Source organism: Crocodylus siamensis, chromosome 2 (assembly GCF_052110815.1).
Source record: "Crocodylus siamensis isolate JL-2025a chromosome 2, ASM5211081v1, whole genome shotgun sequence".
NCBI classification, from domain to species: Eukaryota; Metazoa; Chordata; order Crocodylia; family Crocodylidae; genus Crocodylus; species Crocodylus siamensis.
Window position 1 is genome coordinate 175,031,927 of NC_143396.1, and position 71,602 is coordinate 175,103,528.

The following is a 71,602-nucleotide window of genomic DNA, read 5'->3' on the forward strand; positions in this document are numbered from 1 at the left end:
TAGGAAGGGGGGCTCCATACCAGTGCTGCCCAGCCCAGCCCAGCCAGGGTGCAGGGAGTGGTTGTGATTGAGCCGCAGCCGCAGCCAGTGGCCCAGCCCCCCACAGCTCGGGCCAGCTTCACTCAGCCCTGGCCAAGGCAGCTGCACAATGTGGCTACACCAGGCCACAGGGGCAGAGCCACCCTTTGCAGGTGCCGCTCAGCGATGGTGATGCTGGCCCAGCACAGCACACGAAGGTGGTGGCTGGCCAGGCAGAGGGCTACCTGGGCTGGCTCAGGGGCACTGCAGGACCTCATGAGTCTGCAGCCAGTCCCTGCAGTGGGTAGCTGCTGGTCTCCATGCACACCAGTGCCTCTGAGCCAGCCAGGTAGCCCACTGCCTGGCTAGCCACCGGCTGCATGCAGCGGGCCAGGTCAGGCTGCTGACAGGGGTCAGCATCCTCATCACTGAGCTGCACCTGCAGGGGGTGGCCCCACCCCTCCGGCCTGGCCTGGCCCCACCCCTGCAGCCTTGGCCGCAGGGGTGGGGCCACCCTCGACAGCTGCGGCTCAGTTACAGCTGCTCCCCACACCTCGCCTGGGCCAGGATGGACAACACTGCGCAGAGCACCCCCTCCCCACCCCATGGTGGCAGGGGCAGGGAGGGGGAGGAGTCAGAAGAGTCCCCCTCCAGTGCTGCACACAGCCCCTGCCTTAGGGGGAGGAAGTGGAGGGGGAAGAGTCCTCCCCACCCCCAGCACAGAACAGTCCCAGCATGGCTCCATCAAGATGAAGGGGCAGGGAGAAGGGTTAATTCCTTCCTCTCTCCCTTCTGCCCTGCAGCCAGGAGCCACTGCTGCAGCCCCTTCCCCTCTGCTCCCCAGCAAACAGGGAGACCCTGGCTGTGGTGAGGGAGAAGGGGAAGGAGGGGAGAATTAACCCCTTTCCTACCCACATTGCCTTAACGGGGCTATGGCAGCCAGTGTCTTGCCATGTCCCATCCCTGCTCAGCCTACAGAGCAGAGGGCCAGGGCCAGCCCTGCTCTGGAGCAGAGAGCACAACCCAGTTCAGAGAGCATGCTGGGATGCTGGAAGACTCTGGTTTAACTTAAACCAGGAAGAAGTCTGGGACAGACATTGTATAAGCCAGTTTGAGCTCAATCAGTTAGGTCTGATACTGCATTCAACCAGATTTATCTTAAACTGGTTTTGGCCGTTTTGAAACTAGTTTATGTGCATTTAAAGTCTCTTCTGTTATGGGTTTAAACCAGTTTCTGATCACTTAAACTGGTTTATGTGCAATGTCTGTCCCTAGCCTTAAAAGCAGAAAGCTGTTGCACAGGCAGTAAATGTCAAGTGGAATGAACTAGTCGGGATTTTAACCAGAGAAGGTTTCCAACCAAAATCTCAGATCCAAACTCTAGGAGGATCTGAACCTTGCCTCTGGAGCTGAATGTTCCAAATGTCTCTTCCTTTTACATGGAACCAAAGCCAGTTCTCAGAGCTGCATCTGAAGCTGCTAAAATATCTTAATCTCTTAAGGAGACACATTCAGTTGTGCTACTGTAACTATTGTACCTACTGCCATGGTCCTAGCAGGTGAGGGACAGTGGTACTTAATGGAAAAGACTAGGTAGTCTAGAGCTGATAACTTTTTTATACATGGGTAGATGATTCATAGATTGTAAGGCTGGAAGGTCATTGGGTCTAGGAAGATCTCAGAAGATCATTGGGTCTAGCCCCCTGCACCAAACAGGGAAGATAACTGGGGGTCAGGTGACCCCAACAAGGTGACTGTCTAGTCTGCTTGCAAAGATTTCCAGGGTAAGTGATTGCACCACCTCTGGTAGGAATTTATTCCACAGTCTGGACACCCTGACTGTGAAGATATTTTTCCTAATGTTGAACCTGAATCAAGCTTCCAGCAGCTTGTGGCCATTACTCCTGTTTTTCCCCCTCAGGTGCCCTGGTGAACAGTTCCTCACTGAGCCCTTGATGTACTCCCTTAGCATAGTAGTAAGCTGCTACCAGGTCTCCTCTCAGCCTTCTTTGCTTCAGGCTGAAGAGTCCCACATCCCTCAGCCTTTCCTCGTATGGCTTGCCTTTTAAGACTGTGATCATATGGGTGACTCTTCTTTGGACTCTCTCAAGCTCATCCACATCCTTGTTAAAGTGTGACACCCAGAACTGGACGCAGTACTTCAGCTGAAGTCTCACCAGTGCTGAGTAGAGTGGAAGAATCACCTCCTTGGTTTTTCTGGAGATGCATCAATTGATGCATGCCACAGTATAATTTGCCCTACTGGCTGCAGCATCGCACTGCCAGCTCATATTCATACTGTGGTCTGTTATTACCCCCAGGTCCCTTTTATTCTTGATGCTAGTCAGTTTGGTGCCTCCAAGGCAGTAGGTGTGTTGGGGGTTGCTTGTCCCGAGTTAGAGCACTTCACTTTTCTCAACGTTGAACTTTGTCAGGTTCTGATCCGCCCAACTTGCTAGCCTGTCTAGGTCCGCCTGTATCTGTAGCCTACCTTCAAGCGCGACCATGCTCCCCCATAACTTGGTGTCGTCCGCAAACTTGGCCAGTGACACAGATCCATTCACTACCTGTCTTGGTTCTATCCTGCAGCCAATTTCTTAGCCATTTGACTGTCTTGGAGTTAAGCCCACAATCCTGCAATTTTCTCATGAGGACATTGTAGGATACTAGATCAAAGGCCTTTTGGAAGTCAAGGTATCATTTTGGAACCAAGAGTACTAGATTTTTGTACGTCTTCTTGTCTCAGACCAACACGGCTACCAAGTACACTCCTGAAACATGGAAGATGCCAAATTTTAGCCAATTTAGGATTATACACTTCATTGCAGAACAATAAGAGATGTTTTACCACCCTGCTTGCTATCTGACACCTCCAGGGAAGGAATTCTACCTGATCTACACATCAGAGAGCTACTCAGCACAGCTCACAAAGACACTGTCCCGGACCTAGTGGGACAGCTTTCCATCTTCAGCTCCCTCTGTGCAAAAAGGAAGTTTATTTCCTACCTATGGGGACTTATTACCATCTTGTACCATCTATACTTTTCTCAGAGCCTGACAAAGGGACTTTGATCCCAAAAGCTTGCAGAAAAGGACAATTTTATTGCGATTTCCCAGTTGGTCCAATATAAGGTATCATTTTGGAACCAAGAGTTCTTGGTTTTCACATGTCTTTTGGAAGTCAAGGGATACAATGTCAACCTGCTCTCTTGTGTCCAGGTTTAGCTGCCATTCATTAGGGCAGCAGGCTAGAGGAGGCCTAAGTGACATGGGCCATGTCTATACAGCACATATGTACTCCAGAATGGCATGCCTACACACTCTGTGCTGGTCCAAGCAGGCTGTGTCTTAAACTGGAAGCAATATAGCCACATCAGTTTGACACAGCAGATCAGTGCTTAGTGAATGTCACTTAAACCACCCACAGCAGCTACCTACATGCAGCCACACTACTTCTGTATCAGGAAATCTCTTTCCATGAGCTGTGCAATGTGCTTGAATAACACCACTCTGGAGGACAGTAAGTTTATCCTAGAAGCATAGAAAAGGAGGGGTGGAAGGCCCCTCACAAAGGCCATTGGCAAGGATCTTAAGACATTGTGGCAGGACGGTCCCTAGGGGTGCCATGACCTCCCCTAGCGCCCTACCTACCCGTGCCAACTAGGGTCTTGAATGCACCCTCTATCTCGCCCTCCACGTCTTTGATCTTATTATTGATGGGAGGCTGCCTTCCTGCCCACTGTGGCACGGTGCCCGCCTTACGATACCGGGACTCTACTTGATGCCCTATACTCCCCCTCTCCCAGGGCCTGCTCCAATATCCGCACCCTCTCCCGGGGCCTGCTCCAATATCCGCGCTCGCCCCCAACCAGGGCTTCTCACTAGGCTCGCCCCCTCCCGGGGTTTCTCCTGCACAGACAGTGCCCCACTGGGGCCTTGCTCGCGCTTGCCCGCGCTCTCCACCCGCACCGGGGCCTTCTATGCCGGACTCAGGCTTCTCTGAATTGGGACTCAGGCGGCCTCAGCCTTACCTGGCCCCCAGACCCGCCTTCTCGGGCCTATGCCCCACTGGGGCTCTTCCCAATTGGGACTCATCCCGATATCACCCCCTCTGGGCTGGGGTCAGGATTCCCCACTAGCTCAGACCCGCCTTCCTGAGCCTATGCCCCACTGGGCTTCTGCCTACACCGAGCTCTTCCCGAAGCTGCCCACACTGGGCTGGGGTCAGGACACCCCCACAACGCAGCACTTTCTGTGGTGCTAGGAACTCCTCCTCTACCAGGGTGCTCCCTTGGGGACTCCTCCACCCCTACAGCCTCGCCCGGTCCTCCGGTCTTACTCAAACACCCCAAACAGAAACTCAAGACTATAAGCCTACTGGCTGAAACACAAAATAAGCCTCCTAGCTATAACCTCCATTCAACGCCACCCTGGCTACTCTCCGTCTCCCTGTTAGGGTTCTCTCCACCACATATCATGATATCAACGCTCAGGTGGTTGGGCTGCTCTGCAGCAGAGCTTCCTACTATTCAGGCTGCCAGAGGGGAACTGGCTCTGGCCTTAGCCTTTTCTGCTTATAATGGCCAGGCCCTGCCCCCTGGTGGTCAGCTGACCCAATTAGTTGCCACAGCAACTGGCACCTGCTGCCCTATGAATGGCAGCTAAACCTATTTACTACTATTCAGGAGCAGGCAACCTAGTGCCCTGCTACAGACATCATCTAGTGGTCCAACTCCCTGTTCAAGGCAGGCTCCTCCTTGGGTAAGCTCTCCCAACACCATGCTTAACCACCATCATAGTGAGAAATTTGTTCTTTCTCAGTAATATCTCCTTGGAGCATGTTCTGCCACTAGATGTCCATATACAAGCCTGTATGAAGCCCTCCCTTTGTTAGTAAAAAAAATTGGAGTTGTTGTAAGGGGAAATTATTTTTTCTTGTTTTCTGAGTAGTAAACATTCTCATCCCTGACTTCCCAGACTTTGCTACTTCTGAAAATAACCTGAAAACATTCAATTCAAGGTTGCTTTCAGTTGGGGAGCCTAGCCAGGACTGGTAGCAAAGAAAGACCGCATTCTGATGGTCCTTTGGCTTATGTATATGAACTACTACTTTCAACCCAGTTCCCAGAGGACAGTATGGAAATGGGCAATGTTATTGATCTCTTTGAGACTGCCAAGGACAGAATGGGGTTGGAGACCAAGGTGCCCAGATCCCATAGGAGGGTTCTGCAGATGTGAGTGATTGTCTTTTAGGCTGTCAACCTGGCTACCACGTACCAATGGTTTGTTCAGAAACTGAAACAAACTACTATAGCCCACAAAGATGTTCTTACAGTAGGAAAATGACTACAGCAGAAAGCAAACTCTCATGATATGGGCGAGGCACTCGTTTCTTCCTTCCCGAGGGCATACGCCTGCTGCTTCTTGGTCTCTACCTGTCTCTGCTATTATCTTTGTTTTACCTGTTACAAGTAGTGGTTGGATTCCTCTCCCCACTCCTCTACCCCGAACAAGGGCGTTTGTTCTCTCCGCTGATGGTTTTATTAAAGCTAACACCCCGTGCAACTTCTCACTGGCGACTCAGTCTCTGAACAACAGAGTTTCATTGTTCTGATTAAAGTCTCTGTCCGATATTTCACCCTCCAGTACTAGAGAGCTTCTTGTTCTAATCCACTTTGTGATAAGGCCTCATCTATGATGGGAATTTACCCCAATTCCAGCAATTGATAGCCAGCTTCTGATGTCATTGCACCACTACAAAGCCCAAGTGTTAACAGGGGAAGCCGCTCTTTGCACCAGTTGAATTCCTTTCAGGTTCCTCCTTATCTGTTTGGTTTAATACTTTAACTGCATTTTTCCTGCCATTCAATCGCAAGTGTTGTTTGTTTTTAATTGGCTTAATTTCTTGAGGGTTGAATACAGCTGGCTTGAAAGAAAGTCTCATAAAGAACTGGTAACCCTTTCTTTTTGATGGACAAATTTTGAAGCTCAAAACTTGTCAAGCAGCTCTAGAGCAAAGGAACAAAAGCAGCCTATGGGCAGCTCTGGAGCATGGCAGCCCTGTGTTCAGCCAGCTACAGCAGGCAGTGGGTAACTTTTCCTGAGCAGGCTTGCCAGCATGCCCCAAACCTGACCCAGGAAGAATGGCTGGCCCATGCAGTGAGTAGCTTGCTTGGCCTCCATGGTTCATTCAATGCATCTCCCCCCATCTGCTCTGTCCAGGGTGTTGCTATGGTGAGGATAGAGTTGCTATTTTTAACTCCATGTGCTGTAATTGTCTGGCTGCCAGGATGCTCTTCTCCAAGAGGCTGGCCTGATGCCTCTGTTGTGGCTTACAGATAGAAACCTGAGCGTTCCCAGAGTAACTTCCCCCGAGTACATGGCCAAGGCAGTGCTCTTACATTGTCTTCTCACTAGCTCTACTTGCTGTGACCAGGCAGTAACTTAAAGATATGAGAAAATGGGTCTCCTAGGACCTAGGGCATCAGTGGCCATTGTCTTTCAGACAAATAATAAGTAAAAGGGAAAACAGTAAGCTTTGGATGCCCAACTTGGCTTATCAAATATGCCTGCTTTTACCTTCCTCAGAGAGTGGACACACTGCACCTTAGAGATAATGTGGGTCAAGTTTTACGGATCAAATTGATCACCATAGCTTCAGTGCCCAAAGCCATTCAACTGTCCTGTTACACAAACCTCTCTGGTTTGAACTCCTCTGTTTCTGGGCTTTAGCACAACTGCTTGCAGGAGACAGACGGCTGACGCTAGCTTAACCTGGGGGCAATGAAAGGGCAAACTTAGAGGGGCTCTGGGGCATTGTAGTGGGCACTGAGTTGGCTTGTTCCTTTGCATGCAACCTGAACCAGTTGGATTTGACTCTGTTCCAGAAACAAGGTCTATCTTAACAGTGCACTTTCCAGAGTTGGGGCTTTCCTGTAGAAAACATGCCTACTGATCTCCAGGGATCCTGGTTTTCTCTGATTTAAAAAAAATCCCCAATTTTTGGTTAAAAAAACCTAACCCCAAATCCACATTTTCCCATGATTTAAATGAAACACCATATGTGTGTGTGTGTGTGTGTGTGTGTGTATGTATGTGTGTATATGTATGTATATGTGTGTGTGTGCATATATATGATGTTTCATTTTAATCATGGGAAAATGTGGATTTGGGGTTAGTTGTGTGTGTGTGTGTGTGTGTGTGTGTGTTACTGGTGTTTCATTTAAATCACAGAAAAATGTGGATTTGGGGTTACTTTATTTTAACCAAAAACTGGGGATTTTTTTTTTTTAAGTCAGAGAAAACCAGGATCCGTGCTGATCTCTAATTCAAAACCTGCAGGCATGGCCTGTCCTGTTCTCACATTGTTCCTTCCCCCAATATCATGCCCTCTGTGTCCACTGACTTGCTTTCCCATCCTGCCTCATATATCATCATCCTCTACATTGTGGCAGTGCTGCTGCTTGGCAGAACTGGCTCTCGGACCACATTCCATTGAGGATGGGAATTCTCCCCGCTCAGCTGTAAAACACGATGCACCTGTTATCTGATCTCCCTGCACTTGAAGCACCCGTGGTCACTTGGGTGGCAGAGAGGAACCCTAGCAAGTGCTAATTTGTGAGCTGCTGCCAGAATAGGAACTATGTGCTTCCCCACCATCAAGCAGAGAAGGAAACTGCCCTTAGCAGATGATTTATGGGAAGATGTTCATGCCTGTTCTGTGTGAAAGTGAGGCCGAAATAGCAGAAGGCCTTGGCTGGGATGCTAATGGATGAGACATGCTTTTTATTTTTATTTTTTTGGTCAGTGCCTTAACGTCTCTCAAAATCCAGAAGTAGAGGCTGTTCTGTCACTAGCAGCCAAGAGCTCTCTTAGCAGGAAGAATGTGGTAACAACTTTCCCCTGGTTTCCCCACAGACAGTGGTAGAGAAAACTTGAATGGGGGTTGAGGACAGAAAAAGCAGCATGGATCAGAGTAACAGCCCTCACTTTTGTTTCAAATTCAAACTGAACCTGAATACTGAAGAGATTTTTTTCCTCTCCCAAAATCAGTTAATTATCACTGTCCCTCTTCTGGTCTCCCACCCCCTTATTTTTTCACCTAGTCTCTATTCCACCTCCTTTCAGCTTAAGTCTGTAAGTATTGTAAGACAGTATTTGTCTGTTACTTCTGATTTATCCAGAACCAGGAAAAATGGGAAAGACAGATCATAAGAGTTTCCCAACCCAGAATCCAGGTTTAGAGAGCTCACATAAAGGAGGAAGGTTTTACCCCTGCAGATAAAGAGCAGGATGGGGAGCTAGGAGGGAGGGGTACCATCCCATACATTTAGAGGTAGGGGTATGGTTGCTTAAATTTACAACAGATTTCCTGTGTAACCTTCAGCTGAAAACAGATGTCAGGAGCCTTTTATTCTGGGATCCTTTAGATGTACAAAGCCATTGTCCCATATTAAGTATCTGTGAAGTATTTGAAATGACACTTTTTCCTAGGACAAGGGAGAGGGCATGGGGCTAATTCAAGTTACTTGCCATTTGAGCTGCACTTGGAAACAACTGTCCTGCACCTGTTTTAATGCAAATCAAAGCCCAGGACAATCAAACCTGGGAAAACCAAGTTCTGTTTTTACTCCAAGTAAATTGCTTATTCTTATGCCCCATGCAACAGATGAGGACGTACATTTGCTTCTCAGCTACAAACTGTTGTAAGAGCTAGTTCAACGATGATGCCACCTAGATCTTTGAGTGCTCCTAAGCAAGCACATAAGTACTGCTTACAACACCTTTTTCAAGATGAATCTGACCGTTCTGAAGCTTGCCAGTCTGACTTGTGCTTGTCTTCTTGCTGTGTCAGAAGTTGTCAGGAGTTGCTTTCCCCTTGTTGGGCAGGCTGCTGTCAAGTTAATACCATAATACAGGTATCCCTATTTGGTCTCTTTCCAATTCTCCACAGGCCCTCATCAGCTGCTTTAGATATGTACAGATTATAATCACGGAAGTTTATTACTTACACTTTGCACAAAATAAAAAAATAGTAGAAGGCATTGTTCTCTTGGTCATGTAACTCATTCCATAACTACTGCATTTCTGCAAGGAATTTTCAAAAAAAAAATGTTATTCAAACATTTCTCAGTCACTTCTCCAATTCCCATGCTTTATCTTCCAGGGTTTGTTTTGGGGGTTTTTTACGGAGCTTCCTTTCCCCTGCCCCCACCCCTTTTTTTTCTTCCCCTCTTTGCTCTTTTGAAACTGGAGTGGAAACACAAAGCAATATCTGACCAGTGGGAACACTGGCTTTTGCACTAGGTAAGTCTTCAGATTGCCTGAGCTCTCTTTTTGTCTTCATGTCTCGGGTCAAATCAGTTTTGAATGCTAGCAACTGAGTGGAGCTCAGTTGTTCAGGTCTGTGTGGTGCTACCACTGGCAATTATCCTACCTCCCAGGCTCTTCCTGAGCTCTGTGGGACAGACATTACACATAAACTAGTATAAGTGATCATGAACCAGTTCAAATCTGCAGAGTGAGTGGAGGTCAGAGAGAGTCTTGGCATATGTAGTGATGAAGAAGGGAGACAACTTGTTATCATGTAATTTTCCCTTTCCCTGGGCTGTTCAACAAGGGGTCCCTTCAAGGAGGGGGAAGGTTGTGACTAGGGATGTATGCACATTTATGTATACTTGGCCCTGTGAGTCTCTTTGTGTCTGAGTGTTTCTCCATGTGTGATCACCTCTGTCAATCCGGACACGTGCGCCTGCTCCAGCCTCCTTCCTGCCCTTGACCACGTGCTTCACGGAGGAGTCAGGAATGCAGGCTAGGCATTTACATCTGGCTTCAGTGAAAAACGGTGGGAGGAGGAGGGGGAGAGGAGGGAGGCAGGTTTAATCACAGGCATTTCCCAGCCTGTTCTCACTCCTCACTTGTTGGCTCTCATTCAGCCAGGAAACTCCTGGGGGAACGTTAAAGGTCAGTCTGAAGAATCTGTATATGCCAAAAGGTGCAGGCATCAGGCCAGCTTGCTCACACTCCTCCATAACATCAACTCCTCAGCCAGCTTCCAAGCCTCCCTGGAAACAGAGGGAGAACAATGGGGTCTTCCTGCCATATGCATCCTGGCCTTCCTGATAAACTTATGCTCAGTGCTGAGTTCACCAAGGCAGTATCCTAGTGACAGTGGAGGCACCTGTACTTAATGCACCAGGGACAGACAGCCTGAGTTCGATCGCTCTTGTAACAGTGTAATTGAGGTGGTGGCAGCTTGGGCTGGAAGCAGGAGGCACGCAAAAATAATCACTGCCACCGCAGCAGCTGGTCACACTGATGCCATTGGCACCATGGCGGTCATGCTGCCCTATGCACTGAAGCTGCCCAGCATGCAGAGTTGCCCTGCTATGCCTCTGTTCATTTGAGCCTTCATGGGACTAGGCAGGGTTCACTCTAGGGGCAGGGGTGGGTCCTGAGTGTACCCCCACAGCTCCTACAGACATGTGGAGAACCCAAAGCTAAAGCCTCCCTTCAGTGAACCCTGCAGCAGAGCGTGGAGCTACTTGAGCTAGCTTTAAATGAGAAGAGAAAGGTAAAATCACCCATGTGGCTTTGCCCTGTTTAGTACAGACTCACCCTTGGGTCTAGGCTGATGCCAGGGGTTGAGCAGGCAGATGATTCCTTGTCCCAGAACACAGGCAGCATGAAACTGGTCCAAACTCTCCTCTGCCTTGCTCACCCTCCCCTCCTCCTGGCCACAAAACACAGAGATGGAAGAACTGGGAATCATGCGGCAAGCCCTAGCCCTCTCCTCTGAGCAGGAGACGAGGATATGTGCAGACCCTGTGGGTGTGGGGAGCTGCGGCCGCATGCACAAGGGGAGGAACATTCCTGCGTCCTTGTTGGGAGCAGGCCTCCAGAGCAACTCAGCTGCCTGGCTTGGCTGTACGACAGGCGCAGCTGGCCGGCCCCGCTGCTCTGAATGCAGCCCATTCTCCCGTTTGCTGTCAAAACCAAGCAGGACCATGAGCAGCAGAGGGCGTGGGAATGTGGGGGAGGAGGCTGAATCGTGATGCACGACACATGCTCAGGGCAGCTCCCTTTTTTTGTCTTGGGCTTCCAGTTGGGGAGTCCCATCTGAGGAGCTAGACTTAGGCATAGCTGATTGCCTGTGGAGGGGAGGGAGTTAGGGAGTTATGCCTCCCCTGGCCCCTTCCCTGCATTGCACAGAGCAAATACTTCACAGGGAGCCAGGTCTGGCTCTGAAGCAGTTGTCCACTCCTGGAGCAGATTTGTGCTAGGAAGATTAACAAGCTGACCTGTTAAAAGTGCTAAGCCAATACATCTAGGTTAGGCTGTCTGCTGTGATTCTGTCCTGCTGTGCTGGCTCTCACTAGCTGTTGTCTGAGACCAGCTGTGATTTGGGAGGGGGGGTCAGGTTTCCTTCACCTGCATCCCCCAACATCAATATGTCAACCTTACAAGTTCTCAGACTTGAGGCCCAGATCCCCTGGGGGCAGGGGGGGTTCCCCTGCCCCTCTGTGGCCCAGCACTGCCTGCTGTAGGCAGCCTCCCTCAGCACGCTCCCCACCAGCCAGGGAGCAGGACATGCCTGGAAGCTGGGGCTTGCTTGGGATAGTTTGAAACAAAAATGTTCTCAGCTCTGCTATCCTGGATTGGGCTGTCTGCCAGTTGGTGCTTTGTAACTGGAGACGGGTGAGAGCATTGGCAGTGTTGGGGAAGGCGTGAGGTGTTAAGCAGTAACGAAAGGGCCTGTGGTAGAGCCAGGTCTGGACCCAGGGGCATTTGAACGTGGTGAACTGGTTCAGGCCCATCTGGCTGGCACGATGCCAGGGCTGCATGAGCCTTCTTAAGTGAAGAAGGCGCCGCTCACCCCCTGGATAATGGGAAAGGAGAGCACGTGATGCGTTGTGCCGCAGGGGCTAAAGCCGCTCTTAGTGCTGGTGAAAGCTGCACCTCTGATTCCTCTCCCTGCTGCTACAGAGCTAACACGCTGCAGATCTGTGCAGACAGCCGCATGCCTCAATAGGCACAGGCTGCCTTAGCCTCCCTCTTTGCATTGAACGCAGACACTCCCCGCACCGTGTGGTATTCTTCCATCTCGTACAATTTTGTCTTGGCATGAGATTCTCTTGATTCCGACACTAGTTTCAAATACCACTGCTGGAAAGGCTGTTGTGCTCTCTCTATTTAGTTCATTTATAAAGGTGAGTATCTACCTGCCTTCTGCAACAGCCAGCCTCCCAGCCTGATCTGTGTCTGGCATGCTAAATCTCTTAAAACAGTGGTTTTCAACCTTTTTTCATTTGTGGGCCCCTACAAAATTTCAAATGGAGGTGCAGACGCCTCTGGAAATTAACATAGGCTACAGGAGAAAATATTATTTGGGGAGGCTGAATAAAACTTAAAAGATACCTCTACTGTGCTGCTTTTCGGTGCGGGGGGCAGCTCAGGGCAGGGTGCGAGGGGCTGTGCAGGGCATGCCTACCTGACCCCCGCCCCTCCTTCCCGCAGGACTGTTGCAGGGCCAGAGTGCGCTGGTACTGTACGTGGCAGTGGAGGAGCGCGCAGGGGATGGCAGTGGCACTGAAGGAGTAGAGCTGTGCAGAGCTGATCGCACGTGGGGCACCGGCCTGGCTGCACACTGAGCAGCTCCAGGCACTGTGGGATGGCAGTGCCGAGGTGTGGCTACTGTCACTGTCCACAACAAAATTAGTTTGGCAGGGGCTAAGCCCTATTAGCCAGCCTTCCATCGCCTATGGAAATTAAGAATGGAGGTGCGCCTACACCCTTTGAATTGTAAGTGTGGGTATTCACATACTTCTGATTGATCATAGTCATCTTTCACAGGCCCCTTAGACACAGTCTGGGGACCCCCAGGGGTCCGTGGACCACTGGTTAAAAACTAGTGTCTTAAAAGTATGGTGGTGCCCATACCACCTCTCCCTTTCCCAGCGGGAGCTTTTATTTATAAGAAGGTTTCAGATACATCCAACCAGCTACTCACTAGCAATATTTGATTTATCTCTGAGGTGTCTTGCACTGTTGCTTGAACCAGCAGGTGTCCCTTGAAATATCAGTAGTACTGTTTTGCAAGAAGATGGTAAGTCCCTTTATTCTGGTAGTATTATGGGACTTAGGTGTCTTAAAAGCAAACCAACAGTCTGTGTGCCTTTTATCGCTTTCCCACCTAGATGGCAGAGGAGATGTTTCTCTTCAGCATATGTCCCTTTAGGGTGGCAACACATAACACCAAAAAGCAGTCTCACGTGATACAATGGCTGTTTGCAATCATTGCTGTCTGTCATAAATGCACCATGTGTCTGTTTATGAAATTCTGGCAGCTCCTGAGACCCCCAATTCTACTGGTTTTTGTTCAGCTTTTTCTATTTTCTTAGTTCTGCAAATATCCAGTTCCTTTGACTGGACCTTCTAGCCGTATAGGTTTTCAGTCCTCAGTTTTCCATTAAATAAAATGGCATCAAATAAAAACCCATGCTTCACTGGTGCTGTTCTGTAAGTCAACAATGTGCATATGGATCAGAGTCGGACTCTACAGCCATTTTCAGCAGCTCATAAGACCATTTTACCAGTCTACTGGACCGAGGATAGTGGACACTACTGGTCCCATGTCTAAACCTACATGTCAGTGAAAATTGCTTAGCAGAGCTGTCCCTAGGGGTGTGTGGGCCCCAGGGGAAGAGGGTGGGGAGGAGGGTGGCAAGTGGCCGGATTCGGCAGGGGGCGGGGTGGCAAGCAGCGCTCGGTAGTGGCAGTGCATGGCGACCATGGCAGGGCTTGTACGGCACTGTCCGCAGGGTCCCCCAAAGTGCGGGGCCCAGAGTGGTCACCCCAATTTGTCCCCTCAGGGATGGCCCTGCTGCTTAGAGTCATGCTAACTAAACTGCTGCCCATTCACCAAAATTAGTATGTCAAGTGTATTGTGCCTAACAAAAACAGTCACATGTTCAGTGTTGGTATATTCTACTAATCTACGTATCTCTATTTGCTCTTAGGAGCCAATTCTTGTGCCATCAGCATTGGCCTTCTTTCTTTCTAGTCTGTTGGCTTTTTTTTTAACATAGGCAGGGCACCTTGACTGCTTGTTAAATGTCACTGTTCTTTTTAGGCCAACATAAAATGTCACTAATCTTCATTTAGATTTGTTAATCCCTGCCCAGGCTCTTCATAGAGCCTTTTTAACATGTTGTCTCTAGTGCTTGAGGAGTTTCTATCCTGGTGTGTCTAAACAATCCCATCTAGAACGAAAAGAAGAGAGAATGCTATCCTGCCTACTCTTTTCCTGCATCTGTGAAAATCAGAGTCTACATATTTCTGTCTGAGACCAAGGGCTTTTTTGGGGGATTAATTTGCCAAGTAAAAATGTTGCACCTTTGTCGAATTCTTGAGAATGTCTTGTGACCCATCTGCAGTGGGCACCTTAATCACCCAATATAGTTTCATAGTTTCTAGGGTCGGAAGGGACCTGAGCAGATCATCTAGTCCGACCCCCTGCCATGGCAGGAAAGAGTACTGGGGTCAAACGACCCCAGCAAGGTGTTCATCTAACCTCCTCTTAAACACCCCCAGGGTAGGAGCCTGCACCACTTCTCTTGGAAGCTGGTTCCAGACCTTAGCCGCCCTGACCGTGAAGTAGCGCCTCCTGATATCTAACCTAAACCTACCCTCTGCCAGCTTGTGACCGTTATTCCTGGTCACTCCTGGCAGTGCTCAGGGAAACAGTGACTCCCCCAGTGCCTGCTGATCCCCCCTGACTAGTTTATAACAGGCCACTAGATCCCCCCTCAGGCTTCTCTTTTGGAGGCTGAACAGGTTCAGGTCCCATAGCCTCTCCTCATAGGGCCTGCCCTGCTGTCCCCTGATCATGCGCGTGGCCCTCCTCTGGACCCTCTCCATGCTGTCGACATCCCTCTTGAAGTGTGGCACCCAGAACTGGATGCAGTACTCGAACTGCGGCCTGACCAGTGCCGCATAGAGGGGGAGGATCACCTCCTTGGACCTGCTCGAGATGCATCTGTGGATGCACGACAAGGTACAGTTGGCCTTCCTGACTGCCTCCCCACACTGCCGGCCCATGTTCATCTTGGAGTCAATAATGACTCCAAGATCCTTTTCCGCCTCTGTGCTGACAAGAGGGGAGTTCCCCAACCTGTAGGTATGGTACCGGTTGTTCCTCCCCAGGTGCATCACCTTGCACTTGTCAGTATTGAAACCCATCCTGTTCTCATCTGCCCACCCTTGTAACCTGTCTAGGTCTGATTGTAGCCTGTTGCTTCCTTCTAGTGTGCCCACATCCCCCCACATATTAGTGTCATCAGCAAATTTGAGCAGGGTGCTTTTTACCCCCTCGTCCAGGTCACTGATGAAGATGTTGAACAGTGTGGGCCCGAGGACCAATCCCTGCAGGACCCCACTGCCCACATCCCTCCAGGTCGAAAATGACCCATCCACCACCACTTTCTGGGTGCGACCCTCCAGCCAGTTGGCGACCCATTTGACTGTGTAGGCATTGACACCACAGTCCCCCAGTTTCTTAATGAGAACAGGGTGAGAGACAATGTCAAAGGCCTTCCAGAAGTCCAGGAAGACTATGTCCACTGCTACCCCTGCATCTAATGATTTGGTGATCTGATCATAAAAGGCCACCAGGTTGGTCTGACAGGACCTGCCACTGTTGAACCCGTGTTGGTTGCCCCTAAGCATGCAGTCCCCTGCTGGCCCCTCGTGCATGTGTGCCAGAATAATTTTCTCAAACAGCTTGCCTAGGATCGAGGTAAGACTAACTGGCCTATAGTTTCCTGGGTCTTCCTTCTTCCCCTTTTTGAAGATTGGAACCACATTGGCCCCCTTCCAGTCCTCCGGCACCACACCAGAGCACCATGAGTGCTTGTACAGCCGTGCCAGGGATCCTGCAATGACCTCGGCCAATTCCTTTAGAACTCTAGGGTGGAGATCATCCGGACCGGCTGACTTGAATACGTCCAGTCCCTCCAGAAGTTCCCTAACTAGTTCCTCACTAACCCGTGGCCCAGGTGTGCCTCCCCTGGGGCCCCAGGGGGGCCCAGCAGGGAGGTGGCTGTTCTGGTCCCTACTTAGGAAGACGGAGGCAAAGAAATCGTTAAACATGTTAGCTTTGTCGTCTGGTGTGACAACCAAATTTCCCAACGCATCCTGCAGGGGCTCCACATTACCTGGAACCTTCTTTTTGCCCCCTATGTATTTAAAGAAGAACTTCTTATTGTCCTTAATCTGGGAAGCTAGCCCTAATTTCATCTCTGCCTTGGTCTTCCTGACTGCCCCCCTACATCCCCGAGCGACTGCAGTATAGTCATCCCTAGTGATGTCCCCCTCTTTCCATTGGGTGTACGCCTCCCTTTTAGCAAGGAGACATTCCCGGATGCTTTTGGTGAGCCATGGGGGCTTGTGTGTCCTCCTGCTCCCTTTGATCCTCGTTGAGATTACCTTCCTTTGGGCTTGGAGGATCATCTCCTTAAGGAGCGACCACTCTCCTTGGACACCTGGCTCCAATATTAATCTTATATTTAATATAAAATTAAATATCTTATATTTAATCTATATTGAGAATAATAAAAGCAATAATCCAAATTCTTATATTCAATCTATAAATTAGATAACTGTAACTGAAAATGTACTGTCTGCATTCTTGGGGGAAAGGTATTTGGCAGGCTTCTTTTGGCACTGGTAAGAAGTGGTCTGTCCTCAGTGTCAGCTAACTCTGACCTCTCAAAAACAAGGTCTCAAACCTTTTTACACACAGATGAAGGCCAAAACCAACTTGTCTGTTTGAGTGTAATGATGGTCAGGTTTTATTAGTGTACAGAGTGCATATGCCAGTTTTAACCAGCAGAATTGAGGGTTTTTCAGACTAAGGCGGTAAATGAATTCCAAAGCCAATTAATTCTGTCTGGAGCATGGGCTGCAATCCCATGTCTCAGGCAAGACCAGAACCTCTAGAATGGAGGTGGTAAACTACTCTGGCCCTAGGGGCCATTTGAGTGGCATGGGACAGGCCTACGGGCTGGATGAAAAGTGCAGAGCTGGCCCTGTAGACGAGATCAGGCCCATGGATACCCCCCGCCCCAACCTGAATCTACCTCTACCCAGTCCCAGACAATGCCACACACAGGTGCTGGCCAGAAAAGGCTCTGGGATCTGGCACGTAAGGGACCCACAGACCGCCTCCCCCACCCCCAGTATGCTGGATCTAGTAGCTGCTCTGGCTGGTCTGGGACTACTGCACATGACACCTATTCCAGGACCCACGCTGTATATGGCAGCCCCCTCCCCCTGACTGGCTGGTGAGGGCACTGCATACAGTGTATCCTGGGCAGGCTGGAACATGTGACATGACCACTGGATCTGGCATGCAGGGGGGTCCCAGACTGGCTCTGCACAGGTGATGGCATGCAGCACAGGTCCCAGATCAGGTACCATATACAGTGCATGTCCTGGGTCCTGTGCACAAGGCCACTCCAGTGCATGCCATGTGTGGCCTGTGGGTCAATCAAAAGCCAGGGTTAGTACTGAGGGCTGGATGACATGGCTCTGTAGGTTGGGTCTAGCCCGTGAGCTGTATCTTCAACATCCCTGCTCTAGAATAAGGGGCATCTCTGTTTACCCTAACCAGACCCAGAGATAGTCAGGAGCTGTTGTGTCACAGAGCCTTCTTCTCTTCCCATGGCAATATGAGTGCTTAACTGGCCCCCTCCCTGCTAACAAATCCCTCCTCCCTCATTTGCAGGACTGTACTTCACCAACCTGCATAACTGCTCCCACCCTGCAATGGCAGCAGAAGCAGGGCTGAACCTGCAATAGGGAGACAGCAGGTGCCTGGTGAAATGCTGTCTTTTAAAGGAAGCTACTTTCACTTATTTACCCTGAAACCCCAGTCTGGTTTAGCAAAGCAGACTCCAAAGCCCTTGTAGTCCCATCCCAAGCTGTTAGTCCTACATGTTCTTAGTAAATCTCTTGAGCAGCCCCGGCTGAGGGGGCGCTGGGTTCCTGGTTCAGTTCAGAATGGGACGTGCAGTTCCACCACTCACAAGCTCTCTGTGCCAATCAGCCCAGGCAGCACATGCCACGTGTGCCCACAACATTAATGCCTGCCTTGGGCTTCAGTGTTACAAGGAACTGGGAAAACTGCAGGGCAGTCTGATTTCACCAGGTGTCATACAGATCAGCTCCAGCTTTTCAGCGCTGGCCAAAGAGCACCACGCCACGCTGACTCAATAAACCAGGGCCCCACTGGATTGTGCAATGCTTTCAAACAACATTCCTGCCCCATTCCATTCACCTCTATGGCCAGGTGCAGGGCTGCCCAGCTGTGACACTGAGAAGCAAAGAGGCATCACAGTAGCGCAAGGATATTTGTTTTAAAGTGTATCCAAATTCTTCAGTGCAAGTGAAAAATGAAAAGTGCCTTGAAATCAACCCTGAAAGAGAAGGAGGGAGACTTGGCAGCAGTGCATTGTTACGTCAGTGTCACAAAGAGAACACGTTGCTTCTGCATGTACTTCTCCAGGATGCTGGCACACGCTTCCTGTAAAACACTTCACACAGTGTTCTGGCCTCAGTCCTTGAACTCCAGCAGGGCACAATCTCTTCAGCTTGCTTTTTTTTTTTTTTTTTTTTTTTAGCGGTGGGCATGCATCACTTTCCCAGACTGGAGCCTGTGTCATTTTTAGGATTATTATATAGCACAGTCCTTAAGCAAAAATCAGTGCTGTTAACCCACTACCAGGAAAGAGAAAGCACAAGTCCCAGAACAACAAGATGCAGAAGCTTTTTTTCTTTAATGTTGTGTCTCAGGCCAAATCAGTTTCAGATTCTATTGACCAAGCAGAGCTCAATTGTTCAAGTCTGTGAGGCACTACCCCCAGCAAATATCCTACCTCCTAGACTCTTTGACTTGGGGCTTCAAATCCTCCCAAATCCATGGCACACATCCTACATGCAAGCCCCAAGCCTGGAGGCCTAGGAGTTCAGATGTCCCCAGTCTTGCTTGCCCCAGCCAAAAGGCCAAGCAGCAAGATACATGGAAAGCCTGAAAGCAAACCCCCACCACCATAAATTGTGCAGCCAAGATCCTTGCATTTGGAGGCACTTGTAGATTCTTGGAGGGGTTAGCCTGCCGGCAATACAAGGGACAGGCCTTTACCCTCTAACTACACCAAGACATTCAAAGCAAGAAGAAGGGAATCCCTCCGCCAGGTAAGTAAAACCACCTGAGCCAAAAACCGCTTCATGGTATCTCCCCCTGAAACCCACTGACAAAATTGTGCTTCAAAGCTTGCCTAGGAAAAGCCTACCTTTGCTGTACAGCATTTTTGCTCTACTCTTCCATTTAAGATGCCCCCGTTAGGGCCAATTGTTGTGGCTAAAATGTTCAGGGGCTGTATAAAATCTTGAAATCTTTTCCCTCTTAACATCGGCAGGGAATTTTCATAAAAATCAAGACCACAAAATACTCTGTAATGGTGATAGAATAAATACAGAGGCTGCAGGATTCAAGCATGCAGTTTATTCTTCAAGAGTCACTTTACCAAGAGCGTAAGTATAGTGTACTCAAGCACTGCCAAAAACTAAATGTACCCAGAAAAGTCTCCAATCCATTTTAATAGCACCAAAACTGCCAAAAGATACTATGGAAGCTTCAGGATGCTTTAGGGTAGAGCTATCTTAATAGCTTAACTATATAACAACCCTAATTAATTACACTGGCAAAAGAGGTAACTATGTGCTAAGCACTAAAATACTTTCTAAACAGCATGGGCAGTAATGTAATTCAGAACCTGTATTTCATAGATTTCATAGACATTTGGGCTGGAAGGGACCCCGGAGGATCATCAAGTCCAGCCCCCTGCCCCAGGGGCAGGAAATCAGCAGGGATCATAGGATTCCAGCAAGGTAAGCATCAAAATGTGTCTTGAAGGTGTTCAAAGTGGGTGCTTGAACCACCTCTGGTGGCAGTCTATTCTAAACCTTGGGGGCTTGGACAGTAAAGTTCTTTCTTGTGTCTAGTCTGAATCAGTCATGGCACAGTTTGTGACTGTTCAATCTTGTCATCCCTTGGGGCGCTCTGGTTTTCATTACCTTGGATTTACTGGGAGACAAAAGGAACCTTTTTATGAGGGGGAACTGAAGAATTTGGTAGAGATGCACTGATACATCGATCCAATATCAGATTAGCACCGATATAAAGAAATTTGACTGTATCGGAAGTCAGCTTTTTTTGCCTGATGTGGTCAATAATTTGGCCAATAAATGCCCCATGCATGCGCAGCTGCAGCATAGCATATAGACAGTGAAGAGTACAGGGTGGCAGCTTGGAGAGTTGTGTCCATTTGGTAAATCTGTTGTGGTGGAAGGGGAAGAGGGAGGGAAGGGGCATGGGGGGGGGCAGATTGAAACCCCCGCAGTGAGGGAGGGAGAGGGGCTGCGGCAGGTGCTGCCCAGCCATGGATCATCCAGGGGATATGGGGAGGGCAGCTCCACCACTGCATACATCCCAGTAGGGCATGGCAGGTATGTGCCCCCTGGGGCTGGGGCTGTGCTGGGCTCTTCCTGGTTGGGGCTGGGCTAGGCTGCACTCAGGGTGGGTGGCAGTGCCACTGGGAGGGGAGGTTAGGGGGGGCTATGGTGAGTTTTGGGGTGGCTGCAGCTCCCCCATAGCTTCCCTCTCAGCATCACCACCGCCCTGGGTGCCCTAAGCACAGCCTGGCCCAGCCCCTGTCTGGGCAGCCCTGACCCCAGGCCACAGCGGTAGCCCAGCCTTGCCCAGTGTAGATCCAGGGGGCACACCCCCACTATGCCCTCCTGGGGTGCATGCAGCAGCAGGAGCCACCCCTCCCCTTCCTGCGCTCCTCAAATGAGCTGCAGCTCTGTCTAGTGTTCTGCTTCATACTGGCTGGTCAGTGCCTACCCCAACCCTACTCCCTCCCTCACCGCAGCGGCCTCAATCTGCCCCCTCCCCCACAACAGACTTACCCACTGGACACTGCTCTTCAAACTGCCAGGCTGTGTATCAGAAATTGAATTGCTATCGGCCCCCAAAATCTCTATCAGTGCACCCCTAGAATTTGGCTCTTCTTTGGATAAATCTTTCTACAGTGGCCCTTGAAGTTAGTGTGCTGTAAAACGTAATCACATAAAAATGGCATGAGATCAGTTTTCTGTGCATGTTTGACGTTAGATCCATTTGTTTTAGTCACTTAGGTTTTCTTAGCGTTTGAGGCCTGTAGAAGCAGGAGTAAAAACTGTAGGGTTTGGGGAGTGGGGGTTGTTTGTTTGTTTTTTGTCTTTAACATTTGGCCCTTTTCCTCCATAGACCCCAGAGCACTTTACATATTGAATGGGCATCATTATCCCTGCATTGACACCAGGGATAGCTGTAGGTGAGGAGGTCTCCCAATGGATCATAGAAAGGGCCAGAAATAGACCTAGTTCTTGTGTCCTGACCTAATGCCCAGTGTCTCCCAGCTGCTGCATCACAAACAGAATTGCTCTACTAAATCCCAAAAGGTTTCACCCACAGAAGAAATGAGCACAGCTGTGAACAGTGAATAAGAGCTTATTTTTAGGCAACAAAAATGTTAGGGAGGGGGTCATTTGTGGTAGTTGTTGTTAGAGACGGGGTTTGTGAGCTGGCCCTGGTTTGATCCACGGGGGAAATTTCATTGTTTGTAGGCAGCTGCTCCTACCTGAACTTAATAAGGCTGCACCAAATTCAGAGCCTGGGGAAATCTGTCCCTTGTAAAAGAGGTGCTTCAGATCCAGAGGAAGATTTAATGCAATATAACTGCATCTTCAGAAAGACTTTTCATAATATTTTTAATAGCATCATGTGGGTCTCAGAGCTTTGGGGTATTTCCTTGGACTCAGATTCTTCCATCCAGTATACATAACTCAGTAATGCAACCTTTTCAGAGTCTAGGTCTTAGCTTGTTGGGGATCATGACCACAGCCTCCCATGAGCCAAACCATCCTTTCATTCCTTGCACTCAGGTCCTATCAAGAGTGCTCCTTGCTGCAAGTGCTCTCCACACAAACATTTTGCTGTTTTTCACTCAAAGCTGGGAAAACTCCTGTGCTGGCTGCCTTGGTCCCAGCTTCAGGCAAGATGGTCAAGTACCAGCCAAGAGTACTGCTACTTGAGCTCTCACTCCATGCAGCTGTGTGAGGCTAAAAACAGACATCAGGTTTATCCCAGGCCTGGATTTGACTCCCATAACAGGCCCAGGACAGTTTACACATGCCTTTTGAATGGCAATTAACTGGAATTAGCCCTATTGTCCAGGGGGAAAAAGTGTTATCACAGTATTTCAAAGATACTTCACCAGTACTTAAAGTGGGACAATGGGCTTCTATAAAATATTTTGTCCTGGGAGAAATCCAGTCTCTGTTTCTAGCCTCATGATTTGCAGGCCCCAGGGCTCTTGTATGCACAAATGTACTAGCTTCTTTCTCTAATGCCTGCTGACTGAAGCACCCCCCAGAGTTAGAGCTGCTGAGTGCTAATGATTGCAACCTTTTACCTACTTTCTTTTTCCCCTCCCACACCAGCCCCTGTACTGTTATTTGAAAAAGAGACAGTGAAACTTCCTTTTCACTCACTGACTCACATAGCTCTTACCCCAGTGCATGAACGGCATGTGTCCCCAGCAGTGGGAAATAGGGAACTCCTGAAGATACCACTGGTGCTGCTGGTGGTGGGGGAGGGGGTGACAAGTGCCAACCACAGGTCAGCAACCACCTATAGGTGCCGCCAATAGCATCAGCAACAGCCAGGGGCGATCAGGGACCGATCAGGATGGTGAGGAAAGACTGCCCCTAGGTGCTGCCAACAGTGCCAGCGGTGCCCTTGTGCAGGGGGTGCACCACCATGCCCAGGGGGGTGCACGTGCTCCTGCGTGCATCCCCTATGTGTCGTCCCTGCCCCAGTGATAACTTGCATTATCCAGTACACTATTAAAGTAGCAAAAGGCTGCACTGACATTCTTGGTGCTGGAGATTACCAAACTAGGACTCCCTTAGGGCAGTGGTGGGGAGGAGAGCATCTGTTCTTTTACACTGTGGATATATATATTGCTAGGTACTGTAGGAGGTCAGTAAATCAGCAATATGATAACAAATGAAAGGCAAAAGCTATAGATGCAAAGTCAGGAGGGAACCCTTTACAGGAATCTAAATTGACTACGTCAGCCCAAAGGGATTTGCACGTTGTTGCACAGAGCTCACTGAAAGCCTCTGCTCAGTTGTGGCAGTAGTAAAAAAACCAACAAAAGTAGTAAGGGGTAGTGAATGATATGACAGTATCATAAAGCATCAGGGTGGACTCTCCTGGAATACCATGATAAGGATTGATCACCCTGTCTCAGAAATGGTGGTTCAGAATTAGAAGGGGTTTTCAAAGGCCTCTTCTTTGATGAAAAATGAAAAGACTGGAGTTGTTCTGGAAAAGAGGAATGGACATGATAAAATTCTAATATTATAAGTCTGTCTGTCTGTAACACTTTATTTGTGCACTGATTGGCTGACTAACAGCCAATCGGAGCAGGAAGAAGCATTCTGACAGAAGGCCTGCTGCCAAGATGATGGGGGCGCAGGGGACAGAGTGGGGAGGCGGTGGAGCAGGGGGGCTGCTCCCTGAAGGCGGTGGCAACAGAGAGGATGGAAAGGGGGGTGAGGCCAGCAGGGCCTTCCTGCCGGTAACATGGCGGGGAGGGGAGGGGAGTGGGCTTGGGCCCAGTGTGAGGGGGAGGGGAGAGGGTCCAGGCCCAGTGCAGGGGAGGGAGCGGGCCTGAGCAGGGAACAAGCTGGCCTGCTGCAGCGGGGGCGGAGGGAACAACGGGTTCGGCCCAATGCGGCCACAGCCGTGGCGGGGTGAGGGAAGGAGCAAGCCTCCTCCCCCCCAGGCCTGGGCCCACTCCTCCCCCACCCCCCTCGCTTGCTTTGACTCTGAGGCCACTCCTCCTGTTCCCCCACTGCTGCTGGGTCCGTCCGGGCCCGCTGCCCTGCCCCCCCGCTGCCACAGCCTGGGTTTTCCCCGCTCTCGGGCCCAGTTCTCCCCTGCATCGGGGCCGGGTCTGCTTTTCCCTTCCCCATGCCTCTGCTGGACCCCAGGCAGCTGGAGGGAAGGGGGCCCCCACGGCTCCATCCCTGCCCGACCCTCTCTGCCCCCCTGTCATTCTTGACAGGCAATTGGCTAGTCCTATATAATAATTAATAGTTTTGAGATGGTAAACCAGGAACTTCTCTTCTCCTTTTCTTGTCCTGTTAAGGTAAGAAGACAGTCAATGAAATTTGAACGTGGGAAACTAAAATGTAATTGAAACGTTAAACTGGAATTTACTGCCACAGGAAGTCACTAAGGCCAAGAACATACCATGTTTCAGAAAGAGGTAAGGCACTGAACAGTAGAGATGTCCGGAGTTGTTAGAATTAGTCACATGGCAATTTTCAAAGGGATATTAAACTTCCTGCTTCAGGGCCTGAGTCAGTCTAGCTATTAGAGACCAGGGCAAGCCTGAATGGGGAAAGGGTCAGATTATCTCATAGCTCCAGGAGAACAAAAATCTTGCCACGGTGCTGGCTTCTGCCCAAGACAAATCACAGGCTGACATGGACCTTGTTGGTTTGATCCAGCCTGGCAGTACCTATGCCCCCATGTCCACACCTTGTGCAGTGATTTTTCTGTGTCTTGTCCAAAGCTGTGCTGTCCCCTGAGAGACTAAGGAAAATAAAAGTGCCTGAATTCCCAGACCCAGTGACTACTTTCTTCACTACCATATTTAGTGCTCATATCAGAAGTGAAACAAATACTTACCAGCATTAATTAGCTTTAGATGACATTTAGTAGCTGATTACCAGGTCAAAGGAACCCTGGACACTTGTTAATTTACTAAAGATGAACAACAAGAAGTCACCCAAATTTAGCAGCTGGCAGCAGCAGGGTCTTTAGTAAAACAGCAAAAAAGGGCAAATTCATACTTCATTGAAACTTCGTCAGGCTCTTTTCATTGTGAAGATCTGTGCCATTGTGAAGATTTGTTTATCTATAGTGGGGGAGAATGGGCTGCATTTAAACAGAGCACATGTATTTTTAACATGATTGTGCTGCTGATGGAAAGTTCCTGGTCAACAGCCTTGGATGTAGAGTTCTAGCTTTGAGTCACAACATACCCACAGGTGGCAGCCTGTGCAAGTGAAGGGGGAGGTATTGGTGGCCAGGATACTTTCAATCAAGTGTGCCCAGGTACCTGTACTCTTGCTTCTTGTATTAGAGATACTGAAGGGATGAAAGTGCTACATCTGTGACCCTGCTAGGCAAATAAAAGTGAGAGACAAAAAGATTGTTGAGGTATGGGGGTGTGCCTCAGGTAATCTAGATACAGACCCTAGAAAACTCCATGCCATTCTATTTGTGTGAGCCTGGACAAGTTACTTAGGCACTGTGCCTCAGTTTCCCCTCTGTAAAATGGGAATAATCATTCTCCTTTGTTCCTACTTGTTGTTTCTTCATGAATATGTAGATTTCAGGTTTTCCAGGGTAGGGACTATCTCTCTGAAAGAGTATATACAGCACTGGCACAGTGGGGCCTGATCTGTTAAGGGCTCTGTGTGCTGCTGTAATACTACAACATGCTCAGTAAGGATGGAAAGTCACATGCCCTCCCAACAACAGGTGTATGGCGGGGGGAGATGTCAGTGGATCAGAATACAGTATTTTGTTACTATGAGCAAAGCTATTTCAGTTACCATGCCAGCAACAAAGAATGTCACTCACAGAATCACAGAGAAATAGGGCTGGAAGGGACTTCCATAGGTCACCTAGTCCAGCCCCCTGCCTGAGGCAGGATCAACCATATCCAGAACATCCTGCACAAATCTAGTGTCCAACCTCTTAGCAAAAGTATGCAGTCTAGTGTCCATCTTTGGAATGTGCCCATTTTAAGAGCTGTTGGTCTTGATGGTCGAGGAAGAAAAGCCTGGTCAGCTCCACATGCTAGAAGTGTCTTTCCTCTAAATCAACAGAGGATGCCATTTAGCCACAGGTTGTTGGATGGACTGAAACATGAGAGCCCAGTGTTCATTTGTTTCACTGGTCCTGCTCTTCCCCAAGGAGGCCTGCCCGACAAGCTGCCTGCTAGCAGGGGAGTCCATTTCATAAATGGAGATGAGGACTGTGCAGTCCCCGGTAATTGGCTCAGGAAGGTGGAATAGGAAGGTCTCATTGAAGACGATAATCGGAGCTTGAGCTTGTGGCCTGGATTTCTGATGCTTCTGTTTGTGGCAACTGCAGAAGACGTCTATTTGTGCGTACACATCTGGAGCAGGGAGACAGGAAAAGGAGAAATGAAAGGAGACACTGCACCAGGCATCCCTCAGACTGCTCTGTGCATTTGATCCTACGCCCATTAAAATCAGCAGCACAGCTCCCATGGGCTCCAGTGGCACACAAGGAAGGCTTAGGCTTTAACCATAAGTTGGATTCAGGTCATGTGATCTAGCACATAGTGATGGTAAAACAAGATGGTTTAATAAGGAGTGCACACTGAAGGATGGATTTTCTCCCACACCACACACCTAACCTGAGTTACCATTGAAATCAATGAGATTCATGCACTGGAATCAAGGAAAGATTTTAACCTTTATTGGTTGTGGGGTACCTACATGAAATCCAATTCTGCCTGGACTAAAATTGGCTGGAAACAAGGAAATGAAGCCCTGATAATTACTTTGCCCAAGTGTAAACAGTGATGCAAGAGGCAAAGCACTGAAGCTTCATTTCCTTGAAGATAGCAAGTCTGAACCTGTGGGAAGAACCTGACTGATCTTGAGTGATCTGTAATAAGAGTTACAGTAGTGAAGGGAAGAGATCTTAAAAGCATCTGTTTCCATTGTCCTTGCTCTGCACTGGAAAGGGAGACACTAGACATGAGAGAAACCAGAGAACATGCTGGCACTACTGCCAAAGGTCTGCCAAATTAATGCACAAGGGAACCAAAAGCTCCATACTGTCAGCTTACGGTTATAATGTGCAGTATCGGAGGAAAACAGATCCACCTGTCCTTTCCTCCCTCCCTTCCTCCAACTCATTGCTGTAGGCAAAGAAGGAGCCCACTGAAAATAATGGGGCTAGATCTGAGGTCTGATTGGATAGTGCTTGATGAAGAAGGCCAGGTATTGGGGGAAGGAAAGAAAAGGGCACCACCTCACCTTCATGTTTCCCTGATTCTGCAGGGGTCATTTCAGCCTTTCTGCTACCTAGAGTAGTCCCAAGGCTGCCCTGAACGTTCCCATATCCCAGTAGCTAAGACTGCAAGGGTATAGCAGAAGCCTAGCCACATCTGCCATGTCACTGGTTATGCCTCCTGGAGATTCCTGCTACACAAGGAGGCCCTCTGAGTTGGCTTTCTGGTGGTAGAAAGGGGGCTGTAATGGACCAAAAAACCTGGCCTCTATGTCTCTGCACTGTCAGGGAAATGGGACTAAAATAATGGGTAGGGGAGAGGGAAATATGCACTGTGCTTAGGGTTGCCAACCTTCCAGGATTGCCCTGGAGTCTCCAGGAATTAAATATAAATCTCTAGGAGACTGCTGAGAGTCACCCTGGAGATAAATGATAGGGCATTCATTAAAATAAGTATTAAATGTTGAATCTGATTTTATACAGTAGTTTAGTGGGTTTTTAAAATAGTAATATGCATTTGCCTTCCTGATGTCAAGTCTATGCACTGTAATCCGTAACTGATATATGCAAGCATGTGGGCACGTTCCCATAGTTGTGGGCACATTGGCATTCCGGAAACCTCCCAGAATAAATTCAAACAAGAGTTGGCAACCCTAACTGTGGTGCATCTGTGTATCAGGTTCTTTAATTAAAATGTTTCCGTTCTTAACTTTCAATGACTTTCTTACCCACCTGGGTGTAGGACTACCACAGGGCTCTGAGCCAGTGAAGCAGGATTCAGTAGGGCTATGGCAAATGTACCCACCTCGCACTGGACTGTCAAGGGCCCATGGAAAAATCTCTTACGCTTTTGTTTTCCCCCTCACACACTTTATCCCTTCTCCTAGGGCAAAAGAAAGGCTGCAGGCAGGGTAGCAAGCTGGAGAGGTGCAGGATCTCAAGCAAGCAGACAGTCAGGAAAATGAATGCCTTTACTTTTATCTGGACGGCTGCACAAGGAGGCAGTTCTGGCTTTAAGCAACCCAACCTCTATCCTCTGGGAGATGGGGAGACACTTCAATGACACCAGGATTTCTCCAACAATATCCTGTAAAAGGACACAGGGGTCACGTTGTGAATAGCCATCCCTCTCCACCATTTCCTACACACCCACTCGCATCCTCTCTAATAGACCCTGTCAAAAGCAGTGTTTTAGCTCCTCTCCTCCATGTCAGTAATCTGAGGGAGGAAAGGCAATGCTTCCAGGGGCGTGTAGCGGCTGTGAACAGTGAGAGCGGCTGGGCTGTGATTGCAGTTAACCCCACCACAGATCTGGAGCCACTTCTTTATTGAAGGAATCACTCTGTGTAACAGAGCCTGGAATCTGGCCTGCAGGGGTGACTGCACTAATGCCATGTACAGCATGGCTGATAGGGTACTTAATCCATCCTTCTACCTTGTCCTACTAAGGTTATAGCCTCCCAGTCCTGACTGACTGTTGTTGCAGTATTCAAGGTCAGAGGTTTCCAGTCTGCTCCCCACCTCCCCAGGCTTGGATGAAGTTCGGAGGGAAGGATCCAAAGGAGTTGGATGGCTCCCCTCTCCCCTTACACCCACACAGCCAGAGCAGGGGAGCTGCGTAAGAGGGCCTGCCACATGGCAGCAAAGAGCAGTTATGTGGATGTAACTCATCATCTTGATGGGCCATGTTTCACAGTCACCTCACACAGGCAGAAGGGACCATGCTACAAACTGCCCCTGCAGCACTCAGTACTTGTAGTAAGGGGAAAGCTATATCAAGTGGGAGGTTTGCTTGGAGATTCCTTTCAAGAAACCCTAGGGAAGGGCTGGAAGGACAAATGTTGTTACGTAGTTGGCGTCTGGGCTCCTCTGCAGGATCATAACTGTGGGGGTCAGGCCCTCCTCTTCCCTCCCTTGCCAGCCAGACCCCAATCTGCCAACCCTCGACTCTTCATGGACAGAGACTGTTAATGGTACCACAAATGACAGCCACTCATTTTTCCTATCGCCTGTATCTGAATTGGACCTATACTTTGAAACTCTGCAAAGTATGGAGCTGTAAGGCCATTTTGATTCCACTTGTCTGAACTCCTGCATTGCACAGACTAAAGAACCTTGCCTGGGAACTTGCATCACATATGCAACGCATGATCGAGCACTGCTCTGGTAACTTCCTATCTGGAGTTAAGAACTGCAATTGCTAGAAAATTTATAATGTAGCACGATAAGTTGAGTCAGAGTAATTGCCCTCACAGTTAAAATTCTGTGCCTTATAGAAAATGCAGGATTAGAAGGGACCCCCAGATGTTATCTAATCTAGTCTACCTCACTCATCCCTGACATGAGTTTGTCTAATCTGTCTTTAAAAGCTTGCAGCAGTGGGGATTCCATGATCCACCTATGTAGCCTGCGCCAGTGCTTAATTCTCCCCAGTTTTTCCTTCTATCCAAAATGTTTTCCATGCGTCAAATTAAGTCTTTTTGCCTTGTCCTATTCCCAGTGAACACAGAGAAGGAAAGCTCACTGTCCTCTTAATGACAGCCTTTTTAAGCATATGTGAAGAAAGCTGATATAGCCCTTTCCTCTCCAGTTCTTTGTTTTTTGATCTTAAAAAACCCAGTTATTTCAGCCTGTCCTCATAGTATTTTCTAAAACCCTTATTATCCTCATTGTTTTTTTCTGGATTCTCTTCAGTGTTCCAGCTGAGGCCTCACCAGCGCTGGAGTCATTACCTCCTCCCATGTCTTACCCATGACACTCCTGTTAAAACTTCCCAAATGAGGTTTGCCTCTTAGTTTGCTTCAAAGAATGACAATCATAGAAAATCCGGGTTGGAAGGGACCTCAGGACATCATCTGATCCAACTTCCTGCTCAAAGCAGGACCATCTAGATCATCCTAGCCAAGGCTTTGTCTAGTCACGTCTTAAAAACCTCTAAGGAATGTCATGAGGGACTGTCAAAAGCCTAACTAAAATCAAGATATAGCAAATCTATTGCTTCCCCTCCATCCACAAGGCCAGATACTGTGTCAGAAAATGAAATTAGGTTGGTTTGACACAATGTGTCTTGACAAATCTATGTTGTCTATTTCTTATCACCTTGTTATCCACTAGGTCAGCAGTTCTCAACCTTTTAAAAATCAAAGCACCCCTCAGCAAATGGCAGCACATAGTTTTCTCAGTTTTTTATTACAGAAAAATAATAGAGCAATTCTTCTTTTAGAAAGAATTCAGAAAGACCACAGCAGGTTAGAATGTTTTTAACACTATGGATTCCTAGTTGCAAATTCTGAGTTCATCTCGTGAATCAAATTTGTACACCTAACAGTGCTAACGTGTGCCACCCGGCATCAAATGGCATCAAATACTGCAGCCATTTCTACATCATCCATAATTTGCTCTCTTTCTCTGTAAAGTGACAGACCTATTTTGCCTTCAACTTTATCTCTTTATTTCCTTCATCTTTCTAAGATATTTTTAGATTTTTAATACCTTCTCTTTTTGGCTTTTATAACCCACATTAATTGTAACTAATTTTCATCTTTGTCCCTCCATATTTGAGCTATTTCTTTATATTTCTCCCTATTCGTGACCTTGTTTCTCCTTTCTATGCAATCCTCTTTTGATTTTTCATGGCATTAAAACATTACTGTTGCAGCCCTAATTATCTCTTACTAGAATTACTCTGGCATTTAAGTAGCTTGCTACTGTGCCTTTAATATCGTCTCTTTTAGAAACCACTGTGATTTCATCAAAGAATGGAAACAAGTCAGTATTTCTGTGATGTTCAACTCTAGTTGCTAGCAATGGCAATGGACAGAATGGTTCATTCTGTAGACCTGCAGCACCCTCTGCTGGGTGCAGGTATTTCTTTTCTTTCATAGATCCATAGGTTCATAGATTCATAGATGTAGGGTTGGAAGGGACCTTGTAGATCTTCTAGTCCGACCCCCTGCTCTGGGCAGGAGAGAAAACTGAGGTCAAATGACCCCAGCCAGGTAAACACTGAGCCTCCTCTTAAAAACCCCCAGGGTAGGAGTCATCACCACTTCCCTTGAAAGTTGGTTCTAGATTCTAGCCGCCCTGACTGTGAAATAGTGCCTTCTAATGTCTAGTCTAAACCTATGCTCTAGCAACTTATGGCCATTATTCCTTGTCACTCTGGGAGGCGCTTGGGGGAACAAGGTTTCCCCCAAACCCCACTGGTCCCCCCTAGTAAGTTTTAGCTGGCCACCAGGTCCCCCTGTAGCCTTCACTTGCAAAGGCTGAACAGGTTAAGGTCCCATAGCCTCTCCTCATAGAGTCTGCCCAGCTGTCCCCTGATTATGCGGGTGGCCCTCCTCTGGACCCTCTCCATGTTGTCCACATCCCTCCTGAAGTGCGGCTCCCAGAACTGGATGCAGTACTCCAGCTGCGGCCTGACCAGTGTCGCTTAGAGGGGGAGGATCACCTCCTTGGCCCTGCTTGTGATGCATCTATGAATGCACAACAAGGTATGGTTAGCCCTACTGATGGTGCTCTTGCATTGTCGGCCCATGTTCACCTTGGAGTAAATAATGACTCCAAGATCTCTTTCTTATAATAGTGGAGTTGGCGTTGTTATCCTAAGAGGGTAGGATGTATCTGCTATGACTATTTCCTCTCTCCTAAGCCAGGAATATTAACAATGAATTTTATCTGAATATGAAAATGTCCATTTATTGGTAATGTCCTCCCAAAATACTTTTAGAAGGTTGAACGTTTACACAATTGCTGCTAAAATGGCAATTGTCCAGCCAACAGTAATTCCATGTGCAAAATAGTTTATCTCAGGAGAATTATTTTGGTCTCTGTTTCATAACAACTTGAGTGACCACTTATTCCAGTGCAAAGCCAGGGAGAATGCACACAGTAGGCACAGGTTGAACTACAGTACTTTGCCTTGCACCTCATGGGGGCGAGCAGGGGCGTGCATTTCCAGCAGCACAAGGTGCAGCAGCACACATTTGTGCCACTATGTGCTGCAGTGCACACCCCTGCTTGTGTGTTTGCAGTGGCACACATTGTCCTGCTGCTCCATGTGCTGCAGGGGGGATTGGCTGGGGCGCAGGGTGCCTCAGCATGGGGCTATTCGGCAGGCAGCCCCTACATTCAGGCACCCTGTGCCCCTGCCAGCCAAGGCATGGCACGTGGAGGCAGGGGACCAGGCAGCCCTAGATTGCCTGCCCTCTCGTCTTTGCATTTGTCCTGGCGCATAGCACTTTGGTGTGCTTTGTGCCACTTTTTTTCCAGGGTTTTTTTTGCTACCAGGAAAACCAGCTCAGTAGTGCTCTGCACAGTTTAACATGTAACACATGTGGTTTGTGGTACCAGCAAAGAGGCTTGTGGTGCCACAGACCACATGTGCCTGCACATCTGGATCCAGTCTATGAGGGCATTGCAAATTCACTCCAAAGAGAAAAAGTTTCCTGTTGATTACAGTAATGTAATCCCACTGGCATTAAGAGGTTGAATGGAGGAGAGCTCTGCCCAGCAATTTAATCATAAGGATTTCTGCAAAGTGCTGGAGTGTTTTAGGGTTATAAACCCCACTGATAAGTGCCTTTGGGTGCCCTACAGTGGTGCTGTCAAACAGATTGCACTAGTGGGGGCAAGGGCCTCCTACATCAGAAGGGGTGTAATTGTCTCTGTGCAGCACAGCAGGTGGCTAATTACCACTGCTGAGTGACAGGGTCAATTAGTCCTCCCCTGAGCTAATTAGCCCACCCTCAGTGGTGTGCAGATGCAGCTACATTGCTTCAGGGATCATGAGAAGCCTGTCTGGAGTAGCACTGAGTACTTGAGGACATTGGTGCGGGGCACAGTAAGTTTACCACATGAACATAGCTTAAGACACATGAATCTGCAACTCCAGAGTCTTCTCTCCATATGTATATTCCCCCTTTTGTCCCAAGACCTGAGCTACACTGAAGTTTCTGAGGTCTCCCATCAGTGCCTAGTGATGGGGTTTGGCTAGACTGAGCCAGGAAGGCCCATCTTACTAGTTTTGGGCCCTCCTTACCACTGTCATCTACCCCTGCACAGAGCAGATCCAGACTCCGGTGTTTAGGCTGTGCTCGTGCTCTCACTGTTTTGCCTACTATCGAGGATACTGCAACTGTAGGAGACCTCTGCAAATAGCTCAGGATAGAAAAGGCCATTGTCTTCTTTGAAAATCAATGCAGAAAGCAATGGAGGGACATGTGACTGCCAAGATATAGTGGTGAAAAGGGTATCATTCCCCTTGGGGAATTCTCCAGCTCTCTATAGAGGTTTAATCTTACAGATGAATTCTTGCTGGCATGTCGTGCAGAGGTTAGCTCTTCACATATGCCAGAGGAAAGGATCAGCAGCCTTCACATGACCTTTATGCACCTGTCGTCAGCTTTCTTTTCTATGCTGCAGCATAAACTCTTTCTCTTTTTACCTGTTCAGTATAATGGGTTCCCTGTCTTATAGTTAAGGAGATAGCAAGTTCTCATAACCCCTCTTCTCCTAAATAGCTCCTCTCTGGGTTACTTCAAGGGAGGGTCTCTGATGGATTTGACCCTTGCTATTCACATGGTTCTGACCACAATGTAACTGTACTGAATCTTTACCCAGTAGGGTTAAATGAGCAGTAAATGTTAACTGGAGGGTTAAATGAGCACAAAGCTCTGTAAGAAAGGAGCCTTTCTCTCAGTCCCTGTTTCTTGGGAGTTGTCTGAGGCAATACTGCATGGTTCTGAGTGCATCAAAAGGGCTCTGTACTTGTGTCTGGTGAAGCACTGGCCCTGCATTTTAACTCTGTCATGCTACATGAAACCATAGCATTTTGTAAGCTTTATCCACCAGAGCAGAGTACATGAAAACTAGGGTAGGAGTGTGAAAGACCTGGCTTGCACAGCTGTTTCATCCAGCCCACAAAACTCCAGGAGAGGCTGGGGATTCAAGGCTGGGGCCCACCACCAGAATCCAGAGTATGAAGCCCTACTGGGGATCATTTTAGCAGCAAGAGAGATGAGAAATGGCTGCAGTAATTCCCACACTGCTGCTGCTTGCTTCAGTAATGGAGGTGGGTCAGGATCCAGCCCAGGGTGTGGGCAGGTTTGACACCTTTGATCTAGGGCAGGGGTGGGCAAAATGGCAGACCCAGCTGGTGGCTGGACTCCATTTCCCAACAGCTGCTGCCCATGTTGCTGCAGCCAGTTTCTATAGAGACCCCCAGCAGCAGGGGTGTTATGATAGTGGGGGGCCAAGGTTTCCATGGAGACTGGCCCAGCAGTGATGCAGGAAGGGGCTGCTGGGAAATTAAGTCCACCACGAGCCTAATCCAGCCCATGGGCTCGACTTTGCCTACCCCGATCTAGGGCATGACTTAGCACTAGGAAGCATGAGTTTTGAACTGAATTCATTTTGTTCCCATCCCCTACTTATGCCCATTTTTATAATTATAAAAAATTAATAGATGTTTTAATAATCAGTTAATTGTATGACTCCATAATAGGCTGCTTATAACTAACTGAAATACCTTCTCCTGATAGTGTTATAATGCTTCACAACACACTCTTCCTGGCTATAACAGCTTATGACTTGTTCACTAACTTCTTTATTAATCATTAACCCTTTATAAATGGAACCAAGAATGTACAGTATGACCTCGTTTTGTCCCATCAGTCCCTTTACCATAACAAAAAGCCCAAGGTAGAATCGATTCAATCTAGGCAGCTTCCTATAAACCACGTAGATTGAACCGATAACCACCTGAACTGATGTTCAGTTTTCAATTGGGAAAGGCAGGGGGAGGCCTGCACTGATCCAGGCCAGTAGGCGGGGGGCACTAGGGCACGTCCCCTAGCCCTTAGGCTATTGCTAGCCCAGCCAAGTGGTGCTGTCCCCAACTGGCTTCCCAGCACATGCCCCCAATCCCCTGCTGTCCCGCCACAGCAGGCTGAGGAGCCCCCTGTCCAGGTGCTGGCCCACCTTAGGGGATCCTTCTCCTTGGGGGGAGGGGGGGGTGTTCCCCAGCCCAGGCAGCCCTGGGGAGCTGAGGGGACTCCCTTCCCCTTCCCAGCTGCTGATCGCTTCAGCTGCTGCCACAAAAGGGAGGCTGAGTATCTGCCATGCAGTCCAGTGTGGGGGCATCAGGGAGCCCCTGCCTTAGGGGGCTTCCCCCTACCCCCTAGCCCAGGGTCTTCCAGCCCAAGGCAGTCGCAGGGAGCTGATTGGTATTCTTTTCCCGCTCCTCCACAGCTGGTTTTGCCTTGGCTGCTGTGAGTCTAAGACAAGCAGCTGCGGAGGAGCAGAAGAATTTCCTTCGGCTCCCTGAAACTGTCTTGGGCTACCCATGAGACTCCCAGTAGCTAAGGCAAGCAGCTGTAGGGTTTGGGAGGAAAAGAATTCCCCTCAGCTCCCTGGGGCTGCCCCAGGCTGGGGAACCCTGGGCTAGGATGGGAGGGAGCATGCTCCACTGGAGCAGGCAACATAGCCCAGGGCTGTAAAGCATCCTGGGATGCTGGGGGGACCATAAATTAAAACTTGAACAAGGGACAGAAGGTCCAGAAACTGGTTTAATCTAAATCAATTCAGTCTGATACTATATCCATCCAGGTTTATCTTAAAACAGTTTTGGCCATTTTGAAAGTGGTTTATGTGTACCGAACTTTTGTTACAGGGTTGAACTGGTTTCCAGTCACTTAAACTGCTTTGTGTGTAAGTTCTGTCCCTATGAGGTTCTCCACCTGTGGGCTTCAACCCTACCTTAAAGGCTCACCTTTGGGAAGAGAAGTCAGTCTCTGGGCCTGAAAAAAGTCTGTCGAGCCCACTTGAAAAGTACACTGGATGCAGAATGGGTCTGTGATGTTGCTAATTTAGTCTGGTTTCTGAGGAGGAGGCGACCAGCTCATCTCATATAGCCTGTTCCCTTTGATGTGTGGCAGGGACTTTTAGTTACTGCCCAGTTAAAGGATAAGACTTTTTTCACCTTCCCTCGTGCCACCCCCTTTCCCCAGTTATCATGAAGTCAGCCATTACCTTTGTAGTCTTCTGTAGCTCCTCACAGAACTCCATGCTCCAACAGGACTTTAGTTGGCTCAGCATGACTCTGACTTCCCCCAGCACAGTGTGTCGGGAATACTTGTTGAAATGTTTAACCTGCAGGACAGAGAATCAGCATTCCCCACGAGGAGCAGGGCCGAGTGGGGACACCAGTGCCAGCATCACATGCACCTGTTTAGGGTCAGCTGGAATAGTGGCCCTTGTGCTTGCCTCAGGAAACCCAAGGGCCAGGTCTGCATATCAGCGAATCGTAGAAAGTGAGAGTTGGAAGGGGCCTCAGGAGGTCATCTAGTCCAACCCCCCGCTCAGAGCAGGACTGTCCCCAGCTAGATCATCCCAGACAAAGTTTTGTCTAGATGGGTTCTGAAAACCTCCAAAGAGGGAGCTTCCATCACCTCTCTGGGTAATCTGTTCCAATCTTTTACTACCCTCCTAATAAGAAAATTCCTCATCATCTCTAACCTAAACCTCCCCTGCTGCAACTTGAAACCATTGTTCCTTGTTCTGTCATCTGCCACCACTGAGAACAGTCCAGCTCCATCCTCTTTTGACCCCCACTTCAGGTAGTTGAAGACTGCTATTAAATCCTCTCTCAGTCTCCTCTTTTCTAAACCAGCGGGTCCCTAACTTTGACAGATTGTGCACCACCAATTTAAAATAATTCAACCTTAAGTACCCCCAGCAAATTTTCAGTTCAACCTTAAGTACCACCAGCAAAGTTTCGTCATATAAGGCAATTTACAAAAATCTGTTAAGTCATACCACTGACAGGTTGTCTACATATCAGTAGTGGTACCTGTACCACAGATCGGGACCTGCTGCTCTAGAGCAAATAAGCCTAGTTCTCTCAGTCTTTCCTCAAAAGTCATGTGCCACAGCCCGCTAACCATTCTTGTTGCCCTCCACTGGACTCTCTCCAGTTTGCCTACGTCCTTTCTGTAGTGGGGGTCCCAAAACTGAATACATTACTGCAGATGTGGCCTCACCAGTGCTGAATAGAGGGGGATAATCACTTCTTTTGACCTATTGCCAACACACATACCAGTACGCCCAGTATGCCGTTAGCCTTGGCAACAAAGGCACACTAACATCCTCAATCCTACCTGTCATCAGGACCTAAAGAGCTGGTTTGGGGCTACAGTGAGAGAGAGAACAAAGGAAGTCCAAGCCCAGCAAATACATACTAGGTCCTTCCCCTTAGCACTGTCACCTGAATTGGTTGCTCTAAGCACTCCTCACTTGTAAGCCTCTCCGTCCTGTCCAGACCTTTCTGTGCAATTTATCCAGTTGTGCTTTAAATAGCCTCGCTCCCAAAATACGCTCAACCCAGTCTGAGACAGCACAGGCCCAGGTGGCTTTATGCCACCCATATACTTCCTCCATCCTGGAGGCACTCTGTGTCAACCTGACCTCCTCCCTCCCAGTGACAGTTGGAACAACTTACAGACTCCACCGCCCGAAAACGACTTTCTGGGGGCTGTTCTCTGGGGAATCCAGGTAGCTCAGCATATCACTAGCTGAAAAAAGAAACCTTTCAGGCTGCTTCCTGCTGGGGGAGAGGGACAGTGGCAGTTTGTTTTCCTTTTTGGAAAGCACTCAGACCCTACATCTCAATGGTCAGGAATATAAACAGAGGGAAAGGAGCAGCACAAAGCTGTCCTCGCACAACTGATACAATTAAACGCTTGCTTGTGTCTCTCTCTGCCTCCCATTCCATCTCTCACTCTCTTTCTGCACAGCCTTTTCCTTTCCCCTTCTTACTTCACTCTCACCCTTGACCTGGGGAGGTTAGTAGCTGGCTCTGGCCTTCTGATGGTCAAAGTCATTTGCTTAGTTGCTGCATTCCCTTTGGTATGCCTGCCAAATGCTTTGTCATTAAAGATGCAGTATAAAAACGAATAAGGGGCAAACCCATTTGGACAGGCAAAGTCATGCTAGAGGCTTTCAAGTGCTGTCCTCTGCAACGTTGCCAGGAGTCAGGTGCTGTGTCACAATACATGTGAATTGCCATATTTGATCAGACTAGCAGTTAATATAATCAAGGACCTACATTTTCCAGTTGCAAGTTTTGGCAAAAGGATGGAAAATCTCCTGTGTTCTGCAGAGTTTCATCTGCTTCTAAGAGAACCCTTTTTTTCTTAACCCTGATAAGTTTGAGGTTGACGTATGCCCAGAAGCATGAGGGTTTGTATAATTTCTGTGATTCCTGGTAGTTGCTGCTGTTTCTAATGTACTCTACTGCAAGTCTGCCTTTTCCAGTTATTCATATAATCCCATTTTTTGAAGCCTGCTAAGCTTTTGAGCCCAGTGATGCTGTAGCAGAGTTTCACGGGCTATTTAGTATAATGGGGTGATAGGGAGAAATAGCAGTACATTGATCTAATGATTTAGCACCAGCAAGAGAATGCAATCCAAAGAACGGGCTTAAATTGTAAAAGAAAGAAAGTAGGATTAAGCCATAAACATATGAAGCACTAATAAAAGCTGTGAGGAGCTTGCCACCTGAGCCCAGCTAGAAAATCCCATTGACATAGCTGCTTATATTTACATCAGTGGGACTTCCTCAAACTCCTTCCCTGGAAGCTGAACTGTTTGAACTGACAGTATTCTTGTTTAGATCCTTCACATACAATGCTGTCCCTGATTTCTTGTAGCAAATTAATAAAACAAATGAGGAAAAAATATCCCAATTAATACAATTTTAAAAAGCCTTCAGTCTGGAGTCCCTTCTCTCTGATGTGTCAGATTACTGGGAAAGATGACTGTGCCCAGCAGTAGTAGTGAATTATTTCTTTCATTGGAAATGGTCTTTGCATTTATCACTATTCTTGTCAATAAATTATTTAGTTTCATTCACGCAGTATCTGTTTCTATACTGAGACATTCCAGTCTCTGGAGCAAAGAGTTATGCAGTTGGATGCCTATGGGTAAGTCTGCATCACACAATGTAGTCCTATACAGAAATGCTAGAACTAGTTTTAGAGGAGTGAACCCAGGTAACCTGAAGCAGTGAAACCACAGTAACACAAAGCTAGAGAAAGAAGGGCAAATCAGCCTGTGTGCAGCTCTGTGCAGCAGTAGTTAGACTTCTGGCTACCAGTTAGTTTGATTAGAACTGAGGTATTTCTGCAGTGGTCTGCAGGCAGACCTGCTCCAAGTCACACACAGTGCTGTTTTCACATATTGACTAGCTGATGGTAGCTTTTGGTGGTGGGGTGAAAGCCTTGGATATCTTATTTCCCTAAGTGAGAGGGGCTGGGAGACTAGCATGTTTGAACGCTTCTCTTTTGCCCAACAGCAACTGATTCTGCCTATCTATGTAGACTGCAGTGCAATTTGTGGCCTTGACCGATAATGCCTGTCCAAAAAGTCAGTCATTCCTTCTTTCCCTACTCCACTCAGCCAGCCCTGTCTGTTGTTCAGTCTAATTTTTTACTCCAGAGGGGATCCCTGTGTCTGGTAGATGACTTTTATACCATGCCCCAGAACCCTTGTAAGAGCTACCATAGTGTTTGCAAGGAGGGGCAGCAACTGGAATAAAGAGCACCAACTGAAATGCACTCATGGCTGCCCATGACCCTGAAGGAACAGAGAGGATCACTTTTTTAGAGTGCTGCAGCATCAGTAGGAGAAAAATTGTGAAGGACTGGCCTGCTTGTGGAAGACTCCAGCAGTTCCAGAATCACATTGCTCAGCAGGCCCCTTGCCCTTGCCCTGAAGTTTGAGACTGCCCTGGGAGATGATACACTACTTCTGTCTCTTCCCAAGGGAGTGTAGTATATTCATGACACCCTCCCCCTCACTGACTTTGCTCTCCAGTTCTTCTCAGCTACTGTTTGTTACCCAGTGCCACCCAGAAAGGGAGCTGATTGACTGCAGGACCACATAATCCACAGAGGGGAGCCATTTCTTCATGTGCAGACTCTCAAAACTAATCAAGAGAAGGGATTGCCATGGAGATTTACCAAATATCCCAGTTCAGCCAGCACAACCCTGGACTTAGAAAATGCTGTCCTGGCAAACCTAAGCAATGTAAAGTATTGTGCTTTTGACCTGGTCTAAAATTTTTGTCTCAGAAAAGCATACAAACTTTACCACTGAGGCCCCTGGCAGATGTTAATTTAATCATGTAACTATACCTGGGGAATTTTATACTGGACCCCAAAAATTGTGCAGTCCTGCTAGACGTTAAAGATAGGTGGGATTTGGGATAACATTTCTCATATCCGATTGCTTGTCTGTTGGGGCATTCAACTGGCTGCACATGCATACTGGGGGTGCAGGGAGCTGGGGACCAAGGAGCTCCCTAATCCCCAGCTGCCAGCACCACAGACCATTAAACCACATACCTGCAGCTCCCCCAGCTGGCTGCACAAACATGTTGGGGAGCTAGGGATTGGAGACTTGCGTGCCATACATTCAAATTAAAACACAGTGCAAACAGGCCACAACGATTTTCCACTTTTAATTTTGTGGCCGGTTTGCCATTTTTATTGCACAATAAATTTGTTGAATGTGTGACATGTTATCATTTAACACATTAATCATGTAATAACTGTAATGTCTGTCACTGGCCTGAGTAATCTATGCTTAGACAGCAAGTAGCACATAGCCCCTTTTCATGGTGCTGCCTCTCAGAGAAACTTATCGGCACTCGCTCAGCACTGTGCTAAGGCAACTATACTACTTTTGGTTTTGGGGGACAGTGTGGGTGCTGCATACAATAGTATGGCACTGCTTGACACCATGCCAGAGCAGGGGAAAGGTCCTGTTGGGGGTCTTGTTAGTCTCTGAGAAACCCTGGAGTGAATGGCACTAGAATACAAATTCCCTCCTAGCCCCATGGAGGTGAAGAGGGAACATCCCTAGAGAAGCTTTCCCATGAGGCACTTCTTCTCAGGGCAAAGTGATGGCCTTAGTCTCCAGAGTCATTAATTTAGCCTGCTTCACTGGCACTCACAAAGGTCACACGCCCAAATGAGCCAACCCTACCCCACCTCCAACTTCACAGTGCTCTTCTCCAACTCAGCCTCTGGCAGAGAGCAGGCAAAGTGGTCCCCAAAGACAGATGTCCTGCTGTTCTTCACCACCTGGGTTTGCCACTCATGGACCACACGCTGGAGCCCAGCAATGGGGGATGGGACCTGCTTCAACAGCCGTATCCGCACAGCGTAGTCAGTGCTCCTTTGGCTGGGCAGGCCTGTTGCCTCGATGACCATCAAGAACAGCTCGAGTTGCTCCCTATGGTAGAGGATAGAGAACCTCAGCCTGGCCCGGGAGTTATCTGGGACTTCTGCATTACTGCCCACGCTGTCCAGGTTCTCACTGCTGGTGGAGGAGGGAGAGAGGCAGGTACCTAGTTTGTCCAGCTCCTCCTTCAGCTTCTGGATCTAGAGAGAACAAGGGAAAGAGACTGCTCTTTAAAAGGCAAAGAGGCTGCCTGCCTCTCTGTTTCAGCCACAGCAGATGAGGGTGTCTGAGGAATCTGCACCTATTGATAGATACTGGTCCTCCTGTCAAACAGAGATTTGTGATTGGAAGAGCCTCACAGTCTCGTGAGCATGGGTAAGTGAGAGTAAGCAATAAGGATATGAGGAAAGCAGTTATCCCTGCCAGGGTCAGACCCTCAACTAATGTAAATCAGAGTGATTCCACTAATTTCAGAAATTTTTTGTCTCCTCTGTGAGTACAGAGATCATGCAAGGGAACTGAGTGAAAACAGATTCGAGTGTGACTGCTGTGATACCATAACTATAAAGCAACTCCTTTCTTCATCCTTCCTTACTCATACTGACCTCTTAGAGAATTTCCTTCCTAGCATACCTTTCTTTTTGGTGTTATCCCTTTAAATTGGTAAGGAAACTGCAGCCCTAAAATACCCATTTTGCAATGGGCAGCCACTGGTAGTATCTGGCTGACTTCTGGCTAATAGACTCTGTAGCTGTTCTGGTTTCAATATCCTATTGCTGGGCACATTTTCATGCTGATGTTGGTGGAGCTATACCAGCTGAGGGGCTTGTCTGTTTGATTAAAGTGCTTTGCTGTTATCCAGTTTTCTCCTCTCCTCATCCTTCACAAAGAGACCTAGTTGTCTGTCTTCACAAATTCACCAGGAACCAAAGGAATTCAAATTTACTTTGCTACATTGTGGAAACCACCCCTGCTCTGGTAAGCAAAGAGAGAAGAACCACAGACACAGGGAGTAAATTTGGGGAAGAATGGGTGATGGGAAAAGGGAGAAGTTAGAGTGACCAAGTGATGACAACTGCCTCTCTTCATGGGGTTGAAAGAGAAGGGTTGAGGATAGAAGGTGGAGAGAAGAACAGGAGACAACTTGAGATCCTAGTAAACAGGAAGATATTTTTTAGCGCACTCCTCAGCACTGGCTCCACCTATGCCTTATACAGCAGCCCTTCAATGCCTGTTTGTAGTGTTTGAAGTGCTCTACAAAACTGTGGGCAGGATTCTTCCCCCAGTGCTCATTGCTACATGTCAAATGGTGTGCAGCTGGATCTGCAGAAACTCTCAGATGCAGCATCATGAGGTCTAATCTGAATTTGCTTCCCAGAAGTATGCAAACTGCTTTTCAGGCTAGGAGGATTGATTGCTCTCTGAGGGAGACTGAGGCATGTTGCTGAGTGATTACCTAAGCATGCTATTATTACGATATTATCATATGGGTAGCAATATGTATGAGAAATAATATGATCGGATGGGACTAGTGAAGGCTTACTGATTTAGTACTTTGCTGCCTAGGCATCTTACTGATTGAAAACCTGGTTCAAATCTGGATTAGATCATAATGACTTTTTTGGCTTCAGTCTATTTCCTAAATGGAGCTTGTCCACTTCATCAAAGGAATGACACAGTTGAAATATATATACTTGAGAAAAGCCCTGGCCTGGGTTAGCAGGGTATGCTGGAGGTCAGGAAAACGAAGTTATAATGGAAGTTAGTGAGGAAACTTTCCATAGCATTTGCCCATATCAAATCCAGCTTTAACTTTGGCCAGGCACCTCCTATTATTGTGTCCTAGCCAGGGCTGTAATTGTGCCTTTGACTAACCAAGGTTGGGAAGATGAGATTTCGTGAAGCATGTTGATCATGAAAAAGAAGGGAACTTGTTTCAGGATGGGAGGAACATTGTCTTCCTTCCCACCCCTTTTAACAGAAGAGGCTCTCCCTTAACCTGTAGTTGTCTCGCCCCAAGGAATTTCATTTCTCTTTTGAACCCTGGAAATCAGCCAGCTGGTTCTGCGTTCTGAATGTACAGTTAACCTTTGAGCTGTGCAAGGAAGCAGAATTACCTTGACATAAGAGTAGCTCTTTTGAGCAATGTCAAGGAGAGATGGTTGTATATTTTTCCTTAGGATGCCATCTTCTGTTTTTATCCCATTCCAGGCTTCATTGAGGCGTTTCCTCTCTGTGGGAACAAGGATTGCAAAATGAGTGCACCAGCCTGGAGATGGTATCTCTAAATATAAAGCCATGGGTTCAAATTTTCTAAAGTGATTTTGATTGCCCAGTATGGGGCTTATTTATGAAACCTCATCTCAGAAAGTGCTGAGGCCCAACTCTTTGAAAATCAGGACCCTTCTATCGGGCTCCCAGAAATCAAGTCACCTCCGAATCACTAATCTCTGTACAATCCTGGTCATGAGATTTTTTGAGCCATTGCAAGGACAGGGCAGAAGTTCACTGTCATCTCCTATTCCCTCAGGTAATAGCACTGCAATTTAGTAAAACACATTTTTGGCATCATCTCCTTTCTCTAGACAATCCTGTACAGACCATAGTCCTTATACTAAAATACAAGGGCCTGGAGCTCTCCTGGTGTGAGCTGTTCTGTCGCATGACTGGTAACATGTGTAGGACAAAAATAACCAAATAATTCAAGGAAGGTACATTCAAATGATGCTTAAGATCTGATAAACCCATAGAAGAAGACAGGGGTTCTGCCAGATTTTGAAATTATTTTAACATTGGTATCTGAATTTGTAGGGCTAGAGGTGGGAGGGAGAAGAAGGGGCATATGAGAGGGAAAAATATTACTTCTTTACTTAAATAGCAGTAACCAAACCATACAGGGATTGATGGGACCAAGGTGAGCTGGAGGCCAGACGAGAGTTGGAGCTTGACAATGAGGAAGTGTCCCTGAGCCTTGCATCTCCCTGGAGTTATATGACAGATAAACTGGATAAGCTGTGACTGATGGGAAGAGAGTGGAAATCATGTTGAAGTTTCTGGGGTGGTGACCCTAGCACCTTGATGTAGCTTCTGGCTGGACTCTTGCCCAAGCTCAAGTCAACCTGGAGTGGTCACACGTGCAGCTTGTGCTGGAGTATCTCAGTGCAGTGGATTACTCTAAGGAGGACCAAGTGAGAGCTACAGGTACAGCAAAGAGAAGCTGCTTTCCACTCTGATCTCTTCTTGCACAGAGAGGTTGTTTCAGTTTAACAGGAGGAACCTGGTTCCCCTGCCCATCTCAGAGGGGAAGCAGGCCTCTTAAACACACAGCTCTGCTGCTGTGAGAGCATAATTACACTAGTTTAGGAGCAACAGACTTGGGAGCACAGAGGGACCTACGCTTCAGAGACATATAGGACACCTAGGTCTAGTGTGCAACCTACCTCCATGGCTAAAGGGTTGAAAAAAGAAGGGGAGCACTCCCTGATCCAACCGTGAGGGCAGTGATGCTTACTCAAGGTAAGGAGAGGACAGGGAGTTCTCTCTCTGCTTGTGGCACAGAGTGGGGACTGGAGGTACAGGGTCCTTTGCTCCCTCTAAACTCTGCCTTGGCGCCCAAGGCAGACTTTTTCAAGGCAGGAGCTTGTTCAGATCACCCAAGTAAATATGCTAAGGGGCATTTCTGTTCCACTCACCACCTTCTAAATGGAAAATATGTCTAGCTCAGGTAGAGAGCAATGCCCTGGTCAGTGGCACCGATTATATTTTAAAGAGATGCATTTCATCTCCAAAGAGCTCTGCTGGGTTCATGGATTTAATTATCTTTGTACCCATGTTTATGACTTTCCATCATTAAAGGAGGAGTTGCCCACACCTTATGCTGACTTACAGGCTGTAGCCAAGGTAAGACATAGCAGTGACCTGATTCTGTGTTGCACCATGTAGTCACTGCATACCCCTGCAGCTCTATTCCTGCTTCTTCACTGGCTACTGACGTGACATTTTGGGACTTAGTGAGTACATGATGGTTGACAGAGCCTTTTTAAAGACCTTCCTTTAGACCAGGCTTGTCCAACATGCGGCCCACCAAGCCGTTTTATGTGGCCCACGGTGCTGCGATAGGAAATGAAAGTAAACACTGTTTACTTTTGTTCCCCCCTTGTCCCTCCCCCAGTGCCTCAGCAGCTTCCTAATGGCTGCTGAAGGGCTGGGGAAGGGACAAGGTTCCCACATGCACCACATCAGCTTGACGTTGCCAACGCGGTGCGTATGGGAAGAGGAGTAGCCATGTGCTGCTCAGGACAGGAGGAGCCCAGCTGGAGCAGCAGGGGCTCAGCTGCACTTTCCCCCTACCTGTGCTGGTCAGTCCCAAGCAGCACACGGCTCCACCGCCACCTCTGCTGGCTGGTGCCGACCCGGGTGGGTCTGTCCCATCCAGAGCAGCATGCAGCTGAAGCCGGCTTCCCAAGTGCTACTGGGGATGGGAGGAGCTCGGTTAGGTCAGCACCGGCCAGCAGAAGTGGCGGCAGAGCCATGTGCCTCTTGGGACTGACCAGTGCAGGTAGGGGGAAAATGCAGCTCAGCCCCTGCTGCTCCGGCCAGGCTCATCCCGTCCGAGTGGCACACGGCTCCGCTGCTGCTTCTGCTGGCCAGTGCAGACCTGGCTGGGCTCCTCCCATCCCCAGCAGCATGTGGGAACCCAGTTTCAGCCGCATGCTGCTCTGGATGGGACGGACCCAGCCGGGTCAGCAATGGCCAGGAAAAGTGGCATGCGGCTGAAGCTGGGCCCCTGCTGCTCCGGCTGGGCTCATCCTCAGGTTCATTTAATGTTTGTAAAATGCTTGGACAGCCCCACATAGATGCACTGCATAGAAATGCAAAATATATTTTGACTTATTTGGTTGACACCTTGGGCTGAGATTTTCAAAGCTGAGTCAAAAGGCCAACTTCCATTAAAGAATGGGATTTAGCGGGCTCCAAATCTTTTAGGACAACGTTGTAACATGCCTATCTACTCCTTTTTGCAAATCTCAGCCATAGTTTGGAAGCTCAGCCAAAGAACATAAGAGCTTCTGAACATAAAAGCATAAAAAGTGCCATGCTTGATCAGCCCCATGGTCCATCTAGCTCAGTGTCCTGTCCCGAACAGTGGAAGAGATGGATGCTGTAGAGGGAGAGTTTTGAACAGGTTAGACCCATTTCATTGTCACTTCCTGCAACTTCATTGGTGTCAAAGGTCACGTGACATCACTTCTTGATGTGATACCACTTCCTGTGACGTCTTTGAATATGGCTCGCCGGCCCACTGGGTGATAAAAAGTTCATGATCCAGCCCCACATTCAAAAAGGTTGGACACCCCTACTTTAGATTTTCTGTGCCTTGACATAAAGATCTCCCAGTAAGCTAGGCGAAGCTATAACCCTAGTCATTACTTTGAATTGGAAACTATTGTATGTTCACAAAGTGGCACTAGAGCTTCACTGCAAAATCAGTATGAAGCAATAGGCTGGGATCTAGGAGGCCCCAAGGACACATATGTTGGCTATTTGTAGCTCAATGGTCACTTCACAGTGTTAGGCACTGGATGGATAGATACCTTGAGATAGACACTGTGCTGAAGGACAAAGGTCAAGAACATTATATTTGCAGTTATACTCAGTCCTCAAGTTTGCTCCAATGTGGAAATAAGTCCCTTGTTAAGACCAATGTATGAGAAATACAGGCTCTTCTGTTGCCTGGTACTTACTTTTTCCAAGTCTGCTGGGTTTCCACAATTGACACATTTGGCAAGTTAAAATGATCACAGCAACTAGAAACAGTAGGATAGCTAATGCCAAGATCCCGTACTTCCAGGTGTTGGAAAAGGGTAGCTGTAAATTGTGCAGAGAAAGGATGATGGAGTTCCCTTGCATCATATCTTCTTCCTATTAGAGAGGGGATGAAGGAATCAGTTCTGCCATTGGACCTGACCAGATGCTTTCCACATTGTATAGCACCACCAGTGCACTGGGCACACTATAGCCCAGTAGGGAGGGGTCCTTTGTCACAGGAATTTACAGCATAAGGCTTAGATCCTGAAAACAGATAAGCATATCACATGTGGGACATCTGCTGTTCCCATTGGCAGAACATATTTGCAGGACTGGAGTGTAAATAATTCCTAAAATGGACCCTATTTTCACAATGGCTAGCCAGACAGAAGAATGTTAAAAAACATTTGTGTCACTGTACCTGCCTAGAAGCAAAAATAGCTTCTCATTGACCACAATCTTATTCTCCTTCTCATTTTTTTAAGTCAAGTAACATTAAAAACTTGTTATGAGGAGAAGAAATGAGTCCTGCAACCAACATCCTTTTGCTCTCTGTGTACATTAGAGACTCAGAAGGAACATTACTCAAATGCTCTGGACCAGAGGTTCTTTATGCAACACAGAATCATAGAAAAATGAGGGTTGGAAGGGACCTCAGGAGGTCATTTAGTCCAACCCCTGCTCAAAGCAGGATCATCCCCAGCTAGATCATTACAGCCAGGGCGTTGTCAAGCCAAGCCATAAAAACCTCCAAGGATGGAGTTTCCACCACCTTTCTAAGTAACATGTTCCAGTGCTTCACCACCCTCCTAGTGACAGTTTTTCATAGTATCCAACCTAAACCTCTCTTGCTGCAACTTGAGACCATTGCTCCTTGTTCCATCTTCTGTCATCAGTATGCTGTAGTCTTATTTGTTACGGGCAACTTCCCTTCTGCAGGAACTTCTGTAAACAAATGGTGGCTGTCCTGGCTAAGAGAATTATGTAGCTTCATTCTTGTTGGAAAGTAATGGAATATGATGGCAATTTTGAATGATAGGGTACAAATTCATCAGAAAGCTCTAAAGATTCAGAGAAGCTCAAAGCCCCTGTTAAGTATCAGGAGACTAGTGATAAGATGTCCAGGGTTGGCAGCCATGGTGCCATGTCCTTACTGTTGTCAGGTCATGGCCTGGGTCTCTGTGACATCACTCACCCATCATTCCTGACAAACTGGAAGTGCCAGGAAGGGACAGCTTTTATGAAGTCACTGTGTATATGAGGCCTTGGTCTCTCTACACATGCTCTGCCTTTACCCTTGGTCATTTGCTCTTCTTGCTGCTAAGAGTCTGACTGAAAATTTCTCAATGATTTCCTTCCTAAACTAATGCAACACAGAGGACCTATACATGACTGGCTAACTGATTGAATTAGCTAGGAACCTGCTACAAGAAACCCAGGATGGACTTAAGCTCAGGTCTGAGAAGGGCATCAAGACCAGTGGTCACCAACCAGTGGATCTTGATCCACCGGTAGGTCTCAGAACCTCTTGCAGTAGATCTTGGAGCTTCTTGGAGTTGATCTGAGGTTGGGGTGAGGAGCTGAGTGCCCGTGTGCATGCACGTGCACGCCCCAGCCCAGAAGGTCAGTCCAGGGGAGAGGTAAGGGGCGGGGACTAGATCGAGGCTCCTGCGGTGAGGGACAGTGCTGCAGAGGCAGGAGCAGGGGTACTTTGAGTGGGGTCCTGGCCAGGTGGGACTCACCTGGTGGGGAGGCACACCCCCAAATAATTTTTTCTGTCTGCCTTGATCTGCCCCCCTTTCCCTTCCCACAGACTTACCTGCTGGGCCAGGGGTGGGGGAGGGGGGACAGTGTGGTGGTGGCGCATGGTATATCTTTGATTGCTTTTAAATGCCAAAGGTGATCTCGTACTTAAAAAGGTTGGAGACCACTGATTTAGAGACTTTGCTAAGTAGTGTGACACTAGGGACTTCCTTATTCAAGCTAAAAAAATCTCCAAAAACCAAAAAACCAAGAACAACAGGTTAATGATAACTTGAAAGCCATTGGTCCTGATCCTGCAATGGGGATTAAGTTGTATGGAACTTCTGGCTGGTATATATAATCTTCCAAATTCCCTCCTTACTGATCCACCCAACCCAAAACTTCCCGTTGGTCAAGGAATTTTCTGCTCTAAAGTACAATCCTGATAGAATTGGCTGACAATTGTAATGCCTGCAGCAGTCCATACAGACAGATTTATAAAGCCTTAATGAGGTTGGATTCCCACATGCAACTCACCAGCCAAAAAGGGCGACTGAAATACCTTATGCCTCTAGAAATAGGGACAGCAGTTGTTTTCACCTCATGTTTCCATTTTAACCACTTTTGTTGTTAAAGCATTCCTCTCCAGAAATTATCAAACATGCAGTTCTGTTTGGGTCAGGGTAAGTATTACTCATTTATGCCAACTGTCTTGAGGGGAGGATATGAAATCTTATCAAGAAATGTGTGATGTTTCTAATAGGGTAAAAGTTGTTTTTTGAGGATATCTTCACAATAGAAATTTTATAATGAAAATAAACACAGAGAGATTCTCACTAGTCCACTGACCCCTTTTGAACAAATGACATATATGGATGTGAGAAAAAGGCTTAATCTCTAAAATTTATGCAATTTTAATAGAGAAAGGGATGGACAGGAAAACTAAGCAAAAGAAAGTTTGGGAAAAAGACCTGGGAAAAGAAATGGAGAGATACGAGGCTGGGAGTTATTCATCTTTCAAATGTGCTTTACAGATGCACAAAAAATGTTTATAAAATACTCCCAAGATGGTACAAAATATAGGATACAGTACATTAGGCTGTAGAGACTGTGGAGAAAGACTCTCTTTACCTATGTGGGGTGGCAGTGCCTGGAGGTCCAATACTCTGGGGAAAATGACCAAAATAATAACAAAGTGGTAATATTCCTTCAGATCTGTTGGTTTGTCTGCTGGATGCTCCAGGAAAGAAAGTTTACTTTGTGTGGAATAAAAAGCTGATATTCTTCTTGTTGTGAGTTGCTAGGCTATGTACTACTCAAATCCAAAAGAAATTACACCCTCCTGCATTGAAAAATTGGGCCATCTTGGTGATGTCCCACCAGGTTACATTATTAGAAAAGAGACCAAGGAGGGATAGATAGATAATTAGAAAAACGGATTCCATTCCTGACTTACACAGAGGACAAAAGTTCACCAGCTAGTAAGCCAGTCTTTAGTTAGATTATTTGAATATTAATTAATAGTAGTGGGGTATAGGTACTATAGAGAGTATAGGTTGTAGCCATGTTAGTGGCTGGCTTTCTTGCATGCGTACCAGCCTCTGGCTTCTTTACTATTCATTCCATCCACAAAGAGCACACACCAACAGCAGGTGCTTCCTCAGCCTGACAAAGGGTATTTGTACCCAAAAGCTTGCAAAGAAGAATTTTTTCCAACTATTTGAGTTAGTCTCATAAAATATATCAGATTTACCCAAAGAACTTGTCTGAATAGTCTTGAAAGCTTTTTTCATATAGATCATTACATTGACAGTAGAAGTGATAACTTATAAGAATTATTACAGTATATATCATTTCCTTTGTAAGGGTGTAATGACTTCAACCTTATGCAATTCCTGAGTGTTCCTCCTGTGCTGGAGTTTTGTTTCTGGAGTTGCTTGAATAACAAGTTTTTAGAAAAGAAAAGAAAAAATGGGAACAATAGCTGAAAAGAAGGACTGGAGAGAAGAACAATTCTTCTAAAATGTTTCAACCTCACATCAGAGTCTTGGTGACTTGTTGTAGGGTCCCATGAGTGACCAGTCTGTGCACTCATCTGCCATGCCAGCTGACTGTGCTAGTCTCTGCTGGAAATACTGCAACAAGAGGAATGATTGCAGCCTGTTGGGGTCTTAGTAAAAGATACACGTGCAAGGCAAACAGGGCTGATCAGTGAGGGGCAGTGAGTATCAGAGAAGGAAAGGGGCCACTACCTAGCTTCTACATTACCCTATATCTGCCAGAGTCTGGAGGGCTATTGCTGGCCCTTGGCTGCAGTTTATTATTTGAAAGGGCAGCTGAAACACTGATTTCAATAAACCATGGATCAGATGTAGTCACTACCATAATTCAGAGCCTGCCCCATGGGTCTCCATGGGGCCCAGCAGGGGTTGGGGTGGTTGCATGCTGCTGCTCACCTACAACTTGTCTACAGGTGGTCTAGGAAATTGATTTTTTGTAAATCTAATGAGCATGACGTTAAAGATGACAGACCCTTTGGTGCAGACAGGGAAACATACATTAGGGGAACTGTGTTTAAGGATCTGTGTCCATTTTCAGCAGTAGGCTCATCAAAGAAACACATTTAGACAAAGTCAAGTTAAGCATCCCCTTAAGTCATTCTCTCCTATTCTTTATATTACAGTAGCACTGAGAAGCTGCCCCTTGTGCTAGGTGCAGGATAAACACAGAATGAAATCCAGTCCCGGCCCTGAAGAATTTAATAATCTAACCAGGGTGAGGAAACTAAGGCACAGAGGTGAAGTGACTTCTCCAAGGTCATGCAGCAAAGGGAGGGTAAAACTGAGCACAGAGCCCTGGCTTCCTGTTTCTGGGGCTCATATCCCATCAGCAGCCGATGATCTCTTGTGCTCACTTCAGTAATGACAAACTGTATAGTGCTGAAAGTCCCTGCACATACACACATTCTCGTCTTAAAGAAAAACAAATCTCAGTTCTTCTCTTCTTCTTGTTTCCCCCAGGACATGGCTGTCTCATGACAGGTAATGCCAGGAGCAGATGGACACTGCTAAGAACAACTCCTCACAGACACACAAGCCACAGAGGTAAGTTGATGCTCTCACGCCAAAGCAAGCGCCTCTCATTCCCAAATTTCCCCTTCCACTACAATGGCAAACTCAGCCATATTTAAACAAACATCATACCTTCTCAGAGGCTGCTTCCAAACAGATCATCTGGAGCCCTCTGTGAGCGCGCGTGTGCACCCGCGCGCGTGTCTGTGTGTGTGTGCGCGCGCACGCACTGAGGACAGAGCTTCCCATGGAATAAGGGGCTGGCATGTTGTACTGGAAAAACACGTTCCTACCTTCCTCACTGTATGACGGCTAATATTGACACAGCCAATTCAGAACAGTTTGTGCATAAAGAATTCTATTATGCCAAGATCTTTCTTTAATGGGGTTAGGCAAACCACAGTGTATCAAGTTTTTTGGAAAAGCTTGGCTCCTCTTTGGCAGCTGAGTTAGGTGCCCAGATTGCTAAAAGGTTCTGCACGTACTAGGCTGTACTGAAAACTTAACCCCCAGTGTCCACATGGGAGCTGCTCTCTGCTGAAAACCTAGTGCTTAGTGCTAACCACCTCTGAAAATCAGACCTGTGAGGAACATTACAAGGAAATACCTGGCAGTCATGACTGAGGGTGAAGAAAAGAAAGATTCTTTGAGGCTGATGGTGGCGAGTCAGGTGACCTTCCCGCCCCCCATGTTCACATGATCTCATGACACAAGATCATGAGATCATGATCTTATGTCATGTTGTATAAACCCTGGTGAAGAGAAAAATCCATCCCAAAAGTCTGGTAGCCATCCAAGGTGACCAGTAGCCTTATGAAGTGACTGGATTAGGGTGAGATGGGGCAAGGGATACAAGTTTTACTTTGTCCTCCACAATGCGGGTATTTTCTGTGGACACAGCTGTCTCAACAATGCTGCACCTGGCTGGTTTGACATTATTTTTTTGCCTGAGCCAACACTAACAAAAATATTTCTGCCAAGGAAAACCTGTCCCATATATGTTGTGGGTTGGATCTGTCATAACAGCAGTCAGTAAATAAGAAGTGTCTTATGCCATCCCTGTTTCTTCAGCTGAGGAAGAAAAATCCTAGCTGGACACCACACCTTGGTTTAGATCAGTGGTTTTCAACCTTTTTTCATTTGCAGATCCCCAAAAAATTTCGAATGGATGTGCAGACCCCTTTGAATTGTAAGTGTTCATGTACTTTTGATTGATCATAGTCCTCTTTCATGGAGCCCTTAGATATAGTCTGTGGATCTCCATGGATCCATAGACCACAGGTTGAAAACCACTGGTTTAGATCATCAGCTGTGCCAAAGATAACTTTCTGCTTCCTTGGGGCTGCTACAGACTAAACTTGAGCCAGCATAAACTTGAGTACATTCAGAGTTGCTCTAAAGAACAAGCTCAAAGCAGCCATTATGCCAGGTAGAAATCATAAGAGATATTCTTCTTCAAGGTTTTCCATCCAGATGAGGGAGAATTAAGTTACTTGGAAGTTCCAGAAGCAAAACTATCGGGGAGGTCAATAGCAGGGGAGCAGGGAGGAAGGGGAAGCTCCCCTCTATTTCCCACTCCTTTATGTATTTTTTTCATTCAGGGGGCCTTCTTGGCACCACAAATCTGAATACACTTCTCTATGAGGGTCCAGCTTATACCCGCCTCTAGTAAGCACTGCTCAGTGTCAGGGCTGGGCTGGCTCTCAAACCTAAGAGGAAGTCATAGTCATAGCCAGCCTTTCCACCGCCACCGTTGCTTGCAGCCTCCACTGCAGTCATAAGCTGGATCCTGCCCCTTTCTGCTAATTGCATTGTTGTAGGTCATGAAATCATCCTTTGAAGCTGTATCTATCTTTGATCCATTTTGTTGCTTCATGTTTAAAATCCAGGCACAAAACAAGCTTCCTTGTGGCCTGTCTAATTTAGTTTGGATTTGCAGACTACAAATGGATCCCGTCCCTCCTCCCTCCTCCTCCCCCCCGCCATTGGCATACAGCAGCTCCACAACTGAATAGTGTATGAGGCAGGCCAGCTGTCTCTTCTCTCCTTTTTTGGGTATGACCAAAAAAATCTCCAGTGGTTTAAATTTTACCCATCCCCAAATATCTCCACATGCTTGATTTGCATTTCACATCTTCATGAAAAAGTGACTATAGCTTACTCAGATATGAGTAGCTTTATTAATTAATTACACATAACCTGTAAAACATGATGGGTAGGAGTTTTGTTTTGCTTTTTAATAGATGATTACACAAAATATCATGGGAATTCAGTACTCAGCGTATTACATCGGAAGGTGATGGGGCTTTGATCCTCTTTGAAGAATAACTAATAAAGGAAGAAGAAGGTGCCTAGTGTTGTTGTAGGTGTGATGGACAAAAGAATGTGCATGAAGCGAGACTCATTTGGTAATATTTTTTACTGGACCAACAATGTAATTGGCAGAGATGTTAGACAGGCTTTTGAACACAAGATACCTTTCCTCATATTTAAGGAGGAAGCAGCAACAGCTTAAGCTAGGGATGGGCAAAATATGGCCCAGGGGCTGGATCTGGCCCACCAGGCACTTCCATCTGGCCTGCAGAGCCCCTTCAAAATCCAGGTAATGGCGGCTGCCTGCCTGAAAGCCTCCAGCAGGTGGCGATGGCAAGAGCTGCAGGGTGCAGCTGCCTTGGGCTCTTTACTTGGGTTGTGGTTGCCAGGCAACCGACCCTGACCTCAGCCTACCTCAGCTGGCCTTGCCCCGCCCCTGGCTCAGGCCACCTCTGCAGCTTGAGAGGGGCAGGAGGGGTTGGGTCGGATCCTGTGGCATCAGTGAAGGGAAGGGGTGCCTGGGCCGGCTTTGGGCTGGCTTCTGCCTTGCTGTATGACTGGAGAAGATCCTGCCAGGTAGGTAAGGGAAAGTGGCAGCTGGGAGGGCTTCACTGCGTGCCACTCAGGCCAGGCTGGGCCAGCCCCGGGGGGGGAAAGCTGTGGGTGGACTGACTTCAGCCACGTGCTGCTTGGGATCAGACATGCCCGGCTGGGCCAGTACTGGCAAAGAAAAGCAGTGGCTGAGCCACGTGCTGCTGGACCAGCCCAAGTAGTAGACGGCAAAGCTGCACCTTCCCCTTATCTGTGCCATCCCATCCTGGCCAGGCTGGCACTGGGGAGGGAAAGCCATGGCTGAGCCGGTCCTGAGCAGCATGCAGCCGGCCCAGCGGCATGCGGTGCATAGCTCAGTCACTGCTTTTCCTCATTGCTGCCAACCTGGCCAGGCCTGTCCTATCTTGAGCAGCACACGGGAAAGCCAGCCCAGCTTCTGCTTCCCCATGTGCCACTCAGCTGGGTTAGACTGGCAAAGAGAAGCAGTGGCTTTGCCGCATGCCACTTGGGACTGGCTGGGACGGCACTGGGAAAGGGAAGCCGTGGCTGAGCCATGTGCTGCTCAGGATGGGATGGGTCCTGCAGTGCCGGTGAAGGAAACCTGGGTTTGGGCCCATTTCTGCTGTCCCGTGCAGTGTGGGCTGAGATGGGCTGGGTCATGTTGGCACCACTGAAGGGAAGGTGGGGGTGGATGGCCAACTTTTGCTGCCACATGGGGCCAGATGGGGTGGGCTAAGTTATGTTAAAATAAATTATATTAAATTAATTTAAGGCATTATTTTTTAAATAAAATTAAAATCCGTTATAGTAGAAGTTTGATTTTTAGTTTATGATAATTTATCTATACTTTGTTAAAATGATTTGAAAGATTTTGTATGTGCGGTCCCTGACTCAATTGTTTGGCTCCGTTCAGGGGGAGGTCTGATGCCCCTGACACCCTACTGACAGGGCCAGATGTTAGAGGAGTCACAACCCCGTGTTGTTTGATAAGTTGTGCCTGTGCCTTGTGGCCTAGAGGGCAGGACTCTTGGGGCCCCAGGAGCAGGCCGTGCACTGTGAGGGTGGGCCCTGTGGTATGGCAGTGTTTCCCAGTCAAGGGGTAGACCTTCTGCTGTCAAGGATCATGTGATGAGAGCAGGGGATTCTGGGACAGATGTGGTGAGCGAGGGCAAAGTTTGGTGTTGGGTGGGTAGGTATTATGACATAGACCATGTGACCAGCTCTAAGGCGCACACACCACCTCCCAAAAGGAGTACTTCCTGGGACAAGGGGAGAGACTTCCAGTGGCAAAGGTGAGGGGTTAGGGGGTGGGACTTCTGGCCCCAAGATGGCAACCAGGGGGTAGGGCAGCTGTCAAGGGGTGGGGCTACCCATGCTGCCCTGACAGCTCACCAAAACTCAAGAAGTGACCCTCCTGCTGAACTAATTGCCCGCCCCTGGCCTAAGCTAACTGCCAGGTGGAACAATTGCCTTTGTTTAACCCCATTATGTAAATGAAAGCGATCACTTTACAAGGGAAGTGGGCAGTAAATCTGTGGAACTAAGAAAAGTTGTCAGAAGTAGTTACAGACCAAGTACAGACCAGTTAAAATAGATAAACCTAATAATGAAAATATAAGACAGTTCACTAGGGAAGAGAGCCATTATTGCCTTTAGAGCACAGAAGGAGTGGGTATGTTATGATAAGCCATAAAACCATTGCTGTTGTTATGTCCATGTTATTTAGTGTCCAGTCAAATTATGAATCTTGATTCCCAGCCCCATCAAGGTATTGTGTAGGTTTACCTTGAGAACAAGGGCTGCAAGGTCAGAGATGGAGTGATTGACCTGTGAAAGATGTCCTCCCACTGGTGATTGGTCCTTCTGTCTATTCTAATTTTTCTGTGAGAGTTCAGTCTGGAGCACAATCATAGTTTCATTTCACTTACATAATATCTACTAGGGCAGTTGGTGTACTGAATGTTACAAAATGTGTTATGCATGTGTAAGATCCATGAATTCTGATGGTTTTGTGGTGAGGAGTGTTGACTGGGGTGACAGCAGAGATATAAAATACTGGACATGACATAAGCAGATTTTAACAAATGCAGGGAACTGGTGGACAAGATCGCCTGAAAGGCAGGTCTGAGGATAAAAGGAGTCCAGGAGATATGGTTGTTCTTTAAAGAAGCCATATTAAGGGCACAGGAGCAAGCTATTTTGATGTGAAGAAAGGCTAGGAAGTGAGCACAGGAATAGCCTGACGAAACAGGAAAATCTTCAGTGATTTGAAACTCAAAAAGGAATCTTACAGAAAGTGGAAATCTGGCAATATTACTAGGGAGGAATCTAAGAATATCACCTAGGCATGCAGGGAGAAAATAATGAAGGCCAAAGCATGAATTAAGGTGCAACTAGCAGGGGATGTAGAAGTCAACAAAAGCATTTCCAACAAGCATGTTAGAAGTATGAGTAAAACCAAGGAAAGTTTAGTGGTAGAGGAACTTTAAAAAACTGCATGCATTTATTAGAGCAGGGCCAGACAGGATGCATCCTAAAGTACTGCAGGAATGGAATGTGATAATTTCAGAGTCACTGGGTGCATCTACAAGAGGTGTTTATTGCACAGTTGACTAATTAACTGCAGTAAATGTTTCAGCATCTATGTATGTGCCCGTGTTAGGGTGCAAGAAACTAATACACTCTGCAGCTGGATACGACTTGTAGATACAAGTCCTACCCTGCTGTGGAGTTTTTTTGTGCACAGCAGTACGTGTAGACACTAGCTGGCTGGCTGGAACACAAGGGTTCCCTGCCAGCTAGCCCTGCACTGAAGCATTCTCATGCCCCAGCCAGCCCTTCTGCAGCACATTGAGCCCAGTTGGAGCAGCCCCAGGCTAGTAGGCTGACCCCTGGGACTGCTGTGACCTGGGTCAGTGTGCTGCAGCCCAAGCGCATGTGTAAACTGCATGCCTGGGAGCTTCCCAGGAGCAATAAACTGCAGAGCAATTATCTCCACAGTTTATTTCTGTGCATTAATGGCACATGTAGACATGCCCACTGGCTATTATCTGTGAGAGTTGGTGGAGGTCGGGTGAAAAACCATACGACTGCAAAAGAGCAAATATAGTAATCTTTTTCTAGAGAGGGAAGAAGGAGGATCTGGGGAATACATACTTTTCCATCTGATATCTGGAAAGATCATGGAGCAGGTCCTAGAGTATTCTATTTCTAAATGCCTAGAGGAGAATAAGATGATCAGGAACAGCGAACATGAATTAATCAAGAGCAAGTCATGCTCAATCAACCTGATTTCCTTCTGTAACTAAAGTGTCTTTAACCAAATTATGAACTCTTGGAATAAGGGAGAACAATGGAGGTGACATACCTTGATTTTAGCAAGGCTTTTGACACTATCTTATATGACATTCTCATTAGGATGCTAAGAAATACAGTCTAGATGAAAATACGATAAAATGGATGCCTAAATGTTGGATCAATTTGTTCAAAGAGCAGTCTGCAATGGTTCAAGATGTAATTGGGAGGAGGTATTCAGTTGCTTTCCCCAAGGGTCTCCTGTGGATCCAGTATTGTTCAATAGCCTTATTCATTATTTGGAAGATGGGATTCAGTGCAAATGTGTAGAAGAAACCAAGTTGGTTGGAATTACAAATACTGTGGAGAGTAGGATTAGGATTCAGGATTACTTGCTAAACTGGAGACATGGTCCAAAATTACTTGAATGAAATTCAGTAAGGACAAGTGCAAAGACCTGCACTTGGGACAGAAGATTTGCAGATTGGAGAATGACTGTCTAGGTTGCAGTAATGCAGAAAAAGACCTGGGGATTAAACCATAAGACAATATGAGTCAACAGCTTACTCTTTTTGCAAAAAAGTGGCCAGTACCATACTAGGAGCATTGTTTACAAGCCAATGCGAGTGACTTTTCCACTTATTCAGCATAGGTGAGGCCTCACCTGGAGTACTACATCCACTTTTGGGCACCACACCTCAAGAACGTCGTGTGCAAAATAGAAAGAACCCAGGAGAAAGCAATGATTAGAAGTCTGGGAAATATGACTTGAGTATCGGGGTCTACCTAAATTGCAGGGGCATGTACCAATTTTTTAAGGTTGATCACGGCATAAAGTTCTAATTCTGTGGTCGTGTCATGGTGACCCTGCCCCTTGCTGATGATTGGCAGAGGCCCTGGGAAGAAGGAGGGACAATGGGAGGCCACCATCTTGATTGCAGGTTGCCCTTTGTGCAGGCCTGCAGCTAGGTGCTGATTAGTGGAGAGCCCTGGGTGCCCTTCATGGTGCCCTGCAAGCCTGTGCCTTTCCCTCCCAGCAGCAAGGACCCCTGGCTCCCACTGGGGAGCCAGGATTTTTTTTTTGGAAGTTTTTTGTTGCTGTTATTGATTTCACAGATCTTGGAGATTTTGCAGGCAATTATGGATTTTGCAAATTAAATAGGTCCCTACTTACCACGAAAGGCTGAAAAACCTGGGATTGTTTAATCTGGAGAAGAGAAGGTGGAGGTGGGAATTGATAATAGTCTTCAAATACATGAAGGGTGGTTATATAGAAGATGGTGATGAAGTATTTTCTGTGGTCACTGGGAGCAATGGCCTTAAAACTGCAGCAAGGGAAATTTAGGTTGAATATTAGGAAAAACTTTCTCACTATAAGGATGGTTATGCAATGGAACAGATAACCTAGAGAGGATGTGGAATCTCCATTCCTGGAAATGTCTGAGTGCTGGTTAGACAAAAAATAGTCTAGGATGGTTTAGACAGGGATGAGCCTGACTTGAGTGGAGGGATGGACTGGATGACCTCCTGAGGTCCTTTGCAGCCCTACTTTTCTCTGATTCTATATGTTGGCAGTTTGGGGCTTTGCTTTTTAGATAAAATCTTGTTCCAATTTTTTTATTAGGCATCTGGTGATGAGTTTGGTGAGAGTGGGGTTTTTTTGGAAGCCAGGACAACAGGTGGGGAATAGTTCTTTCCAAGTGTGATCCTCTTCTAATATAAATTACAGTTGTTGAAATTATCTTTCTTATAGGTTTAAATGATATGTCGGATGGTATGTAACAACTCTCTGTGTGGAGGGGAGGAGTGTTTCTCATTTCTTTACTGCAAAAGAAGAAATATGGAAAGAAATAGGGTGGAGGACCTTTTTCATTTTTACAATTTTCTGTTGACTTAAAGTAAAAAAAAAAATTTTTCTGCAAAAAGAAAAAAAATCATTTTGGAAAAAAGGCCACATCAAAAGATTTTTAATTGAAAGGTTATGGAAGGGGCTTATTAGAGTTTTCATTGAATTACACCCATCTCCCCCACAAAGATTAACAATCGCAGCATGAGACAGAAGGGCAGACAAGCAGGAGGGAAGACAGGGAACAGTGACTGAGCGGGTCACTGAACAGCAGTCAGAGCTCACCAGCTACCTTGTTGGGGCGTAAGCTATTTTTGTGAGACTGAACAATGTTTGCACAACTGGATAGGGTGATACTGTTGGGACATTGCGACCTTGATGTTTGAGTTCATTTGCAGACATAGGCGACACATAAGTGCTGACAGTGGGGGTACACAACCCCGTACTGCTGTTGATGCTGCCCCGGCTGCTACCAGGTGTTGGGTCCAGCTGAGCTGCAGCCCCATATCCTGCTGCTGGCTCAGAAATTGCGCTGCCACTGCCACCCCCACTGATGCCAGGCCCTGGCTCTGGTCAGGGTGTAGCCCCATGCCCCGTTGGCACAGAAACCTAGAGGGACATGTGCTTCCCTGTGCCCCTCCGGCACATTGCCTGTTTGCAGAGATGGGAGAAAAATTAAGTTTGCTCTAATGGCCTTTGTCACCAGTTACCTTAACATTGGCATAAAGGCACCTGAAATGAGAGCATTCAACTGATGCAGGGTGTTAAAGCATCTTAAGTACCCTCTAAAAGTTTTTAAAATAAGTCACTCAAAAGGAGGTCTGTCTTGGAAACATTTTACCCATGCCATTCTAGGGTATTGTTTGAATGGTCAGGGAAGGTAAAATACTTTCATTCCTCTAGCATCCCAGGATGCACAGCTGCCAGCTGGTCTCCCCATTCCCACCCTTCAAAACTCTAGGGCGCCTACACACATGCAGCAAGGCTGCTCTGATGCATTGTAATTACAGTGCATCAGAGTAGACTTGATTAATCTAGTCTGCTGAATTGTGGCAATTACTATGCTCCGGCAGACTCCAGCAATCACATGTATCAGCATCCGCACACTGAAAAATGGTGGTGGGGTCAATTTAACTGAAGCTTCTTCAAGCTTTAGTTAAAGTGCCCCTGCTGCCATTTTTCAGCATGGGGACACTGATACGCACAGGCGCTTTAATTACAGCAGCTCTTGGAGCCACTGTAATTAAAGCGCCCCCCTCCCCCATACTCCTGATGCACATGTATAAATGTCATAGTGGTGCCACTGCCCCACCCCTTCCCTCTGAGAACAATTGCTCTGAGTGGCTTAAGTGCAGAGAGACCCTGGAGGGAGGGGAAACTACTTCCTTCATCCACATGCTGTCACTGCTAGGAAGCTCAATCTCAGCAGGACCAGAGAGCTCTGAGGAAGTTCTCTATTGATTTAGATTTGACAGAGCCTTCTCCCCCCACATTTAATATGTTGATTTGGTTTAAGGAGCCTCTGATTTCAGCATTTAACACTTTTGGAACTGAGTGATGCCAAGATCTTATTGATGTGAAAGCCTGGGGTGTTTTTGGTGAAGGCCCTGGAAGTTAGTTTTGAGATTCTGCATAATAACAAAAAAAACCCTGAAAATTTGTTGAGCAGAACAGTAACCTTTGGGTCAGCATTAGGATATCTATCTTGGACTGAGATTGTAGTGGTCTTTATCTGTATAATTTCAGTCCAGTAATTCCATCTTTATAATTAATATCGTATGTCATTGTGTAAAATGTGACACACTGGATTCTGGTAAAAAGTCATCCTTTGCCAAATTACTGCACAGTGGTATTTATGATATAGCAGCTTTCCCTGCACCAATATTGGAACATCACTGTGAAGTCTCAGTGCTAGAAGGCATGTCTACAAATACAAAATGCTGCTGGATGGATTTATTCCGGAGTAATTTACTGTGGTGTAAACCCACCCTGGGTAGGTCTTTACACAAGCAGGCATTTGGGAGCAAATTTGCTTCCAATGGCCGTGTCTACACGAGATGCTGACTGCGCAGTTGTTACTGCGCAGTCATTTAGTACTTGGATACCCAAGTACTAAATGACTGTGCAGTAACCAGCATTACTGTGCAGTAGCATCTCTGCACAGCTTTGTGGTGATGCTGACTGCGCAGTAGCTCATTACTGCTGCGCAGTAGCATTGCGTCACAGTTCATGCCCCACAACAGTACTGCACAGTAGTAATGAGCTACTGCACAGTAAGCATCTTGAGTAGACATGGCCAATGGCAGCAGCCTGGAGAGTACTGCTTCCACTCTGCTCTGCCCCCATGCAGCAGCCAGGGGAAGCTCCAGGCTCCCCCCCTGGGTGCTAGCCCAGGGACTGGCAGGGAACCCAGGGCCAGGAGACAGCTGTTTCCTGCCAGGGGCTGGGAGATTGTTCCCTGCCCCTGGGAGCTGCCTGCTGCTGGGGCAAGCTCCAGTGGCAGAGCCTGGCCTGGGACAATGTCCCCCTGCCCTGGCAACAGGGAGCTCCCAGCCCTGAATTCCCAGTCAGGAGAAGAGGGCTTGGAAAAAGCTGCGGGGGAGGGACAGGTCCCAGCCCCTGCCCCGATCCACCAGTTGGGCAGCTAGCAGTAAGCCCCTGACTGGCAGATGGATGCTGGGGGGCTGGAACCTGCCTCTCCCCCACAGCTCTTTCCAAGCCTTGTGCCTCAGTTGCCTGATCAGGGCATGGGACTGGGAAAGAGCAGTGGGGCTGGGACCTGCCTCAAACCAAGACAGTTCCCAGCCAGCTCTAGTTTGTGCAGGGAAGTCTGCATGTGCAGCCCAGAATTGGCTGGGAACTCTTCCATTGTAGCCAGTTCTCACCCAGCTCTGGGCTGCACATGCAGACTTCCCCATGCAGCCTGGAGCTGGCCGAGAACTGTCCCAGTGTGCAGTCCAGTTTCTGGGAACTGCCCAAAATGGGACAGTTCTCAGCCAGCTTCAGGCTGCACTTGCAGACTTCCCTTCCTGGGGCTAGCCAGGAACTGTCCCAGTCTGGGGCAGGTCCCAGCCAGCTCCGCACTCGTTGGGGAACTCTCCCCATTCAGGAAGCTCGTGGCTGCAGCTTCGTGATTGGAGCAGGGGCTGGGAGATTGCTTCCTGAACCCAGGAGCTGCCTGCTGCCAGGGTGGGGTCTGGTGGCAGAGCCTGGGCCAGGACAATGTCCCCCTGCCCCAGCAGCAGGGAGCTCCCAGCTCCAGCTCTGTGATCACTGGTGGGGCAGAGGGACATTGTCCTGGCCCAGACTCCACCACTGGAGCTCATCCTGGCAGCAGATAGCTCCCAGGGGCAGGGAGCAATTTCCCAGGCCCTGATCTATGATCTAGGAGCCAGGGCCAAGATCTCCCTGCTGCCAGGGCAGGAGGACATTGTCCCGGCCCATGCTCTGCCACTGGAGCCCACCCTGGCAGCAGGCAGCTTGCAAGGGCAGGGAGCAATCTCCCAGTCCCTGCTCTGCCAGGAGCTCCCTGCTGTCAGGGCAGGGGGACATTGTCCTAGCCCAGGGTCTGCCACCAGAGCCCAGGCCAGCATCAGACAGCTCCTGGGGGCAGAGAGCAATCTCCTGCCCCCTGTTGCCTGGCTGACCAGGAACAAATTTGCTCCCAGTTGGGCATCTACACACTCTTTACTGTGCAGTTAGTACTTGGCAGTTAATTTGCTACCTTCTTTTGCAGGTAGCAATTTAATTGCAGAGTAGAGCAAATTACTGTGCATTAAGGGTCTGCATATGCAGACATTGATGTTTACTGTGCAGTAATTTGCTCTTCTTCACAGTAAGGCATCTCATGTAGATGTGCCTAGAGTGTGATAATTGCTGATAATTCACATTAACAGTCTGAGACTTGTTCCAACTGTAGTAACTGGTAAACATACAAGGTTTATGAGTTGCTTACTGTAATCTGCTTAGTGCACAGTGGAGACTCAGACTTATAGAGTAAGGGGTGCCTTGGTCACTCTCCTGAAATGGGTCCTCTAGAGGGCTGTTGCCTTAGTATCATGGGCATGACCACTAGCTAGCCCTATTCTGGTCTCTGACCAGTGCTGGGCTGTCCTATATCTTCTAGAGATCCAAGTATAGGAATTTACAGTCAGGGTAAATCATGCTGCTGAGTGTCATTGCATGCTGCTTTTTTCCTCTTACTTTCAGGGTCTTCACAAATATTTACTATATTGCTTTGCTCAGGCATATATATCTTTGCTTGTGGGGGGTTTTTTGGTGGGTTTTTTTTTGCTTTTTGAAATTTCGTGTCTCAGCCACATCAGTTCTGAATTCTATTGACTGAGCAGAGTTCAATCATTCAACTCTGTGTGGCACTGCCACAAGCAAGTATCCTACTTTTCAGACTCTTCAGCTTGGGGCTTCAGATGCTCCCAAATTCATAGCAGGCATCCTACATACAAGCCCCAAGCCCAGAGGCCTTGTAGTTCAGATGCCCCCTAGTCTCACTTGCCTCTAACCAAAAGGCCAAAGGAGCAAGCTAGAGGAAAAGCCCAAGAGCAGTCCCTCATCACCATAAATGGTGTAGACAAGATTCTCACATTTGGAGGCATTTGTAGACTCTCATAGGGATCAGCCTGCCTGCAGTGCAAGGGACAGGCCTTCAGCATCTAACTACACTAAGTCCTTCAAGGCCTAGAAGAAGGAGATTTCCCCTGCCAGTTAAGTAAAACCACCTGGGTTGAAAACCATCTCATGGTATCTCCCCTGCAAGGTTGAAATGGCACTTGTAATCAACCAAGCTTCCAGCTCTGGGCTGCATTCCTCTTCTTCAAACTCATAACTGGACAGATGGCACATGGAGCACAGAACTCCTCTACACCGTTAGGCATGTGTCAGGGAAGGCAGGAATCCCTGGTTGTGACTTAGCAGGGAGGTAAAGATTCCAGTTGGTCAATTTTAGTTCTAATTTTTATCTACCCATATAATCTGTTAACAGTTTGGGATCTAAAGTAGCTCTGTATTTGTGTAGGGCAGGATTCTGCCTCCAAAACTTGTTCTGTAGTCTAGGTTGGTGACTTGCTCTGCTGCCTCACAGGAAATTACCATAATTATGCATGAAGGGTCCTCAACTTCCCTGGCTCATTTTATTTGTGGCCCAGAGGAGCAGAAATGTAAACTCCCACTGACTGGTGCATTAGGAGTGGGAAAAATCCAATTAATTTCCCACCTGCTTTTGAAGAGTGTGAGCATCCAGACTCCTTGCCATGTTCTGCCCAAAGTCCATGCCAGGGTATCCTACAGGAGGCACACAGGGTTTCTTATTCCCCTGCCTGGAGGGATTTATGCCATAAAGCATTTTAGTTGTCTTTTGAGGAGAATGTGCTCTGAAGCAGCAAGGTTGCTCCAGCCTTAAGATGAGCCTGGGGAACATGGACAGATTAACGTACAGGCCCATAAGGCCCAGGCCTAGGGGTCTGTGCCAATCAGGGCCCCTTGGGGCAGGGGCCCACTGTGCTCCCCAGGCTGCAGGGGAAAGTCCCAGGAAGCACTGAAGCCCCGTTGCGTGTTAAATGTGTGAGAGCTGGAGGCAGTGACTGGAAACTTATTTGACTGCTTCATGGGGACAGCCAAGGTGAAGTGGCAGCAAGGATCCCCACCACCCCAGTTGCTCACTGCCCAACTGATCTGCCTCTCTCCTGACCCTGTACCTGAAAGGAGCCCGACCCTGCCCTCCCTCCCTCCTAAGGGTCAGGTCGCAGGGCAGACAGGTGGCTGGGGGCATGCTACTGTGCCACTTGTGGCAGCTGCAGAGTATGTGTGTATGTCTGCATGTTTGTCTGTGTGTTGGCAGAGAGGGGGGGCCCAAACTGCACCAGATCCCCCTGCAGGACAGTGTATGGTGCTTTAGTCCTGCTACCAAGGGCTGCTTTGGGGCGCAGAGAAGGAGAATCCCATTTCACCTGGGATGCTTCCTGCAGTTCTCAACCCCAAATAAGGCTGGCAATAGAGAGGGGTCTGCATCTCTCCTGAATGATGGCAGCTCATGTGGGGAAATGTGAGTTCTTCCAGGAGGTGATTAGATAGAGATCTATCTGTCTGTCTGTCTAGAGGGATACATTATATATAGAGAGAAAAATTATGTATATGTGTGTGTATGTATACATCTATAGAGAGAGAGATACAGGTATAGAGAGAGACTGTGTGTGTGTATAAATCAATATATCTATACATTTTGGTTACATAATTATGCAATGGTAGCATTAAAACACAGGTGTAATGGGTATCTAAAAGACAGCTTTACAGTATATGAAGTTTAGCACACGTTTAATGTTTCAGGAAAGATTTTAAAAAATTGAGATGCATTGTATAGGCCTACTGCTTTATTTTAATTGCAAGAATCACTAACAGTATTCTTAGACTCATATTCAGGGTTATAGGTATGACCTCTGTTTTTCTTGTAGTAGTTTACCATAATGTAGGTACAACATCAAATGTGTATTTTTTAAAAATAGTCAAACAAGAGTCCACATGACCATTAAACTAAAACATCTATCCTTTCATGTTATTATACATTTATGGTGATCCCATGGATCTGAGTCATTTTTCTAAGGCAGTTGTTTTATTCAGTTTTGTGTGTGGCAAAACTGAGTAGTTAATTTTGACATTGTATGTTGTGCTTTATTTATTAATGCACCACGTAAATATTTAACAGATCTATTTATTAATGCTTTTTGATGCATTCACGTTTATGATGGGGTGTAGAGGGCCTCCAATTTTCTGTTTGTCCAGGGCCCCAATAAATCTTAATCTGCCACTGCTGGAGAGGTTTTTCTCATCTTGATCAGCTGCAGCAGAGGGATAAAAAAGCAGGCACAGCAGTTGGGTTACACTGCACCACTGAGCACAGACTCACAGACCATAAAGCACTGGCTGAGCTGGGCTGGGCTGGAAGCAGTGAAGCTAAGACAACAATTCAGGTGACTGAAGAGAAGAAACAGAAATGGAGAAATGTTCAAATGCAGGGGGAATGGTGGACAGCACACAAAGCTTTATGCCTAAATGTGAACTGGCCCTTCAATGCAGTGACTATAAGCTGGTTTTGAAAGGCTGCCAACATGGGTACCCTCTCCCCATCTCAGGAAAAACTGCCTCTTCCTCCTTGATCATTGTAGATTCAGGATCCAAATGCCCTTTGTTAGACCACTGCTGAAATTAGCACTTGATTACATCTTCTATCACAAGTCATGCTCATGATTTAAGCCTTGCACCCTCTTGTAATGCTGAGCCTTCTCTCCCATTTCAAACATGGGAAGGCTGAAGCAGAGGAGATCTGATAATCTGCCTTGTGTGAAATTTAACTATATCAAACCTGATTCTGCAAGGCAGTGGTGAATCCCTGAGAGTCTTTTTGCAAATAGAAGGGCACTGACTGGGTTAGCTGAATGTATTGATTAATCATACAGAGTGAGGGCATGGATTAAGAAAGCAGAATTGAGGCAGTGCTTCTATGACTTTGATGGGAAGGAACCAGCAGTTTAACAGACCCCCTATTCAGTTAATCTAGTATGTCAGTTGTAAGTAAAACTACTGTTGTAACAAAGCTGCTAGCTACAATGAGAAATACAGACACCTAGTGGTTGAGAGAGTTAAGAATGGACTTGTTCTAATGGTCTATTCTAAGTATCAGCATTCAGTGTTGGTCTCAAGACTAAATTGGTCAAACCATGCCCCTTTAACATCAGTCCATGAAGTCCTAATCAGAGTGCCTTAGGCCTTCTGGAAACAAAGCTAATAAAATGAATAGCCACAATTTGACTGGTACAGTGTAGCAGGGAACTCAGGTGCCTGCTACTTGTGGAGTAGTAATGAAGAGGCACAGGTGCAAGTTGTTATGGCAGCCAGTGAGAATCAGCTGACCAGAAGGGGCAGGGCTTGGCTCCTATATAACTACCAGGCTGAGGCTAGGCAGGGAGCTCCCTGCTAGCAGCCATGGGGAAAGGAGCTCTCCCAGAGCAAGCAGCAGGGGGAGGCCAGCCTGCAGGTACAGCTCTGAGGAGGGGGGTAGGCTAGAGCCCTCCTGATGTGGTGGGAATAGCATTATAGCTGAGCAGTATGAATTTATGTTATAGTCCAAGGGCTTGTGTTTTGTCTCCTGTTGTATAAGACACTGGTGGTTTGGGAGAGGCTACTAGGGGTTGGAGGAGGCCTCATAGGGGATCCATGGTAGCATAGGGACCCCAGCATCACAGAGGGTGCAGTATTTTGGGGTGTATTGACCCCAGCCCTGGAGCAGGGGGCACAAAACCTAATGCCAGTGAGGCACGATCTTAAAAGCTGCGGAGCTCTGGTGTTCCTGTGGTGTGGCTTTATTTTGGTATTGTGTTCTGTATTGGTTTTTTTTTGTGGCCCAGGCCTCTGGACCAGGCTCCGGATTGCAGCAGGAAAAGGGGCCCAGGGCCCTAAGACAGTGGAAAAAGCTAGAGCCTCGGAGTCAAACCCTGTTTAGTGGGTTTAGACAGGGAGGCCTAGCTAGAGAAAATCAGGGGTTAGTCCCACAGGGGAAAGGCCCCAACACTCCCAATACAATAGGCAGTCTCCCACTCACAAGAACATCATCCTAATTTCCATCAAGACATGGCAGAAGAGTATAGGGTGGGATGTAAGAACCCCAAAGAAGGATCCAAGGATGTGAGGTGCAGAGGACTAGGAGGGTGGTGCTGGGAAGGGCAACTTGTTGCATACAGTAACAGGAAGAAAATGAAGCTGACTTAGAAATTCACTTGAACAGCTGCCCAAACTGCACATCCTATACAAACCCCCCATCCATCACTTTCAAAACTGATTCTCAGGCCCCTTCCTCAGTCAAAGCCAACCATATACTCAATTCTTGCTGCTTCTGGTTGCCCAGTACTTCCCTCTGATTTAGTATAGGGTTTGCAGACCTGGCCAGGCCTCTCCTGCATCAAGTTCCCTCCAATTACTCATCAAGTCTGTGCTGCCCCCTCTTCCTGCCCAAATTCTACCATTTTGCCCCTCCTTCCCCACTTACAGACTTTTGAGCACCAGCCTCCACCTACAAGTAAAGGTTAGGTACACAAGACCATAAGCATAGAGAGTTTGGGAACCAAGAGCCTGGTAATTCTGTCTCAAAGGTACTGCTTTTGGATGTAGAGACATAGGGCAAGTGTCTTTTTCAAATCATGTTGATTATTGTCTCTTTGCCTTTTAACAAAAGGATTTGCTAGCCTGGATATGGCTTTTGGACATTTATGTGTGTGTTCCAGGAAGCGGCGTGTGTGGGGCGCTTTATAAGGGCATCTCTGATAGCTGCTCTAATTAAACGACCAGAGCATCACATGTATCAGCATCCCCACACTGAAAATGGTGGTGGGGGCACTTTAAGTAAAGCTTGTCCAATGAGCTTTAATTAAAGTGCTCCTGCCACCATTCTTTAATGCAGAGATGGTGATACACATGACAAGTGTCTGTTGGAGCACTGTAATCAACACGTTCCAGCAGCCTTAGTGCATGTGTATAGGAGCCCTTTCTGAGTTAGATTCTCTCCTGCTTCTTCCTGTATAGCCAATGGCAACTGTCTTAACCAAGTCTAACATGCTCCCAAATAGCTATGACAGTAGCACTTTCACTCGCATGACATTTCTCTACTCCCCTACACTGGGTACTTGGTACTTGTAAGCTGAGGAATGGTAAGATTTATAGCCTAGGGCATAACTGGATGCCTTGGCATATTTACATCTATTTTCGCTCAATGTGTGCACTTGCTATGGTAACACTGTGACTTGTGATACTCCTGTATTAGACTTAAACCCTGACTTGGGATTGTATTTGGACTGTAAAATGCAACCTTCTGCTTCTGGTACTTGTAGCTCAAATCAACCATCTGGGTCTGATTTCTCAAAGGCCAAATACAAAAATTGTTGTGAACTTTTCCCAGAGGCATGCAGCCATTCATGTGTCTGCTCTGTCCATGTTACCAAATCCTGATTGATACAAACCATTCATATGCCTCCCCTCTGAAGCACCGTGGCATGGCTGTGTTCCATAAGTACAGGGAGAGATTTTGAGAAGTAGAAGATGAGGGAAATATCACATGGAGCCTGCCAAGTGCATCATTGCTTTTGACAGCAGCTCAGGACTGGCCCGAATGCCGCAACACATACCACAGATTAGGAACCGCTGAGGTTGGGAATTATCTCTGTTTCCTCTGCCTCTCCTTGGCTTGGCTGAGGGCCAGAGGGGAAGGTCTAGTAGCATAATCCTAATGCTTGAAATGCCTGAGTAACTAAGCAGCCACTTCTCCTCAAGGGCATTAAAGGCACTGCAGGCAGATCAAGCAATTAGGTCTTCAAGCCCTACTCTGCCGACTCTCCCAAAAGCTTCCTGTACCGCTCCCCAGATGACCCTCTCTAAGGACAGGTAATAGCACAGAGGCTTTAAGGCAACTGCTGGAACATCTGAAGCAATCTCCTGGTCTTGGGACAAGAGTGGACTAGGGCCAGCATGTGCTGGGGATTGTCTCTACACCCAAAGGTGGAGGGACTTTGATCATCGTTTAAGTGTAACCGATAAAAGAAGGTAGAACTCATTCTGATTAACTCTTTCTGTGTCAAGTCAAGGTAATAGCATAACTGACAGGAATGAGTGGGAAGCAGCCCCAGGTGCCACATTATGGGGAGATGGGGGACACAAGAATATCCCTGAGCTGAAGAGAGGGATTCTCCTATCCACTGGAGCTGTCCTAGGGCAGTCAAGTGGCAAACTCACCTGGGCTTTTGTGAGGCAGAACTTTGTGATTTACTCCTAGCCCATTTAACTTATACCTTAGCATCTTGGAGGAACATTTCCCAGCCTACTTGGCAGAATGAAGTCCTACATCTCCAGAGAAGAGCAGCAAAAGGGGAGGAATGGAAATAAACTGGTGGATGAGGAATTGAAGGCAGGTAGCAGTGTAGCCACTGGGCGCATCTACATGAGATATTAACTGTGAAGTCATTACCACACAATTAGCCCTAGATCCTCCCTGACCAATGCCTGTCCGGTAGGGCCGTGTGAAATTTCGCTGGCTGTTTTGTTTCGACATTGTTTTGACTCATTTCAAGCTCAAAACAGTGAAATCGAAATGAAACAAAGGGCTTCAAAACATCCTCAAAACGAAATGTGGGCAGTCAGAACTTCTTGAAACTTTCAAGTTTCAAAGCAGCCTAGCTGAGTTCCCTTCCCCAGCACTGTGATCGGGCTGGGCTGAGTTCCATTCCCCAGTCCCATTGAAACAGTGAAACCATTTTGACAAATTGGAACAGAACACTGTTTTCAAATCAAAACAAAAGTTGAAACAAAACACTGTTCTATCAAAATGTCAAAACAGATGTCGATGCAGAACGCTACTGTTTCACACAGCCCTAGGATATCTCCAGCGATGGCGTATTCACAGCTTCCTTCTGCCTCACTGATCAT

At 47.5% G+C, this 71,602-nt stretch overlaps 1 protein-coding gene across 1 annotated transcript; it reads right to left on the reverse strand.

The window, feature by feature from the left end:
* Positions 1-24,873: 24,873 nt before the first annotated feature.
* On the reverse strand, positions 24,874-47,407 carry LOC149871360 (synaptotagmin-5-like). The gene is made up of 6 exons (XM_090034613.1): positions 47,242-47,407; positions 43,540-43,730; positions 41,305-41,697; positions 36,284-36,403; positions 28,229-28,340; positions 24,874-26,387 (listed from the first exon to the last, which is right to left on the reverse strand). Exons 1-6 carry the CDS (start codon positions 47,405-47,407, stop codon positions 26,083-26,085), a joined length of 1,287 nt encoding a protein of 428 aa, XP_089890739.1. The 3' UTR covers positions 24,874-26,082.
* Between the last annotated feature and the right edge of the window lie 24,195 nt (positions 47,408-71,602).

Excerpts from the sequence above, each read along its gene's own strand:
- LOC149871360 (XM_090034613.1), bottom strand. The coding sequence starts at position 47,407 with ATGCAAGGGAACTCCATCATCCTTTCTCTGCACAATTTACAGCTACCC. Across the intron at positions 41,698-43,539 it reads CCAGCTGGCTGATTTCCAGG|ATCCAGAAGCTGAAGGAGGA; the intron begins GTTCAAAAGAGA and ends TGTTCTCTCTAG. Across the intron at positions 28,341-36,283 it reads AGCTACAGAAGACTACAAAG|GATATTGTTGGAGAAATCCT; the intron begins GTAATGGCTGAC and ends GTCCTTTTACAG.